At 49.1% G+C, this 72,089-nt stretch overlaps 1 protein-coding gene across 1 annotated transcript; it reads left to right on the top strand.

Moving 5' to 3' along the window:
* The first annotated feature begins 34,790 nt into the window (after positions 1-34,790).
* LOC133363054 (elastase-1-like) lies at positions 34,791-59,070 on the top strand. Its single transcript, XM_061582064.1, has 9 exons — positions 34,791-34,871; positions 36,681-36,811; positions 41,104-41,213; positions 51,013-51,141; positions 51,917-52,053; positions 53,877-54,019; positions 54,952-55,128; positions 57,384-57,588; positions 58,544-59,070. The coding sequence occupies exons 1-9, from the start codon at positions 34,820-34,822 to the stop codon at positions 58,549-58,551; spliced, it is 1,092 nt and encodes a 363-aa protein (XP_061438048.1). The 5' UTR covers positions 34,791-34,819; the 3' UTR covers positions 58,552-59,070.
* The last annotated feature ends 13,019 nt before the right edge of the window (positions 59,071-72,089 follow it).

The following is a 72,089-nucleotide window of genomic DNA, read 5'->3' as shown; positions in this document are numbered from 1 at the left end:
GGGGTTGGGTATAAAAGGGGATGTTTCAAAGGGCTCGGCAGTTATGTTTAAGCTAAGGGAAGAAGATTGAAGACGTCTTAGATAGAGCCCTGGACTCCCCTGGTTCGATGTCCTTTTCAGGGCCGGACAGGATTGAGCCAGCGGCGTGGTCCCGAAAGCCAGAGCCGGTGCTCTTGTAAGAGCTGGTCTGGAACTCCGGGTACCGGGCCCGACTTACCAGTGTCGGGCCAGTTAGCCTCCCCTAGCCCATTAGTGGAGGATTCGGGGCTAGGACAGAGTTAGCTAGGGGTGTATCCCGAGTTATACGGGTGAGGGGGCCGATACCCCCTCGAGTGTGTATATGCCCACTGTCATATTGTGAATAAACATACGTGTGCCTCAACCTCGGCGTCAAGCGTCCTCACCGGTACTTCAACTGGTGTCAGAAGTAATTCGAACATGGACACGCGGAAAACAGCGCGGGCCAAAGTACCGCAGGAGGAAGACACTGCCGAGATCGTCGAGCCCAAGACGGCTCCACAAGACAAGGTGCAGCCGGGGCCTGATGCCTCCTTACCGGGGCATCGAAATGAAGAGGGGCCGCAGCCAGACGCGTTACGGCTGGCTCACGGGAGGCTGGCGGAGCTGCTGTATGCCGCTGCCGCCACGCTGGAGACCATCACGCGACTAGGGGCCGGTGATCCAACACGGGGCGAGGCGAGCCAACGACCAGGGCGCTTTCCCGCCATTTCGGAGCAGTCCGAATTTGAAATTCCCGCCATCGACGCTACAGCTGTTCGGGGCGTGGCCAGCCTAGACATCCGCTCCGACATCGCCGTCGCTGAAGCTGCAACGTCATCACAAGCGCGACAGGCGATCCCATCGGCCGTTCGCACCGACGCACAGCCGAGTGGTGGTGACATCAGCCTGCGGGAGTCCACAACGACCGCTGCGCTTCATCAGAGACTGCCCCCGCTGAAGGAGTTCATCGGCGCGGAGGGGGACTGGGCCGGTTTTCGCCGACGTTTCCTCGCCCATCAGGAGATGGCGAAATGGTCCGATGAGGAGGCTCTCTGCGCGCTGCCGGCGCTCCTCGACGGTGACGCGCTCGCCGCCCTCACATCGGCGCCGAGAGAGAAGCGGTCTACGTTACCGATGGCACTACAGCTGCTGGGCGGGGTCTATGGACCATCGGCTGAATGCCGACAGCAATTTTACGACCGCAAGCGGGGTGAGAAGGAGTCGCCCCTAGCATATCGGACGAGCCTCCTGGCGATGGCTAAGTCGGCCTTCCCTCGTATGGACGACGACGGCGTGGACGCGATGGTCACGGAGAAGATCCTCCTCCTGGCAGACGACCTTGACATCGCGGTCGTCGCCCGGGAGGACGAGGAGATGACATCGCTCCAGGCGGCGCGGCTCCTCCACGCCAACCTCCTGTCACTGCGGCGGAAAGCCAGCAGGGCATCGGCGGGGCGTGCGGTGGCTGCAGCCACCATTCCGACGGAGGAGCTCTACGCCGTCGACCACCGACCGCAACAGGCGACAGGAGCACGGTCGGGCCGGGACAGGCCGGGCCGTTTCAACCGTCCGTCTCCTCCAACGGCGCTCCCGCGGTGTTTCAACTGCGGCGTCCGGGGCCACGTCGCCTCGGGGTGCCGCGCTCCTCGACAGCGCGGGACGACACCTCAACGGGACGACGGGCCTCATCACAAGCTCCACCATCATAACCCGGCGAGTCGCGGCACCCCACATGTTTGGCCCACGCACACACCCGTCACGCACTCAAACACCGCAACGAGAGGGGGGCCGATATCGCGCACCATCGCACCATCACGCACCACCCCGGGTACTCATATCGAACCCGGCCAGTGGTCCGTGCTGGCCGATCGTGTGGTAGCCGCATCGTCGGGGTCGTCGGCCGTTGTGGGGCACATCGACGGGGTTGAAGTGCGCATCCTGGTCGATACGGGAGCATCGGCGACCATTATTTCGGAGTTGATTTACAATATTCTCCCTGTCCGGAGTCGTCCTTTGATGCCTGTTAACGTACCATTCTATGCGGCTAATGGGGGCTCACTTGGCATCATCGGACAAATTCGTGCCCAAATTTGTATTGGGGAAATTAAATTGTCTGGGCCGATTTTTGTTTCCTCCTCGCTGGCGGTTCCGTGCCTGCTGGGGACGGACTTCCTGGCCAAAATGCCGATTAGGATATTGATCGACCAGCGATGTATTGAGCTCCCGTCGGGCAGACGCATGGCGTTTCTGCCATCGCCTGTTACGACTCGGACGGCGTTCGCGACGGTGCCGGCATTCGTAGAGAGAACGGTGCGCGTCCCTCCGGGGGCGCAAATGTTGATTCCCTTGAAACTTCGGCGGCCCTTCGCTAAGGGTGTTGGGGCCCAAGGGGTTCTGCTGGGGCCGTCTAGGGCCGGGGTTAGTGGACCTCATTTACTTCCGGCCCAGACCATAGTAAGAGGGGATGGTGAACCCTTCATCGCGGTCCTCAATGTGGGCTCGCAGACGTTGGTGGTCCCACAGGGGACCGTGCTTGCTCACGCAACGCCGGTGCCATGTGAGGAACCCGTCGCAAATCACGTCAGCATTGTCCCTGCGCCACGACCGCATTCGGACAGCGATGAAGGGTGGCTCGAGGCGCTTTGTGCGGGATCGACGGACCTGTCAGATTCAGAGAGTCAACAACTTAAAACACTACTGCGGGAATTTTCCGACGTTTTTAGTCGGAATAAATACGATTTGGGTTGTACTCACCTGCTGCGTCACCATATTGACACGGGTGACAGCGCACCAATTCGCCAAAATCCGTTTCGGTTGAGTCCCGCCGAAAAGGACCATGTCAAATCGGCTGTTGATGACATGTTGGCCGCCGACATCATTTCTCCTTCCACCAGCCCTTGGGGAGCGCCGATCGTCCTGGTTAAAAAGCAGGACGGTTCGTTGCGGTTTTGCGTTGATTTCCGGCGTCTTAACAAAATTTCGGTTGCCGACGCATACCCGCTCCCTCGGATGGATGAATCGCTGGACGCCTTGGCGGGAGCGCGATTCTTTTCCACACTGGATTTACTTTCGGGATTCTGGCAGCTTCCTCTGGACGATGATTCAAAGCCTAAAACTGCTTTCCGTACACCGCATGGCCTGTTCCAATTCAACCGGTTGCCGATGGGCTTACACTCAGCGCCGGCAACTTTCCAGCGTTTGATGGAATTGGTTTTGGCTGGATTGCAATGGGAGTCGTGCCTCATTTATTTGGATGACGTTATCGTCTTTAGTAAAACTTTTGACGAACATCTCCAGAGGTTGCGGGCGGTTTTCCTAAAGATGCGGGCTGCTAATTTGAAATTCAAGCCCCAAAAATGCCATTTGTTGCGCGATTCGGTGCGTTATTTGGGGCACATCGTGGGACGCTCAGGTATTGCTACCGATCCCGCCAAAACGCAGTGTGTCAGCTCCTGGCCGACTCCCACCTCGGTGGGAGAGGTCAGGAGTTTCATTGGGTTCGCGTCGTATTACCGACGGTTCGTCGCTGATTTTGCGACAATTGCAAAACCCCTGCACGCTTTAACATCTAAAGGGGTTCGGTTCCACTGGGGTCAAGAGGAGGAGGCTGCTTTCTGCTCCCTTCGGGACGCCCTGGTAAAAGCCCCTCCCTTGATTTACCCAGATTTTTCTAAGCCCTTTTTGCTCGACACCGATGCGAGCAACACGGGTATTGGGGGTGTGCTTTCCCAGGTGGTTGATGGCGTGGAACGGGTGGTCGCGTACGGTAGTCGGGTGTTGTCTCCTGCGGAGCAAAGATATTGTGTCACCCGTAGGGAACTGTTGGCAATTGTCTATTTCATCCAACAGTATCGCCCATATCTGTACGGTCGGCATTTCACCATCCGCACAGATCATGCGGCACTACAGTATGCCCTGCGAGTTCAACAACCATCGGGACAGTTGTCTCGATGGTTGGAGGTTCTCCAGGACTTTGATTTTGAAACCACCTACCGTAAGGGCGTTCGCCATACGAATGCGGACGCTCTGTCGCGCATGCCAACCACCTCCGAATGTGCATGCCTCCTGGGGTCGGGACGTTGCAGGCCTTCAGGGGACGCATCGGTTCCGATCTTGGCAGCCACCGACGACGACGAACCATTGGTTACTAATTCGATCGAACAACAGGGAAGAGATTCCCTGTTGGGGTTGCCCGTCACTGAATGGGGGCGCCTCCAAATGGAGGATACCTCCCTCCTCGGGTGGCGTCGTCGCGTCGGGGGTGCTGGGCGGGTGAAGGGTGATTCGGATGCATGGGAAATGGTGCAAGGTCTGCTGATGCATTGGGACGGCAAATCCCAGCGACATCGGCTGGTGGTCCCTTCTGAGTTGCGAGGCAAGGTGGTGTGGGCCGCGCATGAGCGCCTATTACACCTGGGGACCCAAAAGACTCTTGCACTGCTACAACTTGATTTTTTTTGGCCTGGTATGACGAGGGATGTTGGGGATCTATTGGGATCATGCCCTCGGTGTGCGCAACGGAAACCGCCGGCGCGGGAGTCTAACCCGCCCTTGCAATCGATCAAAGTGTAATAAAGGACTCGACCCTGGTTCTGTCTCCGTGTCCTTTATTTGGGTTCGCGTTCTCTTCCCACACGGCTGTCTCACTCTCAGGCCCTCCGCTCGTCGCCGACGCTGCTGCCGCACCCGTCGTCACCAATAGCCTCTTTGCTGGTCTCCTCGTGTCGCTCCCGTAGCCTCTAGCAGCCTTGCTGCTGTTCCCACTCACGCAGCCCCTCCGGCTGCTGTCGCTCCCGTAGCCCTTTTGCTCTGCAGCCCCAGGCTGCTGTAGCCCCTAGCAGCCTCGCTGCTGTCTCCCACACGCAGCCTCTTTGCTGCACTCGCTGCTCCCAGCTTTCGCCCTCCGTGGCCTCACCCTCGTCCAGTCTCCAACCAACTCTCTTCCATCCCGCTGGCTGGCGCTGTCACCGATCCCCTCAGCCACAAGGCTGAGGGCACAGCGACCACCCAACGCGGTCTCCACTCTTCCCTTACCCGACTGGCCCCGATCTCTTCCTGTCTCACCGCTATACCATCTCCCTCTCACGTGACCCTGACTCCTCCCCACATGACGTCACATCCGCCAAGCCGTTTACGCCCGCATTACACCACCCTCCCCCGTAGAGAAAATTCCAGCCGTCCTCGGCTGAAACAGAACAAAATAATGCGGGCGAAGGCATCACAACCAGGAGTCCCCCAGACACAATAGACCTTATAACAACAACAACAAGTAACAAAAGGGGAAGGATCAGGAACCGGAACAGAACAACAAGAAGAATAATAGCACAAAGCACAACAACGGCCACCAACACGCAAAAATGGCACACGCGCACAACCCAGAAATGTGGTGTCTCAAAGCGTGTCCATGTTGTTGTTCCATCCGCTCGGCTCAAGTCCAACATCAAAAAGCAAGTGGTAGAGCAGAATGACGAACGGCGCTCAATTGCTCCTTCAAGTCCTCATCCAGCTAGCACACCAGGTAACACCCAGTGCGACGGGAGCTGAAGAATCTGTGACGAGAAGGAGAATCCAATCCCCTGAGGCACAGCACAACAACGCACATCCGCATGTCGTACATGACAGCCACCCGGCCTCAGGGTAGTGGAGATGATGTAAATCCGGCCCGCTTAAAAAAAAAAACCCAATAATTACCCAAATTAACCGCGATCGATGCCCCAGTATTTACATTTTAACAACAATATTATTTACACGTGACAAAAAAAAAAAAATTCTGCTCTTACCCACCAGCAGTCCTCCCTTGAGGACCAGCACAGACCTCAGACGTACACAGCATGTACCCACAGTCACTCTCAACAAACCAACAAAACGCCTAATCGCACACCCTCGCGTGGAGAGAGCCACGCTCCCCAGCGGTAACGTTTAACTCGCCGTAACCCTCACCGTGGTCGTCAACCCACAGCAACATCCATTTACCAGACTCTCGGCTAGTGCCATTTCGGGGATGAGCAGCAACTCGGCCGTGCTCCTCCCTTACTATCCCATCAGAGATGGACACACACCAGCCTCGTATAGTCTGATGCTTTATAGCCCAGGGAAGGTTCATCCCCCGGCAATGCCAGACCCCATGGACTCCCCCCACGGGGCAATGTTCTCTTATAGAGACAATAACACCCTAACCCAGATCCCGTGAGCCCCCGGCACACCAGGTTCAGTCTGCCACCGCACAACTGAACCATGACTCCCCGAGCCATATGAGCACATGGCCCATTAGTTTAAGACATACCACGGAGGTTTCGCCTCCGGGCTGTCAGGTCAGCCATCAGCCATAGGCCGATGTGACCACAACTCATGCATCACCCAATCAACAATGGCAGGCATAACAGATGGAATATTTGCTCCACCCCGGTTTTTCCCGCGCGCTCAAAATGGCGTCCCCCTTCGCCCAGCGCGTTCGCGCAATATCTCGCGCGCACTCAAAATGGCGGCCCTTTCCGCAAAGCGCATCGTCGCCATACCCCGCGTGCGCGCAAAATGGCGGCCCAACGTGCGAACACGTGGCCAGAAAATGGCGGCCCAACGTGCGAACACGTGGCCAGTTTTCTCCATTCGTGCACCCCAGCTTCCCTATGCTGGGGGTCACAAAATGCATCCCCCGTCTAATTGTAACAACCCCAACAACGATAGACGCACAGCCCCAGCTTGCTGCGCGCAGCAGTCATATCGGGGAATTTTTAACCAATATTTTACCAACCACATTAGTTACACAACCCAACTCGCAAAGCAACTCGTGGCTGCATGCAATCAACCAATACACGACGCCACTTGGCGCCCATTTACGATCCCATTAGCATTAACATCTAAGCCACCCACAACGGCGTCATCGCGCCCCCCCATTTTCAAAAAGCTCAATTAGCCCTATAATATACACGCAATGTCGTGTGCACAACACCCATACAACCAAATTTTTGGGTCCCCCTCTATAATATACACGCAATCTCGTGTGCACAACACCCATACAACCAAATTTTTAGGGTCCCCCTCTATAATATACACGCAATCTCGTGTGCACAACAACCATACAACCAAATATTTGGGTCCCCCTCGAATTTGTTACCAATTTCCAACAAGTACGCACAATATAATAACAATCTCAATTCCAATAGTCAACCACTGCATCGCACCCCATAACCATACAGAACGGTATAACAGCACATGCAATCAGCATATCGCGATCACACGCGTACATTTAAGCACAATAGTAAGCAGATCTGCAGGCAACCAACACACCATTAATCCTGTCGTAACTTTGCAGCAATAACACAATTATTCTCTCTCATGCAACAACCGCATCGCACACAGCACCTCGCAGCACAATACACCAAAAAATTTTTTTTTTTTTCAATTAAGCCCATCGCGCATGGTACAGCCCAGGATACCCGACGCTCCCAAGTTAATAATTAACTTCACCATCAAGATAACAACTCCACGCAGCAGCGCACACACACCATTTGACACTCAGCAAACACAGCAGACTCTCCGTCCATTCTCAACACACGCACACACTTATATTGACACCAAGCAACAAGCAGATAGCGCGTTCATCGTTATTACACACACATACACACAGTCCGAACCGCGCTCCGCACAATCGAGTCATAAGAGAAAACCAAAATAGCCCCCCGGCCCTCGAAAGATGGGTGAGGTGTGTGTTAAGGCCGGGTGCGTATCGTTACGACTCGCCCGGGGCTGCAGCAAGAAGAGGACGGCAGGGTGGCAACTTGAGACGCCTCGCAGAACTCGTTCGGCGACTTGACTGCTCCGTTGTCACGCACCCGAGCCAGGACGGGAAGCTCCCGCCCCAGCAGCTGCAGCATTGTCGTCTTCTCCTCCCAGCACCCCCTCGAAAACAGCAGCTCACAGCAGGCTGCTCACCCCGCGGCACCTCCAGATGGCAGCGCAAGGCTGCCTCTCCGCCGCGATGTTGAAGATGGCGGCGTCCTCCCGCCGCGGTGAAGACAAGATGGCGGCTTCCCGCCGTTTCTCCCCTGCCACGCCCAAGATGGCGTCTTCGTGCCACGTGGCAGATGGCGCTGGCAGCGCAGGAAAGGCAGAGGCCTACGGATCACCACCGGGCCTCCCCGACGTCGTCCTCGGCGTGGTGAACTCACACAGTTGCGCCAGCACGATTTTCAAGGTCCCCATCTGCGCCGCCATCTGTCTCCATCGTAATTTAGCGTCCTCCGGCACTGACAGGTCCACCGACGCGGCGACACCTTGCTCACCCGGACCCGTACTCGTTCCAGAACGGATCTCCTCTTCCATCGCAGGCAGGTCCACCGTCTGAGGAAGGTCGTCGTCGTCGGATGATGTAGCAGGAATATTCTTTTTTTTTTTCTTTCTCTCAGTTGTTTTGAGATGCCGTTTCACTTCTGACTCCAGTGTAATAAAGGACTCGACCCTGGTTCTTTCTCCGTGTCCTTTATTTGGGTTCGCGTTCTCTTCCCACACGGCTGTCTCACTCTCAGGCCCTCCGCTCGTCGCCGACGCTGCTGCCGCACCCGTCGTCACCAATAGCCTCTTTGCTGGTCTCCTCGTGTCGCTCCCGTAGCCTCTAGCAGCCTTGCTGCTGTTCCCACTCACGCAGCCCCTCCGGCTGCTGTCGCTCCCGTAGCCCTTTTGCTCTGCAGCCCCAGGCTGCTGTAGCCCCTAGCAGCCTCGCTGCTGTCTCCCACACGCAGCCTCTTTGCTGCACTCGCTGCTCCCAGCTTTCGCCCTCCGTGGCCTCACCCTCGTCCAGTCTCCAACCAACTCTCTTCCATCCCGCTGGCTGGCGCTGTCACCGATCCCCTCAGCCACAAGGCTGAGGGCACAGCGACCACCCAACGCGGTCTCCACTCTTCCCTTACCCGACTGGCCCCGATCTCTTCCTGTCTCACCGCTATACCATCTCCCTCTCACGTGACCCTGACTCCTCCCCACATGACGTCACATCCGCCAAGCCGTTTACGCCCGCATTACAAAAGTATCCAGAATAAATGAGCTTGTCGCGCTGGACATTTTGGGCCCATTTCCCGCCACCCCCAGGGGCAATAGGTATTTGTTGACAGGTGTCGAGTATTTTACGCGCTGGCCTATGGCCTGGCCCCTTGCCAACCAGTCGGCAGCAGCCATCGTGGAGGCCTTTGTTCAGGGATACGTCCTGGACAAAGGTGCTCCGGAGCGGTTGCTGACCGACCAGGGCAGAAATTTTTCCGGTAAATTACTCAAACAAGTCTGTGACCTCTTAGGCACGAAGAAAATTCGTACCTCCCCGTATCACCCGCAAACTGACGGAATGGTCGAGCGCCTGCATCGCACCATTACGTCAATGATGTCACAGCAGGTCTCGGACTCGCAGACTGACTGGGACCTGCATATTCAAGGGGTCTTGGCGGCATACCGGATGGCACCCCATGCAGCTACGGGATTTTCCCCCTTTGACCTCATGTACGGTCGCGAACCCGACCCGCCTGTTCGCGCCCAGCTGCAGATCCCCGACCCGCAAGGGAAAACTAAATTGGCTGACCACGTCAAATTTAATCTGGCCAAATTAACAGAGGCGCGGGATGCTGCTATGCTAAACTCGGACCTCCGTCAAAAGGCGAATGAGCGCCTCAGGCTGGGTCGAGCGCACGTAATACAGTGGAAGCCGGGGGACAAGGCATGGTTGCACTGTCCCCAAGTGCCCCTGGCTACCTCCCCTAAGCTGGCGCGGCCGTGGCGGGGCCCTGTGGAGGTGGTCGAAGTTTTGCGACCACAGTGCGTGCGCATTAAATGGGGGAAGCGGCGATGGTTCGTGCACCCCTCTAGGTTAAAACCCTTCGTTGCGGTACACAAACCCACTTCACACATGCGTGGCCAAACGTGTGGGGGGTCGACCGACTCACTGGGTCCGTCTCCGTCGTTCTCACCTAATGCCTTGCCGGCCGTGCCACCTCCAGGTGCATCAGGACTGACGGGCTCACGCCCGACCACCCCTCCTGGGGATACCGACGGTCGCGCGGCATCGGATGAGGTCTCACTCCGGGACGGACAATTGCCACCTTACGGTCCGCCACCCGGGGTTACCCCGTGTGAGGGGCCCGCTGCAAGGACGCGCGCAAAAATGCGCAGACTGTTATGAGGCCGGAAGATGTGTACATAGGTTGTGTTCATCGTGTGTTGTGTGGGTGGTGTGTTCCCTGCCCATTGAAATGTACATACGTTGTGTTCATTGTGTGTTGTGTGGGTGGTGTGTTCCCTGCCCATTGAAATGTACATACGTTGGGTTCACCTGGTGTTGTGTGTATGGTGGGTTCCCTGCAAATTGTATATAGGTTGTTTTTTTTACGGAATTCGTATTTATTCAAGGGGGGGTGCGTCGGGTTGTTTTCTCTTCTTGCTGTTGCATTTTGTTGTGTTCTTGTTGCTGTTCTTGTTATTGTTGAAAAATAGTGAGGCACACGCGCGGTCAAGGTGTAAATGCACTTTTATTGTCATTTTTGTATGTTGGCAGCCGGGACGGCTGCAAGCTATGCGGGGGGGGAGGGGTGATGTAGGGGTGTTAAAGAGAGGGCCCGTTATGCATGGCAGCCTATGGAAAACAAACACATTGGGCGGGGCTACGTAAGTGCACGAGCAAGTGCCCTCTACGACGTCCGAGCCAGACACCCTGGGGGGGGCTGGTTCGAACGTTATGATCCCCCGGGGCCCCACCCCTCAGGGAGGGGTTGGGTATAAAAGGGGATGTTTCAAAGGGCTCGGCAGTTATGTTTAAGCTAAGGGAAGAAGATTGAAGACATCTTAGATAGAGCCGTGGACTCCCCTGGTTCGATGTCCTTTTCAGGGCCGGACAGGATTGAGCCAGCGGCGTGGTCCCGAAAGCCAGAGCCGGTGCTCTTGTAAGAGCTGGTCTGGAACTCCGGGTACCGGGCCCGACTTACCAGTGTCGGGCCAGTTAGCCTCCCCTAGCCCATTAGTGGAGGATTCGGGGCTAGGACAGAGTTAGCTAGGGGTGTATCCCGAGTTATACGGGTGAGGGGGCCGATACCCCCTCGAGTGTGTATATGCCCACTGTCATATTGTGAATAAACATACGTGTGCCTCAACCTCGGCGTCAAGCGTCCTCACCGGTACTTCACATGGGTGGACCTTATCCTTATCAATCATCCAGACATTTGCCCCCCCTGAGAGATTTTGCAGGAGCCGCCACTGTACATAGTACTGTATTATTCTGCCTCGGGCAGAGGGATGGTGGGGGGCGGGTAGCGGCCCAGCCCGCAGCCTGGCAATGTCTCACCTCCTCTGGCTTGCCAATCTAGGCGAGGCCGCGGGCTCTGCACGGGACGAGACGTCACCAATGTAAAGTACAATTTTATTGCATCTTTCGCTAAGAATTGAAGGTTTATTGTTTACTATTATTAACAAATAAGTTTACAAATATTGCAATGATAATGTTTGTGTGCATGTGAGTCGATGGGTTTTTGTGTGTGGCTCCATGTCTGTGTGTAAGTCCATGTGTGCGTCTGTCTTTCTCAAACGGACAACGCCCCATGTGTGTGTACGTACAAGTGTTTGTGTGTGTGTCAGTCCATTTGTGTGCATATCAGTCGCTGTGTGTGTGTGAGTCCACATGTGTGTGTAAGTCCATACGTGTGTTTCACTCGATGTGTGTGTGTCTTAAGTGAATGCGTGTGTGTGAGTCGATGTGTGTGCATGGCTCCATCTGAGTGTGTAAGTCAATGTGCGTTTGTGTGTCTATGTGTGTCAGTCGATGTGTGTGTGTGTTAATCCATGTGTGTGTATCTAAAAGTAGATGTCTGTGTGTCACAGTCCATATGTCTATGTATGTGTAGGCCAATGTGTGTGTCAGTCTATGTGTAGGACTTGAAATATGATGCACCACGCGTTCTGTTCTGTTGATATGCAAGCGAGCAGTGTACAGTGGGGGTATCTGAGGACGGGGTTGTTGTTGTCGGGTGTGAGGGAGACGTCGTTAAGATGTGCGACAGGTGTTAGGGGTAACCGAGGACGCAGGCCAGTGATTGGTTAGGAGGGTGAGTAGTTAATGACCGGCGCCACTCTGGCGGGAATAACAAGGTCACGTGAGGCTGGGGGCCTGGGGGCGAGTGGCGAAGCGGGGAGTGAGATAATTGATTGGGACTGATTGGTGTGGGGATAAAAGGACAGCGTAACGGAGAGACGGGAGTCTTGGTGGGAGTTGGAGTGATCGATGCCCGGGGAAGAGAGGAGCAGCAGTGAGTAGAGAAGATACGATAAGGGTAACAGTGGATAGAGATAGGACAGAGTACGGTAGCAGTGGATAGAGAGAACGTAGAGAGATAGGACAGAGTATGGTAGCAGTGGAGAGAGAGAACACAGAGTACAGTAGCAGTTGATAGAGAGAACACAGAGTGCGGTAGCAGTGGTAGCAGTGCATCGGAGGAATACAGAGTAGGGTAGCAGCGGAGTAACGGACCTTGGGAAAGCAGGAGAGCTAACGGAGAGACATAGAGTGTCGTTGATGGCAGATAGCATAACAGAGCGAACGGGGAGACACGGAGCGGTGATGAGGAGAAGGTGTGAACTCTAAAGTGTGAATAAACGGAACGAGAAAGATAACCGGAGTACGAATCCTACATATGTATGTGTGTGTAAGTCCATGTGTGTGTGTCTTAGTCGATATGTGTGTGTGTAAGTACATGTGTGTTTACGTCAATGTGTGTGTGAGTCCACGTATGTCTGTGTGTGAGTTGATGTGTGTGTGTAAGTCGCTGTATGTGTGTACGTCGATATATGTGTGTGTAACTCCATGTGTGTGTATCTAAAGTGCATGTCTATGCGTGTGTGAGTCCATATATGTGTGTGTGCAAGTCCATGTGTTTGTGTGTGTGTGAGTCGATATGTCTGTGTGTGTCAGTCCATGGGCGTCTGTGTTAGTCGCTTTGTGTGCATGGCTCCATGTCAGTCAGTGTAAGTCCATTTCTTTGCATGTCTGTAGGTCCATGTGTGCGTGTGAGTGAATGTATGTGCTTTATTGACCTGCTCAAGGCCGATGATACCATCAGTAGGCCTGGCCTCTCGGTTGTTTTTCATGCTTTCGGTGTCCCTCAAACTTTGCTCACGATCCTTAAGGACCTTCATGATGGTGAGCGGCCCCTCGTCAAACTACGTGGTCGTCAGTCAGAGCCATTCCCTCTACACCTTCGGGTGTGACAGGGATGTCCTCTGGCTCCACATTATTTAACATATCTTTTGAGCACGTAGTTCGTGAAGCCTTCAATGGCTGTACCCGAGGAATTACCATATGGTACAGATACAATGGGAGGCTGACCGATGCCCGGGTCTGGTCAAGGGATGCCTCCCTATTGCTCAACCATATTATGTATGCCGATGCTCTGGTAATTGCTGCTCACTGCTGCTCAAGCTGGGGCTTGCCACTAAGAGGTGGGGCCTTACCATCAGCCCCACCAAAACTAAGCACCTGCCTGGGTATTTTGTACCATCAAACAATCCACCCCCACAACTCACAATTGGTGATGCGGCAGTTGTGGAGAGATTGCCGAGATTCCCATACCTGGCCAGTGTGCTCATGACCGGCTCCGGTTTAACAGCAGAGGTCTCACTCAAAATCAGTGTGTGGAAGCTACCTGCTCTCTCGCTCCGCATGAAGCTCCAGGTCTTCTCGGCCACGGTAATTCCCTCCCTTCTCTACGCTTGCGAAACGTGCACCCCCTAATGGAACATCTTCGCCGGTTAGAAACATTTAGGCTGGCCTGCTAACGATCCATCCTGGGTTTAACCATATATGTGTGTGTGCGTCTAAGTCGATGTGTTTCTATGTGTGTGGGTCAATGTCTGTGTGTAAGTTCATGTGTGTGTCTGCCTTTTTCGCCCGAGCAACGCCGGGTACTTACCGCTAGTGTGCTTATATACTGCCACGTCTGTGATCCCTGTCTTCACCAAACCGCACTTACGAATAGGGTGAAGTATGTGGTCTGAAAGCTGTGAGTAGAGTCTCATCCGGCAGTGCAGATAAAAGGGCTGTGCATGTGCACAACACACTCTCTCATGCCCGTCTAAACATGGTGAATTTGTTTAACGAGGTGAGAACTTTAGAGACCAGGATATTTTCCTCTGTAAGATGGTAGCAGTTTCACTCGCATTGTAATGCAAAAATTACCCATTAAGTCCCCCGCTAATCTGATTTGGCCACTTACGCATCCACAACGCATGCATTTGCAGAGCCTTTCGCAATTGCTCATTAATGTGTAACAGCTTTTTATTTGAGTGCAAAGGTGCATATCAACGTGTTACCTTACAAGCGTTGAACGTATAATCATAAATCATCCATTGACTCAATACACTGATGGATGCTGGCCTTCTGAAGGCGACGCCACCTCTCATGGTCATGATTTGTTTACAACATTATTTATTTTCTTTATCAATGACTTATCTTCTTCTCTCAATATGATCCAACGTTTTGCAGATGAAAGTACACTCCATGTCTTCTACTCATTTAAACCATTAAATATAAATCTAGTTGCATTTTACCAGGTAAGGCCCACTAAGCTCGTAAGCTCTTTTTCAGACAGTGTTGGGAACCCGTAAATAACCTCACACTGGCCAGTGCAGGGAAGTTTATGATCACTCAATACCCTTGTCGCAACGTGCTCAGTGCCCCCTCTCTCCCACACCATTTTTATTACAGGTGTTTAGGAATGGATTTACATACTATGTAAGCACATTACCTGGTTCAGTGTTTTATTGCTGAGAATACAGATCCATGCAGTCATAACTGTTGTGCATGTCCTCGTGTTTATAATAATAAGTAAGTAAACTTCGGTTTTATATAGCACCATTCATACAAGGCCTCACAGCGCTATACAACATAATCCCATCAAAAATCGTTACAATGAAAATAAGAGTAAAACAACCCTACACCGACGGATATGCAAGAGAACGTAAATGTGTTTTCAGACGAGTCTTAAAAACATCGACTGATGGAGCGTCTCTAACGGACTGGGGCAAGACATTCCACAAACGAGGCACCTGACTACTGAAAGCTCTATCACTCATTGAATGCAGATTTGTCCTTGGTACAATCAGGTACCCGGACTTGGTGCATCGAAGTTACCGGACAGGGGCATACAGTTTCAGCAGTTTTCTGATATATAATGGAGCCAACCCTTTCAGGGCATTGAAGGCAAATACAAAAACTATAAATTCGATCCTGTATTTTACCGGAAGCCAATGCAGGGAACATAGAATAGATTTAATGTGCTCATATATCATCACTCCACACACTCCAATCACTCCACACCCGGGCAGCAGAATTCTGGAGAAGCTGTAAGAGATTAAAACCATTCTGTGTTGCACCACTAAACAGGGCACTACAATATTCTAATTTTGATCACATAAAATATGCACCAGTCTCTCACCATCGGAAATTTAGATAATTGATCTCATGCGTGAAATATTCCCAGATGAAAGAAGGAGACTTTAGTCACATACCTTGCATGGCACTCAAAAGTCAAGGTTCCGGACCTTAAATGAAAATATGATCTCAAGATCATCAATCATCCTTCTGAAACTATTTACTGGATGAAGCAGGTTAGGGGAACCCAGAAATATAACCTCAGTTGTCACAGACAAGCTTCAGGAAATTTGTATTCATTCACACCCTGACCTAAGAGAGACAATGAGACAAGACTGAAACAGCAGAATCAGCACCAGGCTTAGTCTGCAGATATATTTGGTTGTCGTGAAAATGAAATGATCATTCAGACCATAACGACGGAAAAGGCTCCCAAGTGGCAACCAATAGGTGAAAAATAACAAGGACCCTAAAATCGACCCCTGAGAGACACCCGTGACAACTGGGCGAGTCTCATATGTATGGCTCCCCAACGTAACGAACTGTTCCCGATCAGTCAGATAGGAGCTAAGCCAGGACAGAGCTGCACAACTTATGCAAACCAGGGTCTCAAGGCGCTTGATCAGACAATGATGCTCAGCGGTATCGAACACTGCACCAACAGCGCCAGAATCGAAAGTTATCCTGAATCAGCAGTCATGAAAATAGTATTGACCACCTTAACAATAGCTGTCTCGCTCCTGTCCAGTGTCCTAAATATAGACTGAAATGGCTTACAGAGGTTGTGGTTTGTAATATGATTCAGTAATGCTGGGCTACCACACGTTCCATGATTTTTGACAGAACCGTGAGGTAAGTTTAACATATCATTGGAGTCAAGACCTGGCTTCTTTAAAAATGGTGGCTGTTGAGGTCCTTCATGTGGTCTGTCGGTTGCAGTGATGGTGGCAGTGCAGGGCAAGGCCATTCCATGCTCGGCGCCTCATCCTCCATGGGGTTTTTTTTATCGGAACACGATCGCTTTAATATTATCGATTTTCCGCGCCTTTGTGAGGTAGTCACTTTTTTAATGGGATATCCCTTCAATGATTAGCTGTATGATGATCAGTGATGATCCGATTATCATCTTGGCTTGGAATCATTTAAAGGTTGTTTCTGACATTGCTGCTGCTATTCTGACCAGGAGGATACTTACCACTGTTTTGTTGCCAATTTGATGACATTTGTTTTCATACTTAACAGTGAATACCACTGTAAGCAAACATGTCTCTTGCTCTTCCATGTCACTGCCCCATTAAACATATTGGTGGATATTCGAATCGGATCGACAGCCACACTTTGGTGGCCGGTGTTCACTCACCACAGCATCAGGGAGGGGAAGTTAGTTTGGAAAGTTGAGATAACTGATGTGACCACGAAAGATGAAAGGACCATCATGTCATGTCAGAAAGGGTGTACACACAGATACATATATATTGGTTATAGTACATCTCCATAAAATTCTGCGGATGCTATGTAGGTACAGTATGAGGATTATTTTCAATTTGAGCAGCATTCAAACATCCGGATATAAACGTTCATAGGTCAAAATGAAATAGTCTAAATAATTTAGAAATTTGGTGGCCTAAAATATAAAATTCTGCTTCTGGAATGTTTCCAGCGAAAAGAACGACTAGACTGAATTCGTGTCATCTTTGTAGCCCTTCTTAAACGCTATTACAAATTACATTACACACATTCGCCTGTGATTAAATCAACCAGCGTTCGACAGATCTTATCAAATCTCATAAGTTAAAGAAGAGTATAGGCAGGAATGGTGCTTGAATGGGCAATCATCATGCATTACAGGCGAGCAGCGGAGGGAAATGGAGAACATCCATGTTAGCAATGTGCTTATATACTGCCACGTCTGTGATCCCTGTCTTCACCAAACCGCACGGACGAGTTGAGTGAAGTTTGTGATCTGAAAGCTGTGAGGAGTCTCATCCGGCAGTGGAGATAAAAGGGCTGTGCATGTGCACAACACACTCTCTCATGCCCGTCTAAACACGGTGATTTTGTTTAACCAGGTGAGAACCTTAGAGACCAGGATATTCTCCTCTGTAAGATGCCAGCAGTTTCACTCGCCTTTCAATGCAAAAATTAACCCTGAAGACCCACGCTAATCAGATTTGGCCACTTACGCATCCACAACGCGTGAATTTGCATAGCCTTTAGCAATTGGTCATAAATGTGTGGCGGATTGTAATGTGAGTGCAAAGATGCATATCTACGTGTTACCTTACAACGTTGGACGTACACATTATCCATTGTCAATCCCAGTGGCGGGCCATGTATTTTACACCTAGGCCTTCAGTGCTATCCTCCCGCAATTAAACCGCTTTCGAATAACCTCACCATGACACTAGGGCTATAGTCTATTGTCATTCGATGCAACCACCCCATATCTCACAGTGACAATAAGCTTTATGGATTGGAATAAAGTGATTTAACACGAGGCGCAACAACTATGAGAGTTTCAGAGACATGAATACATGGTGATTGAAACCATCAAAGATGTCCCACTATTCCGTAGTATGACAGGATTCTGCATCGCAAATAGACATCGCATAGCCCAAATCAATGTCATTACCAAAGAAACAAGAACAGACTCACAACAACAGTCAAGCTAGCAAAAATGCCGTAAAACACAAATAACACAATCAGGATTCAACAGGCTTCCCCACAGATTCAAGCCAAGCTGCTGGGCCCCAACGCACATGCCACCAGGCACACTCAAAGGCACAGCCAGGCCACGGAATATGAATATCAAGCACACCAGCACCAACGATCTAAAGTAAGCAATAATAATACATAGCTAGTAGCAGGCACGTCGCCAGGATCCTGGCTCCACACAAAGGACCGGGACCAAAAACATGAGTTTCTCTACTCTTTGGTACTTTCGGTGAAGTCACGTAGGTAGAAAAATAAAACCAATAAAAAATAATATGTCACGACGTTTCGATCGCAACTCAAGCGGTCGTCCTCAGCCAGAAAAAAATAATCCAGCAGTGGAACTGCTGAACCAGCAAGAGAGCTGTTACAATAAGGTGATATATGTGGCGATGGGCAAGCAAGCGGCGTCTGAGCTGGAAAGGAATTCCATCCACGGACGCAATGCACGGCAGTTGTCTAAGTAAACCTGATTGCTAAATTTAACATCCTGTCAAAAAAGAAGCCAGAGCCACACGTTAAAAAGTTAGATGTTAACAAGACTGTCATCAATCATAGTAACATCCCAATTTCCAACAGCCTAAAATCGGTACTAACTAAAGGGTTGAATTTCGCAGTCACCCCTAAACACATCGCAGTGGATGATATCATTGCCCAGGTCGACATAGCCCTCAAAGGTTTGGGACACATCCCGGCAGACGTTGCTAGATCTGAAATCGCTGATATCCTCAAAAACGCTAAGAAACCTATTAGCAACATCAGCAAGGACGAGCGTTTTGAACTCTCTAAATTAAAAAAACAGAGATGACATTGTTATCTTCTCAGCCGACAAGGGCAATGCACTGTCATAATGGATTAAACCACTTATAACAACAAAATTTAGGACCTTCTTAATGATGGCAGCTGTACCAAAATCATCAGAGATCCCACCAACCACCTAGCCACAAAAACCAACAATATCATCACAAATTCGACTTCTCTAATCGATCAGACCAAGCAGCGCTCCCTAAAACCTTTGGCTGCTAGACCACTCAGATTTTATGACCTTCCAAAAATCCACAAAGTAGGTACCTGCTTCCGTTCAAGGGGAAGACCACCTCAGCTGTATTTAACTCAGCTCACTTGGTTTCTCTAATCAAGGACATCTCACTGTCTCCAGATGATTTGATTGTCAGTTTCGATGTAGTCTCCCTGTTCCCCAAGGTACCTGTACCTAACACCATTGCAATCATTGAAGACTTGGTCCAACAAGGACTGAATCCAGATGTACCAACTTTGGCAAGGCACTGTCTTACCAACTCTTACTTCACCTGGAATGGTACATTCTACAAACAAAATGAGGGTACCCCAATGGGTTTTCCCTTATCACCAGTGGTAGCGAATGTTTTCATGAAGAAATTTGAGACAGATGCCATCCAGAGATCCACCCTACACCCTTCCTTGTGGAAGAGATACGTCGATTAGACGGTCGTCATCTGGCCACATGGCCTGCCAGCACTGAACCAATTTCTGAACCACATCAATTACATACACCCATCTATCAAATTCACCGTGCAAGTGGAAAAGGATGACAAGCTACCATTCCTGGATGTTTTGATCGAGATGAGACCTGATGGCTCGTTGGGACACTGTCTACAGGAAAGCCACCCACACGGATGCTTATCTAAAGCCTGACTCCCACCACCATCCAGCCCAGAAGAATTCCCTCATAAAAACACTACACCATAGGGCCCGTTGCATTTCCGACCAGCACCACCTTCGCAGTGAGTTGCAGCACGTACATCAAGCCCTCAGGATGAATCGGATACTCTACCATACAGTCTGCAAAGCTGTCGCTCCAGTCATGGGGAGACAACTTTCTGAGGATCCAACCATGACCATGACTTTTCCATATATAGCAGGGGTTACCAATTCTTTTTTCCAAAATCTTAAACAAACACAAGATCCAGGTTCGTTTTGATCCCATCTGTAAAGGATGTGATTCCTGACATGCAATACCCTGGTGTCTACAAACTGAGTTGTGGTTGTGGCAGCAGTTACATTGGGGAAACGAAACGACATGTCTCGGACCGCGTTTGTGAACACAAAGCAGATCTTAAACACGGTAGGACCAATACCTCTGCCATTGCCGATCATTGTTTATACGTTGTGGGCTCACACGAAATTGATTTTTCCAAGACGAAGATACTCTGAAAACCCACCGGCTACCTTCAGAGATTTGTTCATGAAGCCATCCAGATATATAAACACAGACACAACTTCAACCGAGAAGATGGGTACAAACTGAGCAATCATTGGAAGGACGCTATTAACCAGGTAAAGTCTTAACTGATTGTGATGTTTCCATTCTACCGGCCTATGTCAGCTGTTATTTCCGACTCTCTCTCTGTGCCTCTCTCTTAGATATCTCACATGTCCTTTGGATTGCACTCTCATGCTCACATGTCATTTGGATTCTACTCTCATGCTCACATGTCCCATGGATTGCACTCTCGTGCTCACATGTCCTTTGGGTTGCACTCTCTTGGTGCTAATCTCTAATTAAACATTGCTGTTGTGCGCATATGCGGGGATGATACTCTTATGCAGCAACGGAAGTTCATTCATGCAAATCTCCATCCCAAATCTCTCTCCCTAATCTCCCCCATTAACACAACTGGCGTGCTTGCGTCCGTGGATGGAATTCCTTTCCAGCTCAAACCCCGCTTGCTTGCCCATCGCCACATATATGACGTTGTTTTAACAGCTCTCTCGCTGCTTCAGCAGTTCCACTGCTGGATTATTTTTTCCTCCTGAGGACGACCGCTTGTGTTGCGATCGAAACGTCGTGATTTCTTATTTAAATTATTTTTTTTCTACCTACGTGACTTTACCGATAGAACCAAAGAGTATGGATTCCTGCAGTCACAAAGCTTAAAAGCAAGATTGTGTATCTCTCCAGCTGGGTATGCCTCACGCACTACGCCACACTTGGACTAATTTTTTATCCCACCTTGACTTTTGAGTGCCATGCAAGGTATCTGACTAAGTTCTCCTTCTTTAACCTGCGAATATTTCACGCATGCGATCAAGTATCTAAATTTCCGATGGTGAGAGGCTGGTACGTGTTTTATTTGATCAAAACTAGAATATTGTAGTGCCCTGTTTAATGGTGCCACACAGAATGGTTTTAATCTCTTACAGCTTCGGGGCCGTCCATAAATGACGTCACGCGATTTTGGACGATTTTTGACCCCCCCCCCCCTCCCATCGTCACACGACGTCACAAAAAGTCAGAACCCCCTCAAATATGACGTTAAAAAGCTCTGCCCCCTCCCAAAATAAAAATGTTTCAAATCGCTTTAAACTATTGGCATTGTAGTGCGTATTTAATGTGGCGCTGCACTCTGATGTTGTAGGAGAAAATACGTATTAAAAAGTATATTTAATTAAGTAGAACGTGTCGTCTATATGTATTTAAAGTTGAGCATTTTGATGTGACGTCACATTTCTCAACCCCCCCCCCCCTCGTCACACATCGTCACAAATGTCTGATCCCCCCCGCCCCTAGGTGCGTGATGTCTTTTATGAACGGCCCCTTCTCCAGAATTCTGCTGCCCGGGTGTGGAGTGATTGGAGTGTGTGGAGTGATGATATATGAGCACGTTAAATCTATTCTATGTTCCCTGCATTGGCTTCCGGTAAAATACAGGATCGAATTTAGAGTCTTTGTATTGGCCTTCGATGCCATGAAAGGGTTGCCTCCATTATATATCAGAGTACTGCTGAAACTGTATGCCCCTGTCCGGCAACGTCGATGCATCAAGTCCGGGTACCTGATTGTACCAAGGACAAATCTGCGTTCAATGAGTGATAGAGCTTTCAGTAGTCAAGTGCCTCGTTTGTGGAATGTTTTGCTCCAGTCCGTTAGAGACGCTCCATCAGTCGATGTTTTTAAGCCTCGTCTGAAAAACATTTACGTTATCTTGCATATCCGTCGGTGTAGGGTTGATTTACTCTTATTTTTATTGTAACGATTTTTTATGGGGTTATGTTGTATAGCGCTGTGAGGCCTTGTATGAATGGTGCTATATAAAACCGAAGTTTACTTACTTATTCTTATAAACACGAGGACATTGCACAACAGTTATGACTGCATGGATCTATATTCTCAGCAATAAAACACTGAACGAGGTAATGTGCTTACACAGTATGTAAATCCATTCCTAAACACCTGGTGTGGGAGATAGGGGGGCACTGAGCACGTTGCGACAGGGGTATTGAGTGATCATAAACTTCACTGCACTGGCAAGTGTGAGGTTATTCATGGATCCCCAGCACCTTATGAAAATAGCTTTCGAGCTCAGTGGGCCTTATCTGGTAAAATGCAACTATATTTATATTTAATGGTTTAAATGAGTAGAAAGCATGGAGTGTACTTGCATCTGCAAAACGTTGGATCATATTGAGAGAAAACGATAACAAGTCATTGATAAAGAGAAGAAATACTGTCAGATTTGGCACGGTACATAAAATAATTAATATCTGGTTCAAAAGATGTTTTACCGAAGCTATCAACAGAAGGCGTGTACAGGATTAACTCCACGTGTGGTAAATGTTATGTTGGGCAAACAGGACGAACAATCAGCACGAGACTAAAAGAACATCAGAGAAATATTAAATTCTCCCAAATACAACTGTCAGCAGTAGCAGAACACGTGTGCCAACAAGGACACTCAATTGATTTTGATAATGTTGAAGTTCTCTGCAAAAATAGCTACTACTGGCCAAGACTAATTAGATAATCTATCGAAATTGAAAGAATACAAAATTATTTAACTCTATGGATAGCTCCCGCTTATTGCTGCGTAGATGCTAATCATAAAATAATACTTTAGTTGAATGGATGCCTTTAAAGGGCAGCATACTTCAATAGGGATTACCGTTCGTACGGCTATTTTAATATGCACAATAGACAGGAAGGACAAGATCAAAAGGCTCGCATTATGCTTATTGCATAATGTACGTTTACTCAGTAATCGCACCTCCCCCCCCCCCCCCCCCACTTGGCGCAAGAGCTCAGAAGCGTGTTCACCACATCTACGCCTCTATATAAGGAACGAAACAGTTAGACTTCTCCACAAATCTGGCTGTCGCCTGATAAGGCTTGTTGTAATTACTGGCGAAACCTCGTACTCAGATTGTACATGTTGTGGCTTGGCTCTCCAACACACCTGTGTGCTGTACTAGTGATGAATTGGCTTGTTCTGTTTTCGTGAAAACCATTACTAGTTGACTGTGTCGGGTGGTGGTGGGTTTTAACGACACATATTTACTCGATCTAACCCAAAAGATCTCTATTATGGAGAAGAAATAATGTTGGAAAAAAATCATGACCATGAGATGTGGCGTCGGCTTCTGGAGGCCTGCATCCATCAGTGGATTAAGTCAACCGATGATTTATGATTATACGTCCAACGTTGTAAGGTAACATGTTGATATGCACCTTTGCACTCAAATAAAAAGCTGTCACACATTAATGAGCAATTGCGAAAGGCTCTGCAAATGCACGCGTTGTGGATGCGTAAGTGGCCAAATCAGATTAGCGAAGGACTTCATGGGTAATTTTTGCATTACAAGGTGAGTGTAACTGCTGCCATCTTGCAGAGGAAAATATCCTGGTCTCTAAGGTTTAAACGGGCATGAGAGAGTGTGTTATACACAGCCTTGTTATCTCCACTGCCGGATGAGACTCTACTCATAGCTTTCAGATCACATACTTCACCCCACTCGTCAGTGCGGGTTGGTGAAGACAGGGATCACAGACGTGGCAGTATATAAGCACATTACTAACATCGATGTTCTCCATTTCCCTCCGCTGCTCGCGGCATAAACCCGTAGCTTATAATGCATGTAATGCATTATGATCGCCCATTCAAACGCCATTCCTGCATATACTCTTCTTTAACTTACGAGATTTGATAAGATCTGTCGAATACTGGTTGATTTAGTCACAGGTGAATGTGTGTAATGTAATTTGTTATAGCGTTCAAGATGGGTTTCAAACATAACACACATTTCGCTGGAATCATTCCAGGAGCAGAATTTTATATTTTGGGCCACCCAAATTTGTATTTTTTTTAGATTCTTTCATGTTTGACCAATGATGGGTCATATCTGGATGTTTGAATGCTGCTCAAACTGAAAAAAATCAATATACTGTATCGACAAAGCAGCCACAGATTTTTATGAAGATATACTATGACCAATATATATGTATCGGTGTGTACACTCTTTCTGACATGACTTTCCAAACTAACTTTCCCTCCTAATGCTGTAGTGAGTGCACACCGACCACTAAAGTGTGGTTGTAGATACGATTTGAATATCCACCAAGATGTTTAATAGGGCAGTGGCGTGGAAGAGCAAGAAAACGTTTGCTTCTAGTGGTCTTCCCTATTAAATATGAACACGTAACAATGTCATCAAATTGGCAATAGAACGGTGCTAAGTATCCTCCCAGTCAAAATAGCAGCACCAATGTTAGAAACAATAGTTAAATGATCCGAGCCAATATGTCAATCGGTTCATCACTGAGCATCATGCAGATAAACATTGAAGGGAAATCCCATGAAAAAAGTGACTACCTCACAAAGGCGCTGAAAATCGATAGTATTGAAGTGATCGTGCTCCAAAAAAAAAACCCATGGAGGATGAGGGTGACCGTTTCAAGCTCAATTAATACATTGCCATCACTGAAAAATACAAAGGCCAAGCAGACGTCAGAGATGTTCATCAATAGTGCGACTAAAAACAATAACATCGTCCAAGTACAGTGAGGGAAAAAGTATTTGATCCCCTGCTGATTTTGTACGTTTGCCCACTGACAAATGATCAGTCTATAATTTTAATGTTAGGTTTATTTGAACAGTGAGAGACAAAATAACAACAACAACATTCAGAAAAACGCATGTCAAAAATGTTATGAATTGATTTGCGTTTTAATGAGGGAAATACGTATTTGACCCCTCTGCATAACGTGACTTAGTACTTGGTGGCAAAACCCGTGTTGGCAATCACAGAGGTCAGACGTTTATTGTAGTTGGCCACCAGGTTTACACACATCTCAGGAGGGATCTTCTCCAAGTCATTAAGGTTTCGAGGCTGACGTTTGGCAACTCGAACCTTCAGCTCCCTCCCTCCATAGATGTTCTATGGGATTAAGGTCTGGAGACTGGCTAGGCAACTCCAGGACCTTAATGTGCTTCTTCTTGAGCCACTCCTTTGTTGCCTTGGCCGTGTGTTTTGGGTCATTGTCATGCTGGAATACCCATCCACGACCCATTTTCAATGCCCTGGCTGAGGGAAGGAGGTTCTCACCCAAGATTTGACGGTACATGGCCCCGTCCATCATCCCTTTGATGCGGTGAAGTTTGTCCTGTCCCCTTAGCAGAAAAACACCCCCAAAGCATAATGTTCCCACCTCCATGTTTGACCGTGGGGATGGTGTTCTTTGGGTCATAGGCAGCATTCCTCCTCCTCCAAAGACGGCGAGTTGAGTTGATGCCAAAGAGCTCCATTTAAGTCTCATCTGACCACAACACTTTCACCCAGTTGTCCTCTGAATCATTCAGATGTTCATTGTCAAACTTCAAACGGGCACGTATATGTGCTTTCTTGAGCAGGGGGACCTTGAGGGCGCTGCATGACTTCAGTCCTTCACGGCATAGTGTGTTACCAACTGTTTTCTTGGCGACTATGGTCCCAGCTGCCTTGAACTCATTGACAAGATCATCCCGTGTAGTTCTGGGCTGATTCTTCACCGTTCTCATGACCATCGCAACTCCACGAGGTAAGATCTTGCATGGAGCCCCAGGCCGAGGGAGATTGACAGTCCTTTTGTGTTTCTTCCATTTGCGAATAATCGCACCAACTGTTGTCACCTTCTCACTAAGCTGCTTGGCGATGGTCTTGTAGCCCATTCCAGCCTTGTGTAGGTCTACGATCTTGTCCCTGACATTCTTGGAGAGCTTTTTGGTCTTGGCCATGGTGGAGAGTTTGGAATCTGATTGATTGATTGCTTCTGTGAACAGGTGTTTTTATACAGGTAACAAGCTGAGATTAGGAGCACTCCCTTTAAAAGTGTGCTCCGAATCTCAGCTCGTTACCTGTATAAAAGACACCTGGGAGCCAGAAATTGTTCAGATTGAGAGGGGGTCAAATACTTATTTCCCTTATTAAAATGCAAATACATTTATACCATTTTTGACATGCGTTTTTCTGGATGTTCTTGTTGTTATTCTGTCTCTCACTGTTCAAATAAACCTACTATTAAAATTATAGACTGATAATTTATTTGTCAGTGGGTAAACGTACAAAATCAGCAGGCCTACAGTGTCCCACTGTAGGTTGGCCAAAACGAGCTCCATCCATGCGCGTGAGGGGATACGCATCGGCCACCGAAACCTTGTTCAACTTGCGGAAATGAACGCAAAATCTAAGGTTACCATCCTTTTTCTTGACAAGCACGATGGGCACACCCCAAGAGCTATTAGACGGGGAAATAATATTGGCGGCCACAATGTCGTTGACCGCCCGTCGTACGCGTTCCTTCACCACCGAACTCAACCGGTGCGAATTCTGGTGAATAGGACTGTCCTCACCCGTATCAATATGGTGAGATAAAAGGGACCTATGGCCTAGATCGAAATCATTTTTACTAAAATCGTCTGAAAACTCACATAAAAGCGAACGCAATATGTTCCGCTGCTTGGGAAACAAAGACAAATTCTTCCTGCATAATTCGGTGACCCATCGATCGTCCGCAACAGGACAGGAATGAGCCGCCGCCACCAATCACTGCGGCTCACGCTCGTCGTGTTCAGAAAAGGCCGTGGTGGCATGAACTAATACCGTACCAGCGAGAACAACAACCGTGTCTGGCCCCCCATTAAGAACCTGCAAGAACAGGGCCTGCTTGGAGCGCAGGATCGTCTGTGCACCGACAAGCGCCATACCTCGGGTCGCAGTATTAGATGGGGTCAGAAGGACCCCAACCGCCGAATCAACACATCTGATTCCCTTACGATAATGCAATTCTAGTGGGTTCGAATTAGGTGCACACACACACAGCTTGGAGGCAACACTATTTATTAAACGGTAAGTAATATACCACTGTACATGAGGTGGTGACCACCTTCCTCAACTCGCTAACACTCTGGAACACAACACAGCATGGACCAGGCAGGCGAAGGCCTGCCTGGTCCAGGACGATGACCCGGGACTTGAGGACCGATGATGTCGTCTTCACTTCGGAGTTCAACAGCCCCGCTCTGCGTTCCCACCACGCTTATATCTGCTTTGGCGTGGCCGGCTCCGCCCAGGCCACGCCTCCCTTCCCAGGCCACGCCTCCCTTCCCCCACCTCACGGGAGGTCTGGGTCCCTCCACCACGTGACCAGGCACCCCCTTGGGGCCCCCCAGCCCTCGTACGGGCCGACACAGTAGTGACGTCCTATGTCACTACATCACCCCCCCCTGTATAAACACACAGCCGTCTCCGGCTGTAACACAACTGTGAAACATCGAAAAGGTGTGCCTCCGAACCAGCAATATCAATAAATGACCAGCGACCGATAAGAAATACAATCACGTAATATACACAGAATCGACGAGGGTAAAAGGAAGGGAACCGCATAGAAACCGGGGAATTAACAACAACAAATATACATGAAAACTGGCTAACCCACTTACGCTCCAGCACAGCATCCCCGTGAGAATCACGCATGCACTGACATGTGAGTGTGGCCATTGGAACGACGGCGTAGGCAATGAGCAAGGCGTCTGAGAGCCATGTAGAGCAGCCAGTCTTCCACGAGTCCATGTGACCGGGCCCCCCAGGGGAGGTGCACACACCCCCCCTGGAGGCCCTGGGGAACCACAAGCTGCCCAAAGGGCACGGCCCCTCCCCAGGAGTCAAGAACAGGAGGAGCAGGAGTAGCTGACGCATGCTCCACTCGCTCCCCCCCCCAGTCCATAGCCGGTCGGCATAACCGGCGACTCCAAGGTGGCAGGTAGACACTGTCTCCTGTGACGAGAAAAAGAAATCCCTCCTGAGGCATCAGTCAACAGACACTCGCCTCTGCTCTTCGGACATGACAGTCACCTGTTAGCAGCCCCCCCGCCTTTCCGACGTGGCGTCTCCATCCTAAAACTGCGCATGTCGGCCATATCGGGGGGGGAATTTCCATGTTACCACCCCACCGCCTTTCCGACGCGGCATCACAACCAGTAGCATGCGTCGGCCATATCGGGGGGATTTTAACCCAGTCTCTCTCCAAGACTCGCATCGCAGCATATAGCTGTACCGACCGAGCTGAGACGACCCATCGTTCACTCACTGCACAACATGCACCCTAACAACTGAAGGGATACAGTCCCAACGTAACGGGACAACTACACCCGAACACTACGAATCTCCAGCCCACTGTTTCAACGTGCCTCGGAGGGTCTCAACCTCCGAGCCGTCAGGTCAAGCCGTCAGCCATAGCATGACGGGACCACACTCTCTGAGCCATGTGAGCGCACAGCCCACTAGGCTAGACAAGCCACAGAGTGTCTCGATCTCCGGGCTGTCAGGTCAAGCCGTCAGACACAGCATGACGGGACCACACTCTCTGAGCCATGTGAGCGCACAGCCCACGAGGCTAGACAAGCCACAGAGTGTCTCGATCTCCGGGCTGTCAGGTCAAGCCGTCAGACACAACATGACGGGACCACACTCTCTGAGCCATGTGAGCTCACAGCCCACTAGGCGAGACAAGCCACAGAGTGTCTCGATCTCCGGGTTGTCAGGTCAAGCCGTCAGACACAGCATGACGGGACCACAACGTTCGTGTTAGACACGCAACACTCACTGGGCCATCCTGGTCAGGATCTGCGCCCCAAGATAGGTGACAGCCAGCACCACAATTCCAAATCCCTCGCAGCATGTCACCATCGCAATTGAAATGCTCCATACCAATGACGGCAGAGCCACAAACCAAGGCAGTCATCCCCCACACAATCGCAATTTAACACCATCACAAAACATACAATTTGAATTAGGATCCAATACCGAACAGGTACGCACAATTTGTGACGATCCCGAATATTCAATGGTCACAACAATACACCTCACATCCCGTATCCCGTACACATCATCTCCGAGACTCGCATTGCAGCATGCAGCTGTACCAACCGAGTTGAGAGAGCAACGCAATTTAACGGCAATTAACGGAAACGCACCCCCGATCCATGTAGAACACAAGAGGGATTCCCGCACAAAAGACATCATATGTGCAACAACGGGACGGGAACCAACCAGTGAGTTTGAAACACACCGAACCTGTCATTTCAAAATCCCCTTCAACATTAACCATGGGACTCAGGGCATTCGAATTTTGAGAGGAAAAAAAAAACTAGACAAAACCCAAGAATCGCCGAATTGATTAATACAGTATATGCATTATACGCAGTTCATACAATAATTTGGAGCAATGCTCCATCCAGTCTCCACATGGCAACACACACAATCAATACTCCAGACAATCCGTACATAGTAAATAATCACAAGCAAGTACCCAACAGTCCATACACCGTTAACATTCTTGAGCAAAGATCCATGCGGTCTGTACCTTGGCAACAATGACGATCAAAGTTTCTGACAGTTACACGTGAACAATCACGAGCGAAACTCCATACAGTATACACAATAACAATCGCGATTTCGCAACAAAAAGATGTAACCACACGAGTCATTAACACGGCAACCCACAGGATATAAACGGCGCTCGGGACACCCAAAAATGAATGAATCATTAACTACACCCTGAAGATAACGATCTCGACGCTGTAATTAACAACAAACACTGTTACAAGCAGACACCTGCATGGATGCCACGTCAATTTATCACGCACACAACCGGACGAACACGCTCCGCAAACCAGCGAGTTAAAAAAAACACACGCAACCCGGCGCCCGCAAGATGGGTGAAGTTACTATTATTATTCTTGGGGCCGGGTGCTTATGTCATGTCACGACTCGCCTGGCAAACTGTGAATAGCGGAGGGTGGCAAGGTGGAGCACTGGGACGCCCCGAAGAATCTTGCGTGGTGAACACGGCCTCCTCTTGTGAATCGATCCACCTCTCGCACTCGAGCAGAAGACGGGGGCGCCACCCAAACGTGTGGAACTCCCCCTCCACAGGCGTTGATGTCGGCGGGAGCGGTATTTCGGCAGCAAGAACAGCGCCCCGAACAGCCGCCGAAATGGCGGGAGCGGCGCTTTGGCGGGAACAGCGCCTGACCAGCCGCCGAATTGGCGTGAGCGGCGCTTTGGCGGGAACAGCGCCACGACCAGCCACTGAATTGGCGGGAGTGGCGTTTTGGCGGGAACAGCGCCAAGACCAGCTGCCGAAATGACGGCCCCACTGCGTGGCCTGCATACCCGGGCCTCCCCCACAGCGACGACGGTGTCCTCTCCCCGCGGATCCGTCGCTCCGTTCCCGATGGCGGCGAAGCAGCGGTGCGATGCCCTTCCTGCCGCTCTGCGTGCAGCGCCATCTCTCTCTCTGTCACCGGGGCAGCCATCCCCGGGGCTGTCCGAAGGATGGTCGTCACGCCATCCCCGTCGTATGAAGGCGTCCAGGTGAGTTTTTTTTTGCTTTTCGTGTGCCCATTTTACTTCCCTAGGATAACACCTACCAATATTTATTTTTCCACAACTTCTGACGCCAAATATAGTGGGTTCGAATTAGGTGCGCACACACACAGCTTGGAGGCAACACTATTTATTAAACGGTAAGTAATATACCACTGTACATGAGGTGGTGACCACCTTCCTCAACTCACTACTCTCTGGAACACAACACAGCGTGGACCAGGCAGGCGAAGGCTTGCCTGGTCCAGGACGAAGACCCGGGACTTGAGGACCGATGATGTCGTCTTCACTTCGGAGGTAAACAGCCCCGCTCTGCGTTCACACCACGCTTATATCTGCTTTGGCGTGGCCGGCTCCGCCCATGCCACGCCTCCCTTCCCAGGCCACGCCTCCCTTCCCCCACCTCACGGGAGGTCTGGGTCCCTCCACCACGTGACCCCCCAAGCACCCCCTTGGGCCCCCTAGCCCTCGTACGGGCCGACACAGTAGTGACGTCCTATGTCACTACACAATGGCACAAGCATTTGGGATCCCGGTAGAATCTCAACCGTGATATCAACCACGGCTTGCATGGCGGCGCACGGTGGTGAACACAACAACGGCGATGGCAAAATAAAAACTTGCTACCCGAGGGCATTTCCAAGCAGCCCTGATCCACCAGGATCTTAACAGGTATCCTCCTAAGGAAATCAGTGCCCAACAAGCAGGGCATAGCCAATGACCTTGAAATCAAAACCGGTCCCGATACAGTAACATCCCCGATTGCAATATTGGCATCCACCTGGCTAATGTTGCCCATGCTACCAACAACTCCCTGAATCGAGCCAGAAACCACATAGGATCCCACAACCGCCGCAACCACGCAACATGCTAATTTCTTCCATTGTGTCACCGAATTAGGCCAATCCTTAGTGAATGAGCTCGAACGCAAACTGTCAATATACGATTCGCGTTGTTATCGAATGCACCCCGTGTCATGAGATGCCTGAGGTTGTGAAATGGGTCGGGCGTCCGACGCATACTGACTCGCCTGTGGGGGAGGACGTTGAGCCATCAGAGAGGCAGCAGTAGCCGGAGCGGCAGCCGAAGTCGGGGAACGAGGGAGACTCCGGCAATCCCTCGCGAAGTGCCCCAGCCGGCCACACCTGAAGCAGGTCATGGGTGGTCGTTGTGCTCCCCTGTCCTCACGCTGACGTGATCTGCTGATTCCTCGGCGACGTACAGCGTCGCCCCATCTTCGATCCCACTGAGGAACCGCAGCAGTGAGATCACCTTCCGAAGCTGCGTCCTCAGGCAGAATCTCCATGACCTTGGTCGGTGACCAACCTTTAGGCTCCCCGTCCCGACTAGGGTCACCCATCCATGCAAACATTTGCGACCACCACTGCAGGCTTTCGTGTGCGTGAAGACATCTGGTGGCCCATCAGGATGACTGCACATCATGGCCACACGTAGGCAAAACAACCCCCATGTCCCTCGCCAGAGCCAACATACGTTCCATGACCAATGAGTCAAGGGCCTCTTGTTTCACGTCAGGGTAGGTGGCTGCAGCCAACGCCATCAGTGCGCTATGGTAGGCGAGAGGTGACTCGAAACCCCCCCCCCCCCCCCCCGTCTACGTTGCATAAACTTTTTTTGAGTGTAGGAAGGTGGCTCGTAGACTTCAGCCATCTCGGCATACGCACCTTGCAACGTATTCTTCTTCTCTGGGGGAATCGACCTGAACACAGCTAGAGCGTCGTCATTCAACATGGTTGGTAGAGCGACCAATGCCTCTTCCTCTGACCAATGAACCGAGCGGAACGCCGCTTCGAACCTCCAAGTGAAGGCGCTCCAATCGCCACTGGCAGCGACGACTTCGTGGGAGCCGTCGTGTGCGCTCAGTACCGCTCCGCCCGACTTCAGCGGCGGCCCCCGCCGGTTGTGTGCCATGCGGTTACTTCAAAATGGCGGGCTCTGACCACATGCTTACTATGCCATTCAAGATGGTGGAACCCTGTAGCGTACGTAATGGTGAACGTCTCTTCAGTGCCCGCAATGGCGGACGTCGTGTCCGCAGTGGAACCCTCAGAGGCTTCGGCCCCGAACCTCTGCTAATTACATCTTGGCAAAACTTCAGGTGGGCGCCCCGCCACCATAGACGACGCGATGAGCGACACCAGATGGAGAAGCACCATCCGCAGTGAATCTAGCTACTCCTCCACCCTCTTGAGGCTGTCTTCAGCCCGCTGTGGTGGAGATGCCGCATCTGCGCCGCCCGCCTCCGGTGCGGCGACCTCACCAGCGTGGATCCTGTGACCGGGACCATGGATCCCAGGGTTTGCAGGTCCTGGGTCCCCACATCATCGTCGTCAGAGGAAGCAACAGGTGGGTTCTTCTTCTTCTTGAGATACTTTGACATTTTCCACACTAGCAGAATATTCTTGTCTCTTGAAGGACCACTTCTGACTCCAATGTAATTAACGACTTCCATGACGACTCTGGAATGGTGTTTATTTATTACTGTACAGTTCTGCTCCTTCCCTCTCCGGGTTATTTCCTTTTATCAACCGTCGTGGACGAGGTGTTCTCTCCATTCCACTGTCGAGGATCGCCACTCTCTCTCCGATCTCGCCGCTGGCTGGTGGTGTGCCGGGGAGAAGAGGCGAGCTCCGCCAGGGATCCCCACGTGGCCGATGGCGAGGAGAGGATGAGCAGTCATGCGGTCCGGACCCGAGGCTTCCCACACCAACCGTGAGTCCTCCCCTGCCTCTGCTTATATTCCTCCTGTCGGAGATTAGCGCCACCTCTAGCCACGCCCCCTCATAGAACCTTCCCGATGGTTCCCAAACATCCCCTCCAACTTGCCCGTCACCTTTGGCCCAGATGCCATCCCCTCTCAGGATTAGATATCGATTCCCCGATAGTGCCCATACAGTTACCCCCTGGCGCCGACTAGATGGCGCTCTCTCATTACACTAATGTACTGGATTCAACTGAGTCGCAGACAAACTTCTTGGAGGCAACACATTTATTGATACCAACACCAAGGGGTAACTGCCCCTTTACCAGATAACAACCTATGGTGATGGACCACCAGGCTATCTACACCAATTACACTGGCAGTAGCTGCAATGGACCGGACCCCGGCTTGGGTCCAGGTCCACGTGTTGGTGACTCTTCTTGGACGTCGAACAGCAACGCTCAACCCTGGTCCCTTTGGGGACCCAGTTTATATGTTCACTGGTCTTGACTTGCCCCGCCCTTGGCCACGACCACCTTCTCGAATCCTCTCGCACGATCTCGCCCGACACGTGACCACCCCCAGCCCCCACTTGGGGGCCCCTATTAGATCTTACCTGTCACGTGCCTTCCAGGGTCAACCAGAGTGCCATGCCTGTAGTAACCCCATTCCATGGCAGACACTCTAACACCCCCATCCCGTAGGGGTCGGAAATGCACACCATGCGTGGTGCCACTCAGCGCCATGACTCAGCGCTTACCGAGCCCCTCTAGAGCTGGTACTATGCCCACATATACGGGGTGTCCGCGATGGCAATACATCGCACGCCGTGCCTCGTTAGAGCCGGCATTACTCAGTGACATCCACGATGTCGCTACATATGTGATGTCCGCGATGTAAGTACATCGCACGCCCTGCCTCTCTAGGGACGGCACCACAGTGACATCCGCGATGTCACTACACGAACAATTTCGGATGGTTGCGATGACACCACCACCAATCCGTGAACGTGTCAGGCAGAATCACGAAGGGAAACCAACCACTATCGTAAAACACGAGAACACGCGCGTAATTTATGACTGCACGTATCTGAAATTAGTCTTATCGGCATAATAACACTGATTAATTCATAAACATCTGCAATCAAAAAAGGTGTGGGGAGTAGGGGAGTTAGGGGGGGGGTCGGAGAGCGTTGCGACAGGAGGTATTGTGTAATATTAGAGGTGAGAGGAGCAGGAGACCAGGTGTTTAAATAGCGGCACATGTGATGGTAGCGCACAGACACGAAAACCCAGAGACCTTCAGAGGCAAAGATGCGCACGGTGAACATCTTCAGCCTCCTGCTGGTGCTGCTGCTCAGTGAGGGTGAGTATCTCGCAGACTCACAGACTCTCACGCACACACACTGACAAATACAACGGTCCTCCTATAGCCTTACTGGTGTTTACCGTGAGTGGGAATCAAACTGCGGTTGCCCGGTTCGTAGCACAGAGTGCTAACCGCTAATCTATCACTCATCCCAGACACACACAAACACAGACTCATACACACAAAGACACGCACAGACATATTCAGACGCAATCACACACATACACTGTCTGATATACATGGTGGGCCATAAGTAACTACCTGCTTTGAAATAGCGGTATTTTGTAAAAAAAAATGCAGAAATAAAGTAGAAGCTTGGGAGTTCATGATGCCCAGGACAACACCTCAGCGGCGTGTAACAATAGTTTTAAATAATTTCAGAAACAATTGTTCAATTATTTCAATAAAGACAGACTATCGCAGATATTTTAAGACCTCAATTGCTCCAACTCTGCACTGTATTCATTCGGGCGTTGATTTCCCGATTTCGGGAATCAGGAACAACTGGATGCAAAAGGTGTTGTCAGACCTCAATCTAGTCGATCTTCGACTTCTATTGAGCAAGTTAAGGGAGCGCGTCAACGAGAACCCCGAAACTTCGGCGAGGAGGAGACGCTGCTCCGCTCAATTGGGGATCGCGTGACGGTCACTGCGGCGAATCTTGGTACAGGACTTGCATCTTTTTCATATAAGATTCAGCTGGTGCTGGATTTGCAGTCCAGAGACCATCTAAGCCGCCTAGATTATCCGGGTGCTTTTATTGAGCTTGTCGGCCAAGACGATGCTTTCATTCCAAATTTAATTATGCCAGATGAAGCTCACTTTTACCTTAGTGGCTTCATCAACAAACAAAATTGCAGGTTCTGGGGTTCATATATTATTATATCGAATCTCCATGAATTAAATAATGTTCTATCATTTCGAGTTTGTGTTTTTATATAATCTTACAAAAGTGATAGGCAAAATAAATCAGGTAGTTATTTATATGCACAGATACTAAGGAACATGCAAATACACTCACAGACACTAAGACACATTCACTCAAACTCACCGACTCATAGATACAAACGACACTCACAGAAAGACTCAAATCAACTCACACGCAGACAAAGACACCCATATACCCTCTAACAGACTGTTGCGGAAAGTGCTATTAGCGAGTAGCAGCACCTATGAAGGGAGGCATGGCACACGAGGGGGTGGGTGGCCAGCACCACGCCCGACCGCCTTTGTCTCCCTAGTCGCGACGTTTACACACCGCACCATGTACTCATTTGAAGCTGAATCGTCCTATGGGAGGGCGAGGACCGATTAACATAATCGTCACTGTGTAGGCCGTGAAGGGGAATCGAACTCGGTTTCCCGGTTTCATAGCGCAGCGCGTTAACAGCTGCTCTTCTACTCCCCACTAGACAAACACACATTGACACACATACGTAAACAATTGTTACCCCCAAATACATACACGCTCATGATACGTGACGTTGGTCAAACGTCTCAATATAGGACCACAGAGCTTTCAATTGTTGGACATTGAGTGTTACCCTTCCCACACGCACTGGTTTCCTCCGGGCACTCCAGTTTGCTCCCAAATGTAGAAACACTACTTTAAGGAGTTTGTCCAACATACCCAATATAAGTACCACGGAGGTTGAGTAATTGTTAACGTCGGTACTGGCTGCTCTTCCCACTTGTTTGTCGTTCCCCGCATCTCTAAAGCACCCTCTCTGTCTTCAATTAAAAAAAACTGCGTGTTCCACATTCTGAATTATGAGATAATATTGCTTTGCTGTCTCCGTGTCCCAGCTTTTATCTCAGCCCAGGAGGATGGAGCCGCGTTACGGCGCAACCTGAAGCGTCGAGGAATCAAAATTAACCTCCAGCAGGGCCGCATCGTCAACGGTGAGGAGGCGGCACCCAACAGCTGGCCCTGGCAGGTGAGAGTACATCAACAAAACCTCCGGTGTGCAGGGTGGTTACATGTGCCAGTGGTACTCCATTCGCCACTTTTTATGGAGGTTTAAGGTTTCAAATCTGGCAGACCGCCCTCGATAATACCGTGGTGTGTATTACACGTAAAATGTCATGCGCCGTCTGCATCACAGTGGAAATTAAAAATTCCGCTACGCCATTCAAAACGGGTAAGTCATTCTATGCCAGTGTCATGGTACAAATTAGAAAAATACAATGCAAATTACTCGCATTGGATCACACGCAGCAACATCGACCCCAACTGTGAAACGACTGCAGCCTGTGTTTGTGGAACACAGCACACTTACCTTCGTAATCATAACAACCTTGCACTATACAAATTAAATCGGCCATAATACACGTACAACGTTACTATTAAGTACGATTGTTGATGACAATGATAACTTAGTCTTGTCTCTGTCATAAATGGATCCATAAAAAGCCAGACTTAGTTTGAATCCAGGGGCCTGAGTGCTGAACAGGGTTGATAACCAATAACAAGTGTAAATCAGTTTCCGTTTTCAGGATCATTTTCCGTTTCCCAATATCAGGAACCTATAACCGATGCCAGTGGAATTTTGGTAATAAATGCACTGATTGTGAGTGGCACCATTGTTTCAATTGCCGCGCTAGGAGATGGAATCGAATTGATGGTCCGTGGAAGGCAGGTTCTGTGTGCTACCGTTTACATGGTGAAAACTTTAACTGCTGGTTTGTCATCGCCAAGTTTTCCGTAAATAACCCTGTGTGCAAAGTGACCTAATTTATCTTGGGTAAGTTCATCTTAGCAATTTTTACTTGATACTGAAGTTTTGTTTATGGTTTAGAGATGTTTAGGAACCTCCCGTTACAGACAGGTTAACAGAGCAAATAAGTTCACACTTTATTGAATGGTAATCAAAGCTTATATATACTCGGACCGTACAATCCGCAAAGCTGTCACCCCAGCCATGCGGAGACAACCTTCTGAGGATCCAACCAAAACCACCACTTTACCGTACATAGCAGGGGTTTCCAAAAATATTTCCAAAATCTTAAACAAACACAAGATCCAGGTTCGTTTCAACACAGTACACAAAATCCGTGATTTAATCCCATCTGTAAAGGATGTGATTTCTGACATGCAATACCCTGGTGTCTACAAACTGAGTTGTGGTTGCGGCAGCAGTTACATTGGGGAAACGAAACGACATCTCGGACCGCGTTCGTGAACACAAGGCAGATCTGAAACACGGTAGGACCAATACCTCTGCCATTGCCGATCATTGTTTTAACGCTGTGGGCTCACACACAATAGATTTTTCCAAGACGGAGGTACTCTGCACACCTACCGGCTACCTTCAGAGATTTGTTCATGAAGCACAGACACAACTTCAACCGAGAGGATGGGTGCAAACTGAGGAATCATTGGAAGGACGTTACTAACCAAGTAAAGTATTAACTGACTGTGATGTTTCCATCCTACCTGCCTATGTCAGCTGTTATTTCCGACTCTCTGAGAACATCACCGGGTTAAATATTTGTGAGGCGGACCAGCCACAGGACGATCCCTGCCACCTCCTGGTGGCTGGGACCGTCTCACATTGACATTTTAATACTGCTTGTCACAACAATGTCATGAAGCCACAACTGTGAAAAGTCCTCCAATTTTGAACCTTCAATCGACAGTGTGGAGTTATTAATGTGCGGCCAAAAGGGAGCATGGAGTGGCAGGAATTGATGCTGAGAGGTTAATGTAATTGCATGAATTATGTTATTTTATTTTACAATATCTCATATTATGAATATGGAAGTATAACGTGATGAAATAAGCACAATTAGCTGTGCGTCATGGCAATGTTGCATTTGCATAAATTACGTGAGATATGTTAATGAGGTAATCCCTTTGGTGACTGCGTAATAACTCGAGCCAATTTTTTTGGTCCTGTATAGCCCTAAGAAAGTTTGTATTTGATGTTCTGTAGAAGATAGTATTGCTGTAGTATACCTGCTTGTGTCAAAATACACTCAAGTAGTTAAAAGACGACATACTACCGAGTAGCGCGACCAGTGACTTGATTTTATCCAGTATTGTCACATTCACTCTTACAATGTCAACTTCCCTGATGTTAATAATCTGCGTTTTGCATTCTGGAATCATGTATCAATACTTCAGTTTTGTCAGGGTTCTGAAAATGAATTTTCTTGGAGGTAACAGCCTCAAATGGCTGGAGTGATGTGTAACGCTCCAGGACTGATGCGACCACTGACTGGAGAGACATAAACCACTCAGATTTTCATTGTCGCCCCTTGGCACCCCCTATAGAACTCAACATTGCAACGTCGACATTAAATCAAATCTGTCCACCCTGGATATCTAGTGAGACAACCAACTGGGTTGTTTTCATCCTCAAGATCCTCTTGAACAAATCCATAGATTAGCAAATGGAACACTTCGTTCCTCTAAACTCCCTCCCGTCACCTTTAAAACATTTAATTTGTTAAATCTTTGTTTGGTGAACGAGTTTTTCCGCATTGCTGCTCCACGAATCTGGAATTGCCTTGCCGCTTATGTAGAACTTGGGACCCCTCCCTTCACTCGCCCTCTTTACTTCCCGATGAATCCAAAACGCAAAGCTTTATTGCACCTATACCTCACTTTATTGTCGCCTCTTGCTGTCATATTTTCACTCATTTTTTTGGCATATATTTTTTGTTCATAACCATTACATTCCTCGTGTATTTAGAAACAATTCATATGGATTATTGATGTTTGCCTTTGTTTTGTTGCTGTTTCTGTACTCACGCACCACGGATTTCCCATGTAAAATTGCCAGAACACTGGCTAAGCAGGACCACCCATCTTGATTTGAAGCTTTCGTGACCGCAGGTATCCATACTCTTTGGTTATTTCGGTAAAGTCACGTAGATCCTCTCACCTGAAGAAGGTCGCTTGTGTTGCGATCTAAACGTCGTGATCTATTAAAAATTTTCTATCTGAGTGACTGTACCAAAAGAACCAAAGAGTAAGGACCACACATGTAAACAATCAAATACATTCAACACTTAATCTGTATGTATCACTATTGGTCTTTGTGGGTCTCTTTATAAGTCTCGTAGTTCTCTTGGTTCTTTCGGTAAAGTCACGTATAAAGATAAAATAATAAATTAAATAATAGCATACGACGTTTCGATTGCAACACAAGCAATCATCATCAGGTATAAATGAAATAGCAACAACAAATTTATAACCAGAAAAAACTATAGACAGACATATAAGCCGACAGATATCACCAAGATACATAGAGACAGAGTAACACAGGTACAGAGAGGGAGATCGTCTCTGTGGAGTGGCCTTAAATAGGCAGAGGGGGCGGGGGCAGAGAGATGGAGGGGTTAGATAAAAAATTAACATGTCAATGAGTACGGAAAACGCGTAGTAAAGTAAGCAAGTTTGAACATTAGGAGAGAAGGGAGAAAAAACACACTAAATTTAATAACCTAGCAAAATATCGAAATGTTATGTAATACAACACAGAGAATCGGTCAACACACAATTAACGCATAGCCTGGTCGATTACGTATTTCTAAGATTGCTAAGTTAGAATATAAGTGTGAAAATTCCAAAGAAAGACAAAACATAAAACAAAAGAAACGGAGACACACAGACAGAGCAGAGCATAAGAACGACAAAAAACGAGTGTAGACAGAAAAAAGTACACTAAATACACAGGCAGAGAGAGAAAACAAAAACCCAGAGAAACCTGATGATGATTGCTTGTGTTGCAATCGAAACGTCGTATGCTATTATTTAATTTATTATTTTATCTTTATACGTGACTTTACCGAAAGAACCAAGAGTAATTCCTGCAGTCACGAAAGCTCCAAAATTAAGATCACGTAGTTCTATGAGTCTCTATATATCTTTATGTGTTTCAATGTATCTCTGAGCCTCTATGTATTTCTATGAGTATCTACGTATCTTGAAGAATCTCTATGGAAAATTACCAATAAACTCGCTAAACGGGATCATCTGAGTAACAAATAAAACTGCATAGAGAATCAGATCCAAAATGGATCTCTCTGGAACGTGAAAGATGCACCACGTGGTTTCCCTGGGCCCTTGCTGCTCCACCCAGCAGTCTGGTGGCTGAACACAGCAAGGATGAAAATCACTCTATACTGTATCGTAGGAACATCATTATGACAGACAAATACATGCCTGCTGTGCTTTTGTGATATGAAACAGCTTCTCACATATATTGTGATGTCATTGCAGATCTCACTCGCGACTGCATGGAATCCCCAAAGTCCTGATGTTATCGACCACACGTGCGGAGGCGTCCTCCTCAACAGTGATTGGGTGCTGACTGCTGCCCATTGCATAAAGTGAGTGACCAATTTAATGCCTATAGCAGACACCACACATTACCGTCAATGTTTTTCACGTGTGACCCTGGAATGCGAAGATGTCACGTCTACCACCTGGCAAAAATCTCAGCCCAGTGACCGATATTAATTACTTATCCAAAAAACGATGGACTGCTTTGTGGCCGGTCCGTTTCCAGCATTCATTCATTGATTTCTTCCACCACGGTTAAGTACGATGCAGGGCAATTGGCAGCATGGTATACGTGATGACGTGTACGGGCACGATAAAGCAACGTGGAAGGTTATTTTGGAGTTTGAGCAGTTTTACTCTTTGCTTGCATAACTGTATATTTGGAGTATCGTGTTTTCCCCGTGGTCACGTGCATTTTTCTCTGGGTCCTCCGGTTTTCCCTCCACATGTAGAAACATTCCCAGAGAGTATTTGGCTGCTATAAATGTCCACACAATAAGCTACTTCATTGGGATATCATTTGTGGCCATGTCGCTTCTGAAAACAGAGCAATATGGCTAAGTTTGCCTGACCTGGTAAAATAAACAAATGTTTAATTCAGTTTAACCTTTCACACTCCTGGTCATCCAAATGCTCAGTGCAGTGAAGCTGTCTCAGATTAGATTACACATACAATCAACACACACTCAGGTTAACTTCATAGTACATTATCTTCACACCAATTAATATTGGAGAATAACACTGTGGCTTCATGCCGGAAATCACTATCAGAGGCCTAGGCTGGATATTTTCTACTGCCTTTTATTCACCAAGCCTCTGCCATACCTCTCATCCAGTCCCGTCTTCTTCCAGTCGGGCGTCAAAACGTAATTGGCCAACCAGTCGAGCAAGAATTCTAAGCATCAGGGAACTCGCTTCACCCACTAGCTCACACAGAGAGAATGCACTGCCCTACAGTTCATCACAACAGTGAAGACGGTTCAAGCGTACCCGTGACACACTGCATCTAAATACACACTTCCAAGAGGGTCCTGATACATCGGAATGTTTGGCTAACATTAATGACAGTCTTCTTGGTTCTTTCGGTAAAGTCATGTAGAAGGGAAATAATAAAATAATAAAAATAAAACATAATAAAATAAAATTCTCACGACGTTTCGGCCACAACACAAGCAGCCATCCTCAGGTGAAGAAACAGAGCTGTCGGAAAGACAGCGCTCCAATGAACACTGCTAAGCTTTGCATCGTATTTAAGCTGGGTGGGAGGAGGAGAGCGCCTTGACAAAGGAGTTTACATATCAACAAAGGAATTTAGCATAGAACTAGCTATGATAATGTGAGAGATTAAATCGAAAAATCAATGACAGTGTTATGCGTTTAACCATGTGTAATGGGTCCAAATGAGGCGCACACTTGAACTTGGAGCCAACACGGTTTATTAACTAACATAACAGAAAACATGATAACGACATAGGGTGGTGACCACCGCTCCTAACCAACTCGAGGGGATAGCTATATAACTGGACCAGGACAGCTTAACAGGCTGCCTGGTCCACGAGCGGAGACCGGAGACCGAGGATCGTTGGCGGCATCTTCATTCCCAGAGTTGAAGAGCCCAGCTCCCTCTGCGGCGTGGCCGCCTCCGCCCCCTTCCAGATCCTTCGGAAAGGCCCGGGTCCCTCATCACGTGACCCTCGCACCCCCATCTGGGTGTCCCCTGGCCCCTCTCGTCCGGTCACGTGCCCTCTCGGGTTCACCCAGGGTATCATGCCCTGGCGCGACCTCAGTGAGTAGTCACACCCGGACTCTGCCCCCCTAGTGAGTCATGCCGTGCCATGCTCACGCTGGTGCCATAGAGAGACACCCCACATACAGTACATTACCCGTCATCCCTTGGTACTCTCGCAACATAGTAGTGACATGGTTTATGTCACTTACACATGGAAGGAAACCGGAGAACCTGGAGAAAACTGTGCAGACAAACTATAAAAGAGAACACCAGTCGCCATCCGTCACTATATGGTGGTGATGACACTACGGTGCTTGTGCCAGGGTCGGTGCACTCTTACTGGAAGGTCACGGGTCAAACCTACAGGAGGTGTGATAAATGACTGCCTGAGATGACTGACAGATGCACTGCCTGTGCTTCCCACTGTGCCAACCAGTAGTATTCTCTGCCTGCATTGTAGTTGCTGGGTGACTGCCTCAAACGTCTTGTTAGCATCTTCTGTGTGCCTCCTTTATGGAGGCCAATCTTGATATCGCTGGCACCAGTTGTCGGCAAGTCCACTCAGCTTCACATCCTCCAGTACCAAATCAGTCAATCTCCACTCCATCCCGTGCAATGCCCATTCATCCCCCTCTGCCCAGCCAAACAGAAGCAGCTTGGGCATGTGGTGGCTGGGCATGTGGGCTACATGACCCAGCCAATGCAGCCTCGTCTTCTGGAGGAGCTCCCTGATGGAACTGTGCCCAGATCTCTCAAGTATATGTGAGCTTTTCAAACAATCTAGTCTGATTAAAGCTTCAATGTATAGAACCAGTCCAGATGTTCCTTTGAAGGTATCCAAGTTTCATCAGCATAGAGAAGGGAGGGCATAATCTTGACTTACAGCTTTCGTGACTGGAGGAATTCATACTCTTTGGGTTTTTTTCTTCAACACTAACACTATTCCTCACCTCCCATTCATGGGGAGAGGTGAGCCCACACAGCCTGCGACTCACAGCTTCCGACAGCTCATCGCCACGCTCCCACACCCCCTTCATTCCCTGTCACAGTTTCCTGCACTGTGTGATGGATTGTCCATCCCAAACATCAAACACTTACTCTCACACTCTACAGGGGTGAACGGACAAACTCCACACAGAAAGCACAGCTTCCCTCCGGTGTTTCCTAAGCTGCATTCGCTTCAGGTTGCTGAACGAATACATTATAACGTCGCACTCATGACACACAAAGTGCTTGCAATAAATGAACCACAAAACCTTGTTCATCTCGTCAAGGAGCATAATCCATCATATAAACTCTAGTCATCCTCGCAGTGGCTTTTGCGTAAATATAGATTGGAAACCCATTTCTTTATAACTGCTTTTAGTGATTAATTTGGTGTCCTTATGAAGTGACCGTCCGATCCTTATACCTTATTAATACCTCTGTAATGCGGTTGTAAACGGCCCTTCTGAGGTGCCGTCAGGGGGGGAGGAGTTAGGTCACGTGGGGGGCAGAGGGGTTGAGTATAGAAGGAGGGGAACCGGAAGAGCAAGAGAAGTGACGGGGAACCAGGAACAAAGGAAGGCCACGAAGGGCGAAGCAGGGTGTGGCGAGATCGCCACGAACACGGGGGGAGCGAGGATCGGCACCGTTGGCCAGCGGTGACCGACCCGAAGCAGCGAGGAGGCTGCAGTCAGCAGCGGGGCTGCACAGAGAGAGTGGGCAGCGGGTCTGCATACAGTGACAGCCAGAGGGTCTGCACATAGGGGTAGCAGCGGGAGTCGGCATAGGGGTAGCAGCGAGTCTGCAGGGAGGAGGTTACAGTAGATGAAGCAGAAAGTCAGAGGGGAGAGGAAGCTATAATAGCAGTGAATTGCCGGGGGCTACAAATACAGGAGTTATAACAGAGTGCCGTGTGGGTAAAGACGTGAACCTGAATAAAGACACGAAGACAGAAAGAAGTGTTCGAGTCCTTTTATTACACTGGAGTCAGAAGTGAAACGGCATGGCGAAACAACTGAGGAAGAAGAATATCCCATCTCCGGCGTCGGCGTCATCATCGGACGACGACGATCTTCCTCCTGAGGTCGGCTTCACTTCGGCGGACGGAGAGATCCGTGAGGGCCCGGGTGTGGAGGAGGTTGCCGCTGCGTCCGACCTATCTGCGTTGAAGGACGAAGATTTAAGATGGACCCGGATGGCGGAGCAACTGGCGACCCTAAAAACCGTCATCACGGAGTTGTGTGACCTTGTCACGCCAAGGGCGGCGTTGGAAGGTGATGGTGGTGATCAGCAGGAGCCCGGGTCGTCTTCGATGGCGCCGCCATCGGCCACGCGGCGTGAAGACGCCATCTTGGGCGTGGCGCACCACGGAAGGCGGGAAGCCGCCATTTTGGGGCCGCCACGAGGATCGTCCGCCATCTTGGCGACACCGCGTTGCGACGCCTTGCTGAACTTGCCGCCGGAAGAGTCGGTGACGGACGGAAGCAAGCCAAGGAGCCGCAGTCGTCACCTTACAACTGTTAAGGAGTTCTCCATCGGGGGCGATTGGAGTGCGTTCGCTTGTCGATTTTTGGCGGCGGTACGAACGGCAAGGTGGACGGACGCCGAGGCGCTGGAGGTGCTTCCGACTCTCCTTGACGATGAGTCTGTTCGTTTTTTTCGCTCTATAAAAGCTGCGAAGAAGAAAACATTGCGTGGAGTGTTCGACGAAATGGCGGACGCGTACGAGCCACCGGATGACGCCCATCGCCGCTTCGTGCAGCGGCAACGCGCACCGGAGGAGTCGCCTGTAGCGTACAGGGGCGCCGTGCTGGAACTCGCGATGGCCGCTTACCCGGAGACGGAGCCTGACCTGCTGGAACCTCTCATCTTGGGGAAGATGTTGGAGTTATCCCGGGATCTGGGCATTCCTATGCCGGCGTGCGGTCACGAGAAACTCACGTCCCGGACCGTGGCCAAGTGTTTGGACGCCCAGTTCAATCTCCGCCGCTGGAAACAAGTCACGGCGTGGACGGGCGGTCCTGTCGTCGATGGGGGGGCCGTAGGGTGGGACCCTACAAAGGCCGTGTACGTGCCGGATGCGACCGGCCCAAAGGAGCTGTCGGCCGCCTCCACTCCGTGGCCGGCTCGAAGCGGGCCGGGGCCGCGGGCTCCGCCGCCGGCGCGGCCACGTCGGGACGGGGGGCCTGCTGCGCGCCGACCCGACGTCGACTGTTTCCGCTGCGGCCGTCGGGGCCACTATGCCAGGGACTGCTGGGCCCGGGTTCCGGGGCCGCCCCAGCAGGAGGCCTCGATCGCGGACGCCCCAAAGAAAGACCCTCCGGCACAGGCAAGTCGGTGCGCACCAGACACCCGGCAAGGCCTGACACCTCACTCATCGCCGTTGTTGTGCGACGCGGATGTTCTAAAATATGGGGGGCCAGTATCTGCGCCTTGTCGCTCGATAACGCAGTGGCGTAAGTTGGCTCGGCGGGTTGTCGCGGCCGCTACAGGTTCGTCCACTGTACCGGGGTCGATCCAAGGGGTGGACGTGCGTATTTTGGTGGATTCCGGGGCGTCCGCGACCATTATTTCGGATGTCATATTCCATCTTTTGAACATCCCACCGGGGGCCGTGAGGCCGGCTTACGCTTCCTGCATCGCTGCGAACGGGGGTAGTATGGGCATCGTGGGACAGGTGGACGCTAATATTTCTATCGGGGGGGTCTCGGCCTCGGGCGTTGTGTTAATTTCGAGGTCCCTGGCGGTTCCTTGCTTGTTGGGCACGGATTTTTTGGCTAAGATGCCCATTCTAATTAGAATCAATGAAAATTGCATTGAACTACCAGGGGGCCGCAAATTGGCGTTTTTACAGTCCACCTGGGGGCGACCGGCTCCGGTTGCCCAGGTGCAGGCGTTATCGGAAGTTTCAGTTGATATTCCACCTGGCTCGCAGATGCTCATTCCCCTACGATACCGGAAGCCGGTTCCGGGTCGGCAGGGTGCTTGTGGAATTTTGCTGTCGCCGTCCGCCGCTGTTACGGGCGGATTGGCACTGGTGGGGGCGCAAACCATTGTCCGTCCGGATCAACGCCCGTTTTTGCAGGTGTTAAATGCGAGTTCTGAAAGCGTGTGTGTGCCGGCTGGTACCGTTGTGGCACACGCCACTACGGCGTTTACGGCTCAGAGTGACATTCCGGACGGGGGGCTGGTGGGTGGTGTTTCACACGACGGAGGGGTGGACGATCGTTGGATCGCCGAACTATGTGCGGAAAATTCGGCCCTTTCCGCTGAGCAGCGTTGTGCGATTCATAAATTATTAGCGAGCTATTCCGATGTGTTTAGCTCGGACGATTTGGACTTGGGACGCACCTCGCTGCTCTCTCATCACATCGAAACGGGGGACGCGGCCCCTATCCGCTTGAACTCGCGTCGGATGAGTCCGGCTGAGCGTGAGCACGTTCGAGGGGCAGTGGAAGACATGTTGAAAGCGGATATTATATCTCCGTCTAATAGCCCGTGGGGCGCGCCTGTCGTGTTGGTTAAAAAGAAAGATGGTAAATTACGATTTTGTGTGGATTTTCGGAAGTTAAATAAAGTGTCGGTGGCAGATGCGTATCCCCTGCCGCGTATGGACGATTCTCTCGACGCCTTGTCAGGGGCTAAGTTTTTTTCAACGCTAGATCTCTCTTCGGGCTTCTGGCAGCTTCCCCTTGACGAGCCCTCGCGGGAAAAGACAGCGTTCCGTACGCCGCAGGGGTTGTTCCAATTTAACTGTCTGCCGATGGGGTTGAATGCAGCCCCTGCCACCTTTCAGAGATTGATGGAGTTGGTATTGACGGGGTTGCAGTGGGAGACATGTCTCATTTATTTAGATGATATTATTGTCTTCAGCCGCACATTTGATGAGCATTTATTGCGGTTGGAGGCCGTTTTTGCCAGAATGCGTTCTGCTAATTTGAAATTCAAGCCTAAGAAATGTCATCTACTGCAACGTTCCGTTCGATACTTGGGACATATTGTTAGTGCGGACGGGGTGGCCACGGATCCAGAGAAAACTGCGTGTGTCCGGGATTGGGCAACCCCCGCCACGGTGGGTGATGTGCGTCGGTTTTGGGGGTTCGCCTCATATTACCGGAGGTTTGTTCCGAATTTCGCTACTATCGCCAGGCCTTTGCATCTCTTTACTGGGAAGGGGCACAAATTTGTGTGGGGACCGCCGGAGGAGGCGGCGTTTCGGAGCCTGCGCGATCTACTGGCTACTGCGCCGACGTTGGATTATCCGGATTTTGAACATCCCTTCATTCTGGATACTGATGCGAGTGACACCGGGATTGGGGCGGTGTTGTCCCAGTCAAAAGGTGGTGTTGAGCGTGTGGTGGCGTACGGGAGTCGGGTTTTGTCTCCCGCGGAAACTCGTTACTGCGTCACTCGCAGGGAACTTTTGGCTATTGTGTATTTTCTCCGCCAATTTCGACCGTATCTGTACGGTCGGTCGTTTATTGTCCGAACGGACCATGCGGCCTTGCAGTACGCTCTTAAGATGGACCAGCCATCCGGACAATTGGCGAGATGGCTGGACACGTTGCAAGAATTCTCCTTCCAAATTCACCATCGGAAGGGTGTGCGTCACGCTAACGCGGACGCACTGTCCAGGTTGCCGCAACAATCCCCTTGTGCGTGTGCGTCGGGGACGCATAGGTGTGGACCGGCTCAGCCCCCCCCTCAGCCTGTCGCGCGGGCAGTGGATGTTCTCGAACCTCCGCTTACACCGGGACCGGTTGAAGGGGGACCGGCTGACGGGATTTTGCGTCTTCCAAGGTCTGTGTGGATTCGGGAGCAAATGTTGGACGATTCTTTGGTGTCGTTACGGAAACGAACGGAGAGGGCGGGTAAGGAAGTCGGTGCGGGTGGTAATTCGGAAACTGCTCTCCGAGATGGGTTACTGATGTGGAGGGAAGGGATACAGGAACACTGGCGTCTCGTTGTGCCCGCGTCATTGCGCTATGAGCTGATTAGATCTTTGCACTGTGACACACTTTTACACCTGGGGGTGCAGAAAACCCTATTGACGCTGCAACGAGACTATTATTGGCACGGCATGACGACGGATGTCGTCGGTCACGTTCGCGCGTGTCCCGATTGTGCCCGCCGTAAGCCGCCTAAACATCCATATGTTCCGCCGATACAATCGATTAAAGTATCTCGGGTTAATGAGCTGGTGGCGTTAGATATTTTGGGACCCTTTCCGCCATCAGCTAAAGGGAATAAGTATTTACTGGTGGGGGTGGAGTACCTCTCTCGCTGGCCGATGGCCTGGCCCTTGCCTGACCAGTCAGCGGCGTCTATCACTGACGCCTTTCTATTTGGGTATGTAATGGACAAAGGGGCTCCGGAGAGGCTCCTTACGGATCAGGGACGTAATTTTTCGTCTAAATTGTTGGGGGAGGTGTGTGCGGCTCTTGGAACTAAAAAGATACGGACGTCCCCCTACCACCCGCAAACGGATGGTATGGTGGAACGGTTGAATCGGACTCTGTCCGCCATGCTGTGCCATACAGTCGGGGAAAACCAATCTGATTGGGATTTGCATATCCCTGGGGTGCTTTCGGCGTATCGCATGACGCCGCACGCGGCTACTGGATACTCGCCGTTTTTCCTTATGTACGGCCGTGAGAACGTGCCGCCGATTCATGACCAGTTGGGAACCGGTGCGAGGGGGCCTGTTAAGCCTCTTCCTGAGTATATTAAGGACAACGTTCGGCGTGTCGCTGAGGCGAGGGAAAATGCCCGCATGGCTACTGCCAAGGCTCAGGCCAGGAATGAGCGGTGTGGCCGACGTTCAAAGGGGGAGTGTCCCTGGAAAAAGGGGGACCTGGCCTGGCTTCATTGCCCACAGGTGCGGCCAGGTACATCTCCTAAATTACATCGACCTTGGCAGGGTCCGGTCCGCCTCATTGAGGTTCCCAACCCACAGTCGGCGCGTGTTCAGGTTGGTGCACGGCGTTGGTTCGTGCACACGTCCCGGTTGAAGCCATACATTGCCCCACGGCCGGATGCGTCATCTCCCAAAGTTGCCTTGCCGGGGTCTGTTGCTGCCGACTCGCCCTTGCCTGTGTCTGCTGACCTTGCGAGAGCGCCTGTCGTACCCTTCACAGACAAGCCGGCCGTGACAGCGCAGGGAGGAGGACCTTCCGCTTGTGGGACGCCGACCGGAGCCGCAGAACCCACGGGACCTGCAGCTCTTCCTATCCCTCCGCGGACGCGAGTACGGGATGTTTCTGGACGCGAGCGGGACAGTGGCGGGCCTCCAATGGCGACGGAAGAACTTGCGCCCGTCGCCCCTAAAACCCTTCCACGTTCCCGCTCGGCGGGTGGGCCGCCGACCGTCCGGGACGGCCCGGCTACCCGTACTCGCTCGAAATCCCTCACGTTTCGTTAGATTGTGTTGTGTTGTGTTATTGTTATGATGTTCTTCAATGCTTCGTGTCTTTTTGCGTGTTGGCCCTTTACACCCGCATTGCTTTTCAGGTTGCAATTCAGCCGAGGTCGGCTGGATTTTCTTTAAGGGGGAGGGTGATGTAATGCGGTTGTAAACGGCCCTTCTGAGGTGCCGTCAGGGGGGGAGGAGTTAGGTCACGTGGGGGGCAGAGGGGTTGAGTATAGAAGGAGGGGAACCGGAAGAGCAAGAGAAGTGACGGGGAACCAGGAACAGAGGAAGGCCACGAAGGGCGAAGCAGGGTGTGGCGAGATCGCCACGAACACGGGGGGAGCGAGGATCGGCACCGTTGGCCAGCGGTGACCGACCCGAAGCAGCGAGGAGGCTGCAGTCAGCAGCGGGGCTGCACAGAGAGAGTGGGCAGCGGGTCTGCATACAGTGACAGCCAGAGGGTCTGCACATAGGGGTAGCAGCGGGAGTCGGCATAGGGGTAGCAGCGAGTCTGCAGGGAGGAGGTTACAGTAGATGAAGCAGAAAGTCAGAGGGGAGAGGAAGCTATAATAGCAGTGAATAGCCGGGGGCTACAAATACAGGAGTTATAACAGAGTGCCGTGTGGGTAAAGACGTGAACCTGAATAAAGACACGAAGACAGAAAGAAGTGTTCGAGTCCTTTTATTACACCTCTAATCTCCTGCTGCCCTTTATCTCCCACAGCACTAGTTATTCTCAGTCCGTGCGTCTTGGAAAACACAATTTGTATATGTTTGAAGAGGGACAACTTCATGTGCAAATCAAGAATATACACGTCCATCCGAGATGGAATGCAGACTTTGCAGAATATGGGTACGTATATACATGTATAGCCCATTGGTCAATCCACTGCTGGATAAGGGCTTCATCACACCTATGGCGGGATGTGTAGGTTATATGTGCATACATTACCACGCTGGTCAGCGTGGGTCGATGGAGATGGTGAACATTTTTTTTCCACTTTAAAATTGGTTAAATAGTTTATTTTGTGTTACAGGTAACCACATTCAAAAACACGGTAAAGAACAATCAGTTACACGTTTCCCGCACATGCAGGATTGTATAGAGCAATAACCGTGTGTTTAATATTTTATTAAATTAAAAAACTAATGGAGCTGCCATAGTGGTACAATGGTTATCAAATTGGACTTGCAATCCAGAGGCCTCCAGTTGTGGCATGGCAGTTGAATAAATTAAGACGTTTCTTTATGCTCTCACCTCTACTCACCTAGCAGTAACATGTACACAGAACAATCGATCGGCAGGTCTGATACGATGACTGTAATTGTGGGTATATCCACCTTTCCCCACCCACCATATCTGTGAACCAAATATCCTATAGAGCTAGTGCTGGCATGACCAAGACATTGTAGGGCAAACACTTACCTTGTAACTCAGAAATATGGGCAAATATATCACAAGGTGCCTTAGATTAGGTGCCTTGCAGTGGCTAGAGTCGTATTCACTATGCAACTTAAATGATTCTGAAAGCAATGACCCGTGTATAATTCCTCATGCACTGTTACCGTAAACTCCGCTTCCCCTTCGTCCATTGTCCACTCGCCGTGCCCTCACCACCCCATGCCAGGTTTGACCTTGCACTCATTGAGCTCAATGAATCTGTGCCGATCACCAACACGACCCAACCTGCGACCCTGCCCTACCCGGGACACATCCTGTCCAACAACCCCGAGTGTTATGCGACCGGCTGGGGAAGTCTGTCAAGTAAGGACCAAACAAACAAAGCATTATATTGCTAATTTCTGTCTTTTCTAGGATCAACAAAGGTCCATTGTGGTTCTCCATTTGTGGAAATAATGCCAGCACAAAGCAATGGCGTTTATAAATACATTTATATGCTTATGATATCACCTGATATTCTCCTGAATCTTCCGTCCTCAATTTACAAAGGAAACTGCAATATTTTTTCATTATTATCCTACATAACCTAATGGCATTAATACTTCTATTAAAGGCAACTTACATAAAATGCGTAAATTTCCAAAATCATCAAGCACACTTTTTTAACTCTTTGCAGTTCCTCAATTTAAAATGTTGTTCTCTCTTATAAATACCTCTGTGTCTGACTTGATTCCCACCTAAAATGTGGTTTCACATTCGTGAAAAAAAGACTCTGAGAATGCATAATGTCATCAGCATTAGTTCCACACAATCAAAACTCTGGAACATTGTCGATATTCAGTGTCTTAGCAGTCATACTTGTGTAATGCGGGCGTAAACGGCCTCGCGGATATGACGTCACGGGGGGAGGGGTTAGGTCACGTGGGGGAGAGGGGTAAGCTCTTAAGGGCGGTAACCGGAAGAGACGGGAGGAGAGTGTAAGAATAAAGACAGGAGGAGGCCACGCAGGGCAGAGGGTGGAGAGTGGCGCGATCGCCACAGGACGGGACTCGGCACCGTTGGCCAGCGGTGTCCGGGCACGGGGGAACGGAAAGCAGCGGTGGGGCTGCAGCGAGAGCAGCTGAGAGACTGCACAAAGGCGGAGAGGCTAAGAGGGAAGCCAGCAGCCGAGCTGCGTCGGGAGCGGGGAGAAAAGGCTACGTGAGCGACGGCAGCTGTCAAGCTGCCAAGCGGAAGGCTCTGAGCGAGGGCCGTGTGGGGCAAAGTTGTAAGAACCCAAATAAAGGACAACGGAGACAGACACAGTGGAAGAGTCCTTTATTACACTTGCTTAAACTAATGCTGGTCAAATTATACATTGCAAGAAGGACGTGTGGCTGATGAGATGTATAAAAAACACGAATACATTATATATGTGTGGAGGGAGGCATATTGGCTGCTGATCTAAAATATTGTTTAGGTACATTTGATATTCACGCTATTATTATGAGACGAGGATATCATGAAGGTGCTGTTTTAAGATAGTCTGCAGTAGTTTCACAGTAGGGGCCACGGTGCTATGTGTAATCCCAATTGAGCAATTTTCAGCTATTTTTCTTTTAATAAGGGACCATGACGCTGGCACACACTGGCCTACTGTTTTCAAATTATGTCATGGGATGGTTAATGTGAACTGTGACACAGGTGTGTATTTACCAGAGGTGGGACAAAGTCATTGTTATGCAAGTCCAAGTCGAGTTGCAAGTCTTTGTACATTTTGCCGAGTCGAGTCTGAAGTCATCAAATTCATGACTCGAGTCTGACTCGAGTCCAAGTCACATGACTCGAGTCCACACCTCAGAGGTGGGACAAAGTCACTGTTATGCAAGTCCAAGTCGAGTTGCAAGTCTTTGTACATTTTGCCGAGTCGAGTCTGAAGTCATCAAATTCATGACTCGAGTCTGACTCGAGTCCAAGTCACATGACTCGAGTCCACACCTCTGGTATTTACCATACCTAGAATGGTATGGTAAATACACCTGCAGTTATAACCAAGGGATCCTGATGATGTCGGACCACAAACCTCTTCAATAAGATGCTAGCATGCTACGGCTGGGCCATGTAACTGCCCCTACTTCTTTTAATGTATACACCACAACAACACTAATTTTTCTTTTGTATGTGTCACATTGATTGCATTTCATCAGCCGGGGGCCCATCGCCCTACACTCTTCAACAAGTGAAGCTTCCGTTTATCAGCTACGCCAAATGCAGCAGCAACGAGTCTTGGGGGATCATAGTGAAGCCCAGCATGATCTGTGCAGGAGACAGGCTTCACTCTGTTTGCAACGTGAGTGTCATAGTTATGCACACCCTTCATGCAAATACATTATTAACAAGAGCACGCTGACCTTGTGTCAGTCATCAGTGGCCATTGCAATTCCAATGCAGCAAAACACCTGCCAGTCGGATTTCGCATTTATCTGCACCAGGTTGGCAAAATTATATCATAATTTAACATAGCCTCCACACAGTTTCCATACGAGGAAACCATCCCTATCTGACACTATGCTTGCCACGTGTTTCCAGTGATTTGCAGCTCCCTGTTTGTGATCGTTTTAGAATCTCAAGCTCCACATGTTTGCACTGTGGGATTCATGACTTGCAGGGCAACACACTTGAATGGTGATTACTGTACATAACCACACTATGCCACACAGTACAAAATAAACCCGACACAGTATATCACCGTGGTTTTGACAAGATTTCACAGTGTTTACGGTAGAATGCGTTTAGAATGCATGATAATGCATTTGATATTTTTTGTAATGTTAGGCGTGTTGGGTAATGAGACTCGCCCAACTCATTGAGGCGCTGGTGGCTCGGCATGAGGGCATCTAAGCCCGGCTTGTCTCCCTGGCTTCACGCTGTGCTCGAGGCCCCTATTTTCGGAGCCCCGTGAGTGCTACTCACAAATGCTGTGCAGTTGCTTCCCATAATGCTGTACAGTTTCCTTGGCGCGTGGTGTAGCCTGCTAATCCCCATCTGTTCCATCCAGCTGTGATGTATCGGATAGTGTTGCCACCTCCCACACGCTTTGTTTTTGTCGGTGTTATTGTTTCTTCCCACATGCAATCACTCGTTTAATTGGCATGTCTGCGGATCCTTCTCGTGCCTCCGCACCTTGCATATTGCTATGCGCTACAAGATGCCAATCGTCATGAATGATGCTGTATAAAACGAAGTCATTGTTACTATTTTTACAATTGTCCTTATATGCAGGGAGACTCGGGGGGCCCCCTGAACTGTATGACGGACAGAGGGTGGGAGGTGCACGGCATCGCGAGCTTCGTGTCTTCTTTAGGCTGTAACTTTCACACAAAGCCGAGCGTCTTCACCCGCGTGTCCGACTACAATCCCTGGATCACCTCCATCACGGGGATGCAGTTCTCCACGACGGTGTGTAACTCTTAACGAGCATGCGCGTCTCTGTACGAGTCTGTACATCTCTTGTCTCACTCTCCTGCTCACTCACGCATACAGAAAATCACTCACACAGATAATTATCACTCACACGCTGATTCATACGAAGAGTGACTCACTCACTCAACTCAAGCCCCCACTCTCCATCTCCCGCCCTCCCCTCTGCATTAGTGGTGGCGATGTACGACGGAAAGCCGTCAGCCCCCACCCCAGCCCTCTCAACTCCTTCAGACGCGCATGCAAAATTGGGCAAACAAACACTGAGACATACGGTTGACACGCAGACATGGAGATACATGCAGAGACATCCACACACACGGTGACAAACAGAGAAACAGACAAAAGAGGCTCGGTGAGACACACAAAGACACGGAGATACATGGAGACATGTACAAGATAAAGACACACACCGACGTAGATAGAGTCACACACACGTGAATACACACAAAGAGACGTGGAGATACATACAGCTATACCCAGAGAAGTGGAAGCACAGGCAGACACGCACAGAGGCACACACAGTCAAAGGAAATATCCTGAAGCAGTTGGGGATATTCTCATCGCGAATTTTTGCAGCGCCACTTGATTTTCTTGCTTTTGGTGAGGTCAGACGAAGAAGGGTATCTCAATTTCTCAGCTACAATGCATCCCCACGAACTCATCCGCGCCAAAAGTGAGTTTTTTGTTTTTGTGCGCCGTGAAAATCGAGTGAGCTCGAAAGTGAGTGCCATAGAATGAAAAAAATTGGGAAGCACTGCTCTAGTACATAGTTAATACATGGCTTAACTCAGAGGATATGTGGCCCATTCTATGGAGGAGATCTGGCCCAGCCCAAGCAGATGACGTGGCCCAGTCCATGGAAAAAACGTGGCCCAGCCCATGGAGGAGACATGTCCTAGCCAATGGAGGTGGAAGAAGATAGCAAACTCCTCAAGCCGGACGTACGATTTGAGCACAAAGCTCAATGTATAATTGTCCACAGCGCTCATAGATCGAGAGAGCCACACAAAAAGTGGCACCACCAACAACAACCACCATTCGCCACTAAATGGCAGTGATGTCACCACGGTTCTTGTGCCATGCTAGGTCCACTTTGAGGCCACGTGGCGTATCGAAGGCTTATTGGCAGGTTACAGGACAGACCCAGATGCCATGGTTTGACTGACATATGACGTTAACTGCCAAGGCACCCAGCTTATTGTTATGAGCGTCGCTCCTGCATTCTCCTTTATTGCTGGAGGGAGGGGTAGAGTCTGGCTTTGCCAAATGGGGTTTGGCCCGAAGGCGCCTATATCCATGGGGCCTTCAGCACAAGCCTAATTCCCACCGTGGGTAATGGTAAGAAATATTTCCAGGTGGAGTAGTTACCACCCCTCGCAAATACTGATCCTCCGTATAGCCTAAACAGACATCAGGGCAAGTGCAGTTAGCGAGCACCTATGAAGGCAGGCATGGCACAAGAGGGGTGGGTGATCAACACCACGCCCGATCGCATTTGTCTCCCCAGTGGCGATGTTTTAACACACCACACCATGCACTCATTTGAGGCTGAGTCGACTTAGGAGAGGCCCAGGACCGCTAAATACACATATATATGTAGACTTACACACCCCCTGCTCACACTCACTTCAACTCAGCCTTACCACACACCTCCTATTCACTATTCACCATTACTCAGGTCAAACTCACGGCGTTCAGCTTCACACCATGCCTCACACTCATACATGCCAATTTACACCACATACTACCCTATATACTACACTATGCACACACTATATCACACAGACTATACCATCTCTCTTACACTACTGTACATAATATTGAATTCTCCACCACTTTACCCATCTACATCCTCCTATATATTCCTGCAGTGTACAGTGCTCCCACATTAAATATAATAGCATGCGCATATCAACAGGCACACAAACGCACAGATCCAAAAAATACACTAATATAGACACATGAACACGCAAATACTTTGTTATTTAAGAAGCACCCGAACGCAAACTCACAAAACGCATGCACGATGGTCATGTTCTTCATGTTGCAGATGATATTGATAATAAATGTATTATCAATATCATTATTATTTATGTTGGTGATGATGATTTTCATGATGATGTTCTTTTTTTGCTGATGATCAGAATGATGTTGATGATAATATCAATCTTGCTCATGATGTCAATGATGATGTTAATGATGATATTAATAATGCTGCTGATGATGTACAGGTATCACCAACAACGACCAATAAATCGTCCCCGACGACCAAGAAAGTGTCCCCGACGACCAAGAATTGGGTCCCAACGACCAGTAAATCGTCCCCAACGACCAAGAAATTGTCTCCAACGACCAAGAATTCGTCCTCCCCTCCTCGCAGTGTGATCATGTGGGAGTTCACCACATCAATCCTCATCAGTATCGCACTGATGTTCTGTGAGTGGTAAACATAGCCACACGCATCACTACAACCATCGTAGTAATGATGAGGGTTCCAGTGTCAAATTCAATTTGTGACCAGGTCAGAGCTCAAGGTGAGAGGCCAGGTGAGAGATCAGGATATAGTCGAATTTGCAAAAGTAACCTGGGGCATTCGTCTGTTGTCAGTAGGGGGCGATGATTTCAGCTGTGTGGTCAACGTATGGCACCCCAAGTGGCAGCTGTGTCTATGCATTAGTTTGAAAGTACGGGCGCTGAATGTTGTTGAGTGGTTAAAAACGAAACAGGGGGATTTATCCACAAACCTGGCTGTCGCCTGATGATGCTAGTTGTAATTACTGGCAAAACGTCGTACTCTAATTGTAAATTTTGTGGATTTACTCTCCAACACACCCATGTGCTACACTCGTAACAAATTGAAACGTTCTGTTAACGTGACAAACCTTACTAATTGGGTGTGTCAGGTGGTGGCAGGTTTAACGACTCATTTATATTTACGCGATCTAACCCAAACGCCTGTAATATGGTTTAGCCTATAGTGCCCGCAGTGGCAGCTGTCCTCGTATATTTGTCTGCTTCCAGTAAGGGACAATGATTGATGCTGTTGTAATCGCAATGGAGTAAATTACGTCATCATTTTCTATTTTTGGAAATTTGGACCATACAATAGAGACACTCTAATGAGGATTATAATTGAGTCACTGTGGGAGTATATGAGTCCCTGTGTGAGTCTATATGTATTTTTGGGAGTTTGTGTATTTATGTATAGGAAACCGTGTCTTTTGTCAGTCCTTGTGTCTTGTGATTTTGTGCGTCTCTCTGTGAATCTGCATGTCTCTATGTTAATTTCTGTCTCTCCCTGTGAGTGCATGTGTCAGTGAGTCTGTGTGTTTTTGTGCGAGGCCGTGGCTCTCTATTAGCCTCGTGTAACTTTTTTTTCTGTGTTTTGCAGGCATATGAAGTGATGCTGCTTGTTTGAAATGTGCGCCAGGATTAAACACAGCAAACACAGTCACCTCATATACACATTTACCAGATTATAAGATATACCTACTACACACATGTGTTTTGGGAAGTTGAGCAAGGTTGATTCAAATGAGATCGGAATTGGGGAGTTAAAACGTGGGACAATTCTCATTATTCATGCATTAACATAAGTAACATATATACACGATTATTATATTAACATACTCATATAAAAACACTAATTTAAATTAAAGTGATTATTACAATAACATAGAACCAATTATTGGCCGAGATCTGTGAGCAAATCAACTTTCTCCACCACAAATTCCACGCCAGTTTCCACATTTAGTGACATCAGCAGCAAAGTCAATGTTTCCTTGAACCATTGGTTCAGTACAAGCAAAACTTTGGACCGTTTCGACATTCAGAGTTTCGTCAGCAGATACAGACTTGCTTTTATTCCATATATTCTCCACAATGACGCTACATATTACGTTGTTGTGAATTGAGGGAATTAACTATTTCCCGAGTTTTGTAAGGACTATGATTGCCTTTATAATATTTGCTTGAGTTCAGTGATGCTATATACATCCACTTGGAATAAAATATTTAAATTTAATGAGAGTGATGATGATGATTGTGATGGAGTCCATCGGTTGTGCTTGCATCACGTGGACATGATTGCTGTGATAATGAGCGTGCCCCTATTAGACTCAACCAACGGCTACAAGTAACTCCCTGGTGGACTATTACTACACCAAATACATAAATAACCAGACAATTTGCCTCATTCATGTAAAATCTGTCCCTCCATGTAAATAATAAAGTTATGTTTACGTATCCCATTAGTCACATAGTCTGCCATCTTTCAGTGTATCTTATCAGCACCATTGAGGGGGACGCGGGGGGGGGGGGCGCGGGGGGGGGGGGTGCGGGGGGCAGTGGCCAGACAGAACAGGGGCACCAGCGCGGAGGGGAGTGGTCTCTCACAGAAACTGACGCTTCTGCTGGTCAGTGGACGCAAAGGAATCAGCGCAAGGACATTAAGGTATCTTAATTTTGGAGCTTTCGTGACTGCAGGAAGTATTCTTTGGTTCTTTCGGTTAAGTCACGTCTAAATTAATATGCTATTATTTAATTTATTATTTTATCTTTAGATGTGACTTAACCGACAGAACCAAAGAATAATACATTAAGGTAGATGCTGGACGTGTGGGGGCAGGACAGAACCAGGAACGAGCGGGGCCTTATCGAGATCAGCCCCCTTGCGTGGACCTCAGCCGTCAGGCTCTTCAACAGACCCAGTGAAGATTAAATAGCAGCAAAGATGAACCAAGGGAGGGGGTATTTCCCCAAAACCCATTACACGGAGGCATGTCAACTGCACGCTCTGCCTATCAGTGCAGGAAGACTGAAAGCACAATCCAGGAGCTAGTCAGCCCAAGCCTGGGCAGACTGACGCAGACATCGGGCATTGTTGAGGCTGCACGGGAATACTATGTGGAACTGTATAGAAGTAAGACGTCGGAGGCAGGAGTCTGGGACTTCTTCCTTGGGGAGGTTAAGCAGAAGATCAAGGCTCCTGAGGAGATGAATAAGCAATTTTCAGATGGAGGAGCTGGACAAGGCAGTAAGACTTCTACGTCGGCACAAGACGCCAGTGCAGGGCGGATTCTACGACAAATTCTGGGACACCATCAAGCACGACTTGTTGCATTTGTATAGAGAAGTCTTGGCAGAAGGTCCAGTGCCAGAGCCCATGAGGGGAGGGGTAATATCCCTTATATATAAGGGGAAGGGGGCCCGCAGCGACCTTGGGAGTTGGCGTCCAATCACCCTGTTAAATACGGGTTATAAGATCTTGGCCAAATCCATCGCAGCACGTATAGGAAAAGTGGTATGGGAGGTAATACAAACAGACCAGACATGTGCGGTCCCAGGCAGGCAGGTGCATTTCAGAGAATCTTATCCGACTGCGGGATGTCCTAGAATCCACGAAAGAAGGGAAAGGGGGCCCTGGGGCTCCTTAGTTTAGACCAGGAAAGGCTTTTGACCGCATTTTGCATGATTACTTGTTTTCAGTGCTGGCATTCATGGGGGTAGGAGAGCTTTTAGTAGGTTGGGTAAGAAAACTATATTATAAACTCTCTAGCAGACTTTTGATAAATGGGATTTTTTGGAGGCAGTCCCAGTTAGGTCAGGTGTGAGACAAGGATGCCCCATGTCGCCGGTCTTATTTGTCAAAAGCATGAAACCCTTTGCCCAGGTGGTCAGAGCTAACCAGAGGATCCGAGGGGTGCACATCCAGGGGTGTAGCGAACCGGCAAACAAAAGCCATGTACATGGATGACATCGTGGTTTCCTGCAGAGAAGTATCCTTTGTGTGGGAGGTGCTGGAACTCGCAATGCTTTTTTATTTGGCTTCAGAATCCAGGATGCACTTGATTAAGAGCTCGATAATGATTTTTGGGGACCCCAGGCTTTTTGAAGGTCGCCTAACAGAACTAAGAGTGCAGACAGAAGGGATTAAGATCCTTGGGAGTCGCCTTCTATCGGGAGAAAAAAAATTACTGCAAAGAAAAGGAGGTGAAGGGCAAACTGGCCAGGTGGGGGGCCAGAAGCCTTACCATAGAAGGGAGAGTCTTGGTTTTAAAGGGGGAAATGCTACCCACACACAATTATCTGGCGTATATCTTCCTGGCGGGGGTACAAATGATGCATAATATGGAGGCACTGTTCTTCAAGTTTATCTGGGGAGGAGGGATGGACCAGGTAAAAAAGGAGACTATGTGCAAAGACTCTGCGAACGGTGGGAGGTGAGCCCCGAATGCCATGCGTACTCTCACTACGATATTTGTTTGTAATACGCTTCTCTTGCTTTTTCAGATGGGTTTCAGGCAAAGAGCTCATATTTTTACAAAATAGGTTGGCATGGCTCCTGCGTAGACTATGGATGGCTCCATTACCTCGCTGCAAGCCCCTCGCTTGGATGCAGGGGTGGCTGTGTGCCGCGGTTAACAAATACATCACAGAATATGAGCCGGCCTTGGTAGGAGAGTCGTGGCACCCACGAGGTGTTCTTGCCGAGATTGGCAAGAGGGAAACCTGTGTAGAGGTACCAGGCGCACGAAGTGCCATACACCAACAAATATAGGAGAATGTGACATCTGGGGCCCTAATTAAAAGGCAAAGAGAAATATCTTGGCTGGCGGCCTTGGACAGGTTGGCATGCAGGAAGTTTATGTATTCTCGCCATATGGCCTACACCCCTAAATGCCCGAGGGGCTGTGATTCAGATGAGTGCACGAGTCACGTTTTTGTGCACTCTATTATTTAATTTATTTTCTTTCTACGTGACTTTACCGAAATAACTAAAGGGTAATTCCTGCAGTTACGAAATCTTCAAATCAAGTTTGTATCAACAAACAGGTTGGATTTGCCTGTCGCAGCGTTGTGGGGAAGTAACCGCTTCAGACACAGGCTCTCTATAACCTTTGAAATTGTACTCAGGTTTGAGATCAGGCGATAATTTTGCGGGGTCACTGGCTCAAGGCAACTTTTTTTCCGGAGTGGTGTTACCTGCGCCATTTTGAACTGGTCTGGGAAACAGCCCTTGCTGAACAAAATATGTTCCAGGTTGACAATCAGCAGTGCAATCACGTCCGAGCATGATTTGAGAATCGAATGTTGATTTAGTTGAGCGGCAATGTCTTATTTGGCAGCCGTGCGATGACCATCGACACCTCTACCACCGACGTTGATGCCAGGGTCTCGAGTTTGTAATTTCTTCCAGGTTTATCAAACTCTGATGGCGTTGCCTCCATGTTCGAAACTGCTGTCTTGATTGTCACCATTTTATATTTGGCGAAGAACGTCGCAAGGACTGTACACACCTGGTTGGCTCGATGGATGGTTGGAATACAGCAGACCCTTCACGATGCGCCACAGAGCACGGCGGTTGCGAGCCAGCTACTCATTCATTTTCAGAGCATGGAACGATCTGTGAGACTCCATAATAATAATTGTATTATTGCTGTAATCATCTTGATATTGGCAAAAAGAAGCCCCTTAGATAGTATTGAATATGTAATACATGAACGTAAATTCGTTTCTTAAATTGAGCAAGGTTATAAGAACGTGGGAAAAGAGACCATGGGAGGGAAGAAGCAAAAAGAGGAGTGTTGTGACATGCAGAATGGTTGGTGAGTGAGTTAGTGACCGACTGAGTGAGTGGGGCATAGAATGTGTTGTTGGACCTATGATGTGGTCGTTCAACAAAGTATGGATTGAGTGAGTGGCTGATTGGATAAGTAAGTGGTTGTGTGAGTGTATTTGAGTAGATGATAGCTGAGTAAGTGAGTGAATTAGTAGATAGATGACTTGTGAGTGCACTTTGTGCAACCTGCAGTAATATGTTATAATACATAACGGATGCGACTGACCAGTCAGTCCCATAGAACGAGTTCTCAATAAGCAATAAATGAGTGAAGGTCACCATGCTATCAGCAATATAGTAATAAGGAGGTCCTTTACCTCCAGTGAGTGAGTTACAGGAGTGAATTCGTCTGTACTTGATCATCTATAATCCTGACTGCTGCTTATATTGTACTCAATCGATTGCAGTGAGGTTGGCACTGGGTGGTCTTCCACAGACATAATAGCAGTATTCCATAATACGTTTTTTGGATGAGATCGTGTAAATAACAGGTCCCTGTGGGGTGGGCTGGTAGGACCGAAAAATTGAATGGCTATAATAAAATGAAATTGCAAAAAATGGGCGCCAATAAGTGTATGGAAACGTAGACGTAGTGGAACATAAGAAACAATAAAGTAGTAGTAACCGTTGTGCAAAAAATAATAGTATTGCACAAGTATGTACCTACGTGAGTGCAGCTTGGAGCAGACACAGTGAGTAGTAACAATCTGCACGATATGCAGCGCCGTCGGCCACGCCCCTATCACTATTAGCCCCGCCTTCTCGCCCCCGGTACTGTATTCTCGACTGTAGACTCCGCCCCTTTTCGCCAACGGCCCCCTCCCTCCATCGCGCTAAGCTCCACCTCACACCGCTTGACCCCGCCCCGCTCCCCCGTGGCCCCGCCCTCCACCCGCGTAACCCCGCCCCGGCCACCCGTGGCCCCGCCCCATCTCGGTGTCCCCGCCCAGCCCCGCGTAGCCCCGCCCCCTGCCGCTGTAGCCCCGCCCCCTGCCGCTGTAGCCCCGCCCCCTGCCGCTGTAGCCCCGCCCCCTGCCGCTGTAGCCCCGCCCAATACACCCCAAGCGGGGGAGAGATTCCCAGGCCTGGCTCGGCTGGAGAGCCGCAGACGAGGGGGGGGGGGGGGGTAGGGAGTTGTTTTTAATGTAAAAGCTTTAAATGTAAATGTTTCTATTAAAAACACATCAGGGAATGTAACATTGTTAAACATTTACTCCCTTTCACACACACGGGGGAACTATACGAAGGGAGAGCTTGAGGCCTAGGTCTAGGCTTTAGGCCTAGCTGTAGGCCTTAGGCCGCCGTGAGTTAATTGTTAATATAAATGTTTTAATTATTTATGTAAAAGCTTTAAATGTAAATGTTGCTATTTAAAAACATCAGGGAATGTAACATTGTAATTAAAAGCTATCTGAGGGAATTATAAGGGAATGTTACACTTGTTTAGCCAGGATAGCGTCACTGAGTCTAAATGTTTTTGTAGGGTCATGCCAAGTGTTTGCAGTAGGGGGCGATGTTGATACACGGACGGAAGGACGGACGGATGGACGAACGGACAAACGGACAGACGATATAATCTATTGGTGTCCGGTCCACTTCGTTCCTACCAGTAACAGGACCCTGCGGGGTGGGCTGGTAGGAATAATACTCAGTACCGGTACAGGGATATCGACCGGGTATAGAGGAGTTAAAGAAAAAATTACTGTATTCTAGTGTAACGTTAATTAAAAGTGTTTGTTTTGACAAGAAACGCTGTGAGATTTAAAGACTCGTAGTCTTTCATTTCCAACACCACCCTCAACACCACCCCTCCCACGGACGGACGGACGGACGGACGGACACATTAATCTATTGGTGGTCTGGTCCGCTTCGTTCCTACCAGTATAAATGTGTAATTAACCCGCCGCCACCCAACATAGCAAATAAGTAAGGGTTGTCACGTGAACAAAACTTGCCAATCAGTGACTACTTCAGCACACTGGTGTGTGGATATTAAACCCACAACATTAATAATTGCAGTACGACGTTTCGATGGGGAATACAACCAGTTTCATCAGGCGATATGCCAGCATTGTGAAGTCTTACTGTTTTGTTCTTAATTAGAGTAAACTGATTTTATCACTGAGCCTACCAGGTGCGATAGGCTTACATCAATTACAATTGATTATGTTAATGTGAGAATGTGCGGAACTTAGGGGCCGTCCATAAATGACGTCACGTACCTAGGGGGGGGGGGGGGGGCGGGGGGGTCAGACATTTGTGACGATGTGTGACGATGGGGGAGGAGGGGGGTTTGAGAAATGTTACGTCACATCAAAATGCGTAACTTTAAATAAATATAGACAACACGTTCTACTTATCTTCTTCTTGGTTCTTTCGGTAAAGTCACGTAGAAGGGAAGTAATAAAATAATAAAAATAAAACATAATAAAATTATTCTCACGACGTTTCGGCCACAACGCAAGCAGCCGTCCTCAGGTGAAAACCAGGTCCGTCGAGGCGACAGAGTCTGAATGAAACAGCACACGAGCTTGGAGCATATATATAAGCTGGGCGCCTTGACAAAGGAATTTGCATATCAAGAGGAATTTAGCATATTTATGGGAAATGCAGGAATGTGATTAGTACTGCATATTCTACTTAATTAAATATACTTTAAAATAAATGTTTTTTCCTACAACATCAAAGTGCAGCGCCACATTAAATACGCACTCCAATGACAATAGTTTAAATCGATTTCAAGCATTTTTTTTTGTGGGGGAGGGGGGGGCAGAGCTTTGTGACGTCATATTTGAGTGGGGGTTTGACTTTTTGTGACGCCGTGTGACGAAGGGGGGGGGGGTCAAAAATCGTCCAAAATCGCGTGACGTCATTTATGGACAGCCCTTATTATTGGTTGTGTTAGTCACAGTTCATCAACACACAGTGGAACGCTTTCATGTATAGTTTGTCCTTCCCCGCACCTGCGATTAGCACGGTTGGCCAAGCACAGTTGGAAAGAAGTTCAATATACATACGTAATGTTAATCTGAGAATATGCAGTACATATTACCGGTTGGATTAGTCACAGTTTATAATAAAAATAATAAAAACGTTGATTATGAATAATAATACGCTTACAAGTAGCACGAAGCATGTAGCTATCAGAACGGTTACAATTATTTTTTATTGCTCTCAATTTCAATACATTTTCTAATTTGTCTTGGCCCAAACATAATAGTTTTATACTAAACATCAACATTATTGGTACACATATTGTGCATCTGCTGACAGATGTGTTTGAGTAATGAATATTTCTTTTATTTTTATCTTATAGCATTGGCCACAGGTCGCTTAAGCCTAAGTGTTAAGCAATATTTACAGCTTCCGCCGAATGTGTGCTTTGTACAGCAGCAGTGATATCATCACGGCTGCTGTACAAATCACACATTCTGATCACTTGACGTGATCAGAGTTAAAGACAAAAGCTTTGGCACGAAACAGAAAACCAAGCTCACTCGATGGCCTGTTAGGCAGATTACTAACATAGGTATGAGATGACAGCTCAGATGGCATCGTTGTGCTCAGGAGATTTTAACTTTTACTATTGTAGTTTCATATAATTCGCCATGTAGCAGCATAGCGCTGGCTTCTGGCGGGGAAACGGATCTGTAGCTTATAGCAGCCCAGGTGATACACCAGAGGGGGACCTAAGGGAAAGGTCACGGAAGGGACACACACCAGGAACCCGCAGGTAGGTTCTAGAAAGAGGAAAGGGGGTGTGGCCGTCGGCTGTCGTTTGGAGTGGGATCTCCCCATCATGCTGCTGGAGTCTTCACCGTCGCCTCCATCTTCACCATCTCGTAACCGTAGTCGACTACAGACGGATTATTGGAAGTGTTAACCCGTTTGTGCTTGTTAACCCGTTGGTGCGTGTTAATAAACAGAGTGCTTCCAACTCTTAGTGTCTCCGATTCAGTCACTACACTGTGAATATGAATGTCTTGTACAACGTAATGGGAGGAATTGTGAAATCGCCAGTCTTTCATGATAATATCATTCACTGGGTTTGATTTAGTTGAACGTGACCAAGTTGTCACCCCAATCAATAATTGTATTCATGTCGATGGTGATTGAGATCGAAGTATCTGTGTGCTTGGAGCTACTGCTATACATGAGGTCGTGGGTTCAATATTTGTAGGTTGCATGTTCTCCCGGTGGTCGCGTGGATGTATCTCTAGGTCCTCTGGGTTTTCCCATTTAGAAACATGCGTTTAGAGTATTTGGCTCCTACGAATTCCCACATGATGAGCCACTTCGTTGAACTATGATTTGTGGCCAAGTCATTTCTGAAGATCACTATATAGCTCAGTGGGCCTTATCTGGAAAAATAAAATAATTTATATTTAATGGCTTACACTCGCCTTGCATTCCAAAGCGAGTGTAATTGCTGGCATCTTACAGAGGAGAATATTCTGGTCTCTAAGGTTCTCACCTGGTTAAACAAAATCACCGTGTTGAGACGGGCATGAGAGAGTGTTATGCACAGCTCTTTTATCTCCACTGCCGGATGAGACTCCTCAAAGCTTTCAGATCACACACTTCACCCCAGTCGTCAGTGCGGTTTGGTGAAGACAGGGATCACAGACGTGGCAGTATATAAGCACATTACTAACATGGATGTTCTCCATTTCCCTCCACTGCTCGGCGCATAACCACGTAGCCTATAACGCATGTAATGCATTATGATCGCCCATTCAAGTACCATTCCTAATAGCGTTCAAAAAGGGCTACAAACTTGACAAAAATGTAGTCGAGTCGTTTTTTTCGCTGGAAACATTCCAGAAGCAGAATTTTATATTTTGGCCACGCAAATTTGAAATTATATTTCATTTTTGACCCATAAACGTTCATATATGGATGTTTTGAATGCTGCTCAAATTGAAAGTAATCTATATACTGTACCTACATGGCATCCACAGAATTTTATGGAAATGTACTATAACCAATAGTTAGCCCAATTAGTGCTCACAAGCGCAGCCCAATTAGTGACCATGGGCCGGATAAATGTCCTCGGCGGGCCGCATGTGGCCCGCGGGCCGTAGTTTGAGGACCCCTGGCCTAGAGGATACGTCCTCACACTTAGTGTGCCTTCACACTATACTCTGCTATCGGGAATTCCTCCGCTAAGAGACCTCGGGGAGGCTCTGCTCACCCGACCTTGCCAGGGTAACGGGTGCCGCCACGGCCGTTCGTACCTGGCCCTGACCAGGGCCGGGGGTCGGAAATCCCAGGGTGCTATCTAGATGTCTTCAGGTCTTGAGGTGAGTGCGGACTGACTCACGCTGGGAGAGCTGCCCTTTTTATACTCCTCCCAACCATCTTCTCTCGAGAGGGTCTGGGTCTGACCGTTGGCCCCCCCAGCCCCCTCCCTCAGTGGGCCCTGGCCCCCTCACCCCTGGTCAACGGTTATTGTAGTCGTGGGTCGTACACCTGTCACTTAACAACCCCCTTGGCTGTTCTGCGCCCCCTACACACTGAGGGCGCCACTAGAGGGGAGTGTACGTGACCCATACAATACTGCTACGCAAGGTAAGTACACATGTTGCGAGTAACAATGCCGCTACATCTGATCCAAGCCAAAATCTCAATCGGATCATCACTGAGCATCATGCAGCTAACTATTGAAGGGATATCCCATGAAAAAAGTGACTACCTCACAAAGGCGCTAAAAATCGATAGTATTGAAGCGATCGTGCTCTGATAATAAAAACCCATGGAGGATGAGGGTGACTGTTTCAAGCTCAATGAATACATTCCCAACACTGAAAAATATGAAGCCCAAGTATGGACTCGCTACTTATGTCAAGGACGACCTCAAAATACATCAGTAACACGACAGTGGTGAATGTGTAAAGGCGCCGAGCATGGAATGGACTTACTCTGCACTGCCACCATCACTGCACCTGATAGACAACATTAGGTACCTCAACAGCCACCATTATTAAAGAAGCCAGGTCTTGACTCCAATGTCATGTTAAACTTCAGGTCGATTTCACACCTCCCATTTCTGACAAAAATCATAGAATGTGTGGTAGCTCAGTATTTACAGAATCATATTAAAAACCACAACCTCTGATCCATTTCAGTCTACATTTAGGCAACTGGACAGTACCGAGACAGCACTTGTTAATGTTGGTAAATAATATTTTCATTACCGCTGATTTAGGATAACTTTCGATCCTGGTGCTGTTAGATCTTAGTGCAGTGTTCGATACCGTTGAGAATCATTCTCCTCAAGTGCCTCGAGACCCTGGTTGGTATAAGTGTAGTGCCATAGGTGGGCCACACTTACCAGCAGTAGTGGACAGGGCCCATCTGCAGGTACCTCGGACCCCCAGGGGAGGGGCCATTGTGCCAGCCCAAGAGGGGAGGGGCTGCTGGGGGCTCTAGGATCCTAGACAGCTAAGCCCTCAGCGCCAGGCCCTAGGATCCCAGGCAACCCAGACAGCTAAGCCCCTTGGCACCACTAACGGGGGGCTGTTTGTGCTCTGTGGGGTATCTGGGGGCACACACAACCCCACCCCTCGATGGGCAAGAGGCATAAAAGGGCCGCCCCCTGGCCGATCGGGGCCAGTCGCAGCTCAAGACCCAAGACCAGCCAGCTAGGACCCTGGACCCCCTCGTCCCGCTTGTCCTTCTAAGGGCCGGGACGCTGTGCGGGCCAGTGATGGGACTCTGGGACTCCCGGCTCTACGTCCTTGTAAGGGCGAGTTCCGTGGAAGCCAGAGTCTAGACCCGCACCTTGGCTGGGTCGGGTCAGGTAGCCTCCCCTAGGGTAATTGTAGCCAGAGGACCCGAGAGCGTAGCCAGACTAGGCCGTGTCCCTAGGCCGTGTTCCTAGGCCGTGTTCCTAGGCTGTGTCCCTAGGCTGTAACAGAGTATCAGGACTGTTGGAGTGTTGTATTCTAATAAAGAAGTTACCTCTACAAGTGTCTCCGGAACCCATTACATAAGTGGTGCAGCTCTTTCCTGGCTTAGCTCCGATCTGACTGATCGGAAACAGTTTGTTACGTTGGGGAGCCATACATATGAAACTCGCCCAGTTGTCACTGGTGTCTCCCAGGGGTCGAGTTTAGTGTCTTTGTTATTTTTCATCTATAGGTTGCCACTTGGGAGCATTTTCCATCGTCATAGTCTCAATGATAATTTTCATTCTTGCGACACCCAAATATATCTGCAGACTAAGCCTGGTGCTGATGCTGCTGTTTCAGTCTTGTCTCATTGTCTCTCTGAGGTCAGGGTGTGGATGAATACAAATTTCCTGAAGCTTGTCTGTGACAACTGATGTCATATTTCTGGGTTCCCCTAACCTGCTTCATCAATTAAATAGTTTCAGTAGGATGATTGATGATCTTGAAATCATATCATCATCTAAGGTCTGGAACCTTGGGCAATTTTTTTATCCAGCCTTGACTTTTGAGTACCATACAAAGTATCTGACTAAGGTCTTCTTTCACCTGCGAATATTTCACGCATGTGATCAATTATCTCAAGGCCTAATGGTGAGAGACTGGTACGTATTTTATTTGATCAAAACTAGAATATGGTAGTGCCCTGTTAAGTGGTGCAACACGGAATTGTTTTAATCTCTTACAACTTCTTCAGAACTCTGCTGCCCGGGTGTGGATTGATTGGAGTGTGTGGAGTGCGGATATATGAGCACACGAAATCTATTCTATGTGTAGTGGGTCCAAACGAGTCGCAGACCTTGTTTCTTTTAGAGGCAACACTTTTATTTGTAACACCATAACACAAAGGGGTAACAGCCCCTTTGCCAAACTACAGCGAGTTACTGCTACGAAGGGTCGATCCCTCACTCGGGTCTCCGACAACGTGGTTGCCTCGTAAAATGAAGAGCTTCAGCTTGAGACGTAGAGCTTCCTGCTTGTAGATGTTGAGCTTCCAGCTTGTAAAATGCAGCGACCCCAGTTCCTCTCAGGGACCTGCCTTATATCCCTCTTCGGTTGGGGCAACTCCGCTATCGGCCCCACCCTCCTTCCCAAACATTATCGTTCCCTCTCGATCCTTCTCAAACGCTCTCTCCAGACATGTGATCACCCCCAAGTCCCTCCACCTGGGGCTCCCTGTATGGACATTCCGGATTACGTGTCTACGGGGTCAACCAGAGTTCCGTGGCCCGGGGAAACCCTGCCCCTGGGCTGACACTCATGCCCTCCCCATTGGGGGAGCCCCCACCATGTGCTGTGCGTGGTGCCCGCACTATCCCAGTGCTCACCAAGCCCCGCTAGGGCTGGTATTACACACAGCCACCCACACGGTGCTGTCCACGATGTAGGAACATCGAACAGCACGACCCTTTCAGGCCAGCACCATACAGTGACATCCTCGATGTCAATTTATATGTTCTCTGCATTGGCTTCCGGTAAAGTAGAGGATCAAATTTAGACTATTTGCATTGGCCTTCAATGCCCTGAAGGAGAAGGCTCCATTATATCTCAGAGAACTGCTGTACGGCAACTTCGATGCACCAAGTCCGGGTACCTGACAAATCTGTATTCAATGAGTGGATAGAGCTTTCAGTAGGCATGTGCCTCGATTGTGGAATGTCTTGCCCTAGTCCGCTCCATCAGTCGATGTTTTTAAGACTCATCTGAAAACACATTTATGTTCTTTTGCATATCCGTCGGTGTAGGGTTGTTTTACTCTTGGTTTTATTATAAGGATTTTTCATGAGATTGTGGTGTATACCTCTGTGATGCCTTGTGTGAATGATCGTCTTTCTTTCTTCTTTTCTTTTCTTTCTTATATATAAAAGTCTCCGCGCGCGTGCTTGCGGGGGATTTGGCTCTTGGACGGTGGGGTGTAAATCCGAAAAATGTTGTCAGCCGGCACGCCCTAAGCACCGCGGTGGGAATAGGCCATTCCGTTTTCACGTCCGTATACTTTACAGTTGTTAAATTAACGATTTAGTGGCATTCTTATTTAAATTATTTACTTATTGCGCGACATCGACCGTACCGACTGACGACAATTGCCTGGGGGGGGCGGACCCTGCCAAGTGATGCGCGTTCGATCGAGCTCACAGGGACATTTTATTTTACGCGTTTAACATGCAATACATATACACATAACGCTGATTTTTCTTCACAGTCAGGTTCTCTTCGTCCCCCCCCCCCCCCCCAACACAATGCGTTCAGTTACTGCTATAAAGTCCTTCGATATTAATATTATTAAAGCGCTTACATAGTATTATTATGGCTCAGGCAGGGGGATGGTGGGGGGGGTAGCGGCGCAGGCCGCAGCCTGGCAATGT

Source organism: Lethenteron reissneri, unplaced genomic scaffold, assembly GCF_015708825.2.
Source record: "Lethenteron reissneri isolate LAM-NWPU_2019-01 unplaced genomic scaffold, ASM1570882v1 scaffold_1639, whole genome shotgun sequence".
In the NCBI taxonomy this organism is placed as follows: domain Eukaryota; kingdom Metazoa; phylum Chordata; class Hyperoartia; order Petromyzontiformes; family Petromyzontidae; genus Lethenteron; species Lethenteron reissneri.
Note: the sequence above shows the minus strand (reverse complement) of the source record. Positions and strands in the feature narration are given on the sequence as shown.

Coding starts and splice junctions, on each gene's coding strand:
- LOC133363054 (XM_061582064.1), top strand. CDS start 34,820: ATGCGCACGGTGAACATCTTCAGCCTCCTGCTGGTGCTGCTGCTCAGT. Junction 36,812..41,103: donor CCAACAGCTGGCCCTGGCAG/GTGAGAGTACAT, acceptor ATGTCATTGCAG/ATCTCACTCGCGACTGCATG. Junction 52,054..53,876: donor CGGCTGGGGAAGTCTGTCAA/GTAAGGACCAAA, acceptor GCATTTCATCAG/CCGGGGGCCCATCGCCCTAC.